Here is a 72089-nt window from a genome sequence, read left to right as displayed (position 1 = left end):
AAGATGACTATGGCCCCTGGGAGATTTGACCCTTTAAATACAGTATTTGGGCATATTGTATTTTATTATGCTGCTGCTGGCCCTTTAAGAACCATCTGGGAACATACTGTGACTTTTGGGAACAATGCTCCTTTAAGACTATGGCCCCTGGAAGATATTGCCTGTTAAAGACTATTTTAGCAGATTGGATTTTAAAATACTTGCTGCCCCTTTAAATTGTATTGGAGCAGTTCTGCAGCTTTAAATTGTCACGTCGGATGCAGCCGAAGTGCCGAAGTAGTCGTAGTGGCCGCCATTCGACAAACGAACACGTTCATTCAAACTGGCCTTACCTTCTCCTACACTCCGTTTTCAGCTGCAGAGACTAAGTCCAGTTCGGCAGTTTGAACTCACTGCTATACTAAGCTAAATGCACAAACGGACGTATATTTTTAAAGTTAAAGTACATGTATAAAAACTGTATTTTTCCTGCTTGTGATAATTATGTTTACCCATTGTGTACCATAATTATATCACAGGCAGAGGGGAGGATTTTGTGTATAATTACTGGGAGTGTTTTCTGTAATGTACGTGTGTTATTGGTTGTTCTGTAAAATTCTGTGGGCAGTACTATGTGTGTAGATTGTGAATAAAAGAGGCTGTATGTGCCAGTACAGTGAGTTCTGCTTGACCTCAAAACGAAGTGTCGTCTCGTTATTGGGGAAATTGGATTGTATGCTGATTGCCAGGAGTGTAAGCTGATTGTATGCTTTTCCTGTTCAGCTGTTTGCAATATTCATATGCATGAGAGCATTCGTATGCTTCTCCGGTTCGGTGGTTGTGGTGTCTGCTGCAGTGCTTGGTGTCGTCAGGAAGCGCTAGGAGCATCCTTCAATGGAGGTACCTGTCAGGATCGGGTCAGGGATCCAACACGCAGAGTACAAAGAGTAGCAGATACGTATACCGGTCCTTAGAATGGCCGGACTTAACGTAAAACTACGATAGAATGGTCAGAGACAAGCCGAGGTCGAGGGAACGAGAAGACAGGTAAGCGAGAGACAAGCCGGGTCAAGGATAACAGAAAGACAGGAGAGTAAATACCAAAGCCGGGTCAGAACCAAAAGGCAAGAGAATAACAAAGCACTGTGTGACTAGGCAGACTAGAACCACGACAGGGCAATGAGTAAATGAGAGAGCCACTGTTAAGTATCCTGGTTAGGGAGAGAAGACACGCCTCCGGCGAGTCCTGATTCGTCTCCCGAGATTTGAGTGACAGGACGTTCCGGGTTGGCGTCATGACGTCGATCTCCGGTCCTCCTGCTATAAAAGGAAGTGACTCCCTCGCGGCCGGCGTTAGCAAGACCGAGTGAACCGCGAGGGGCCGAGGAGACATGCCGTCCGGACGGATAAACTTCTAAGTCTCTACCTCTCTCAGAGGTAGAGGCTTCAGGTACCCTGACAGTACCCCCCCTCTCAGATACGCCCACCGGGCGGAAGGAGCCGGGGCGAGATGGAAAGCGGGAGTGAAATGCCCTGCGAAGGCGAGGAGCATGAACATCCTCTTGTGGTACCCAACTCCTCTCCTCAGGACCATAACCCTTCCAGTCAACCAAATATTGTACTCTCCCCCGGGAGACACGAGAATCAATAATGGAGTTAACCTCATACTCCTCCTGACCCTCCACCTGAACAGGGCGCGGAGGGGCGATTGTGGAGGAGAATCTGTTACAGATTAGAGGTTTCAGCAATGACACGTGAAAGGAGTTCGGGATGCGTAAAGTAGCTGGGAGAGCTAGACGATACGCCACTGGGTTAATTCGAGTCAAGATCCTGTAGGGACCAATATAACGAGGAGCGAATTTCATGGAAGGAACTTTAAGGCGAATATTCCTAGTACTCAACCAAACTCTATCGCCTGGAACAAAATTCGGAGCCGCCCTTCTACGTTTGTCAGCATGTTTCTTAACCAGCATAGAATTGTGTAGAAGAATCTGTCGAGTCTGATCCCACAACTTCCTCAAATTGGCCACATGGACATCAACCGACGGCACTCCTTGGGAAGGAGAAACCGAGGGAAGAATAGATGGATGAAAGCCATAGTTCATGAAGAAGGGGCTTGAATGCGTAGAGTCACAAACGAGATTGTTGTGCGCAAACTCCGCCCAAGGAATCAAACCGACCCAATCGTCCTGGTGTTCGGAAACAAAAGTATTGCTCAATCTTCTGGTTGGTTCGTTCGGCAGCTCCGTTAGACTGAGGATGATAGGCGGACGAAAAATTCAATTTGATGCCTAATTGAGAACAGAACGATCTCCAAAAACGGGAGACAAATTGGGAGCCTCTATCAGAAGTGATCTCCGAAGGAATCCCATGCAAACGAAAAATCTCTTTAGCAAAGATCTCCGCCAATTCAGGAGAAGTCGGGAGTTTAGGCAAAGGTACGAAATGTGCCATCTTGGTAAACCTATCGACTACGGTGAGGATAACAGTGTGCCTTTTAGAAACAGGCAAATCCACAATAAAGTCCATTGCCACACAGGACCAAGGTTTGTCAGGAATTTCCAGAGGTTGTAGAAGACCACAAGGAAGCGAATGCGGTAGTTTAGTTTTAGTACAGACCTCACAAACTCCGATAAAATCCTTAATATCCTTCCGTAACGAAGGCCACCAGAAATCCTTGGAGATCAAAGAATACGTCTTGCGAACACCCGGATGACCAGCCACCTTACTCTCGTGAAGACACTGTAAGAGCTCCAATTGGAGTTCAGGAGGAACGAAATGTCTGGAAGCCGGAGTCAGTCTAGGTGCCAGATGCTGCAAGCTCCTTATCTGATCAAGTAGCGGAGAATGGATTTTGAGAGTAGTGTTGGCGATAATGTTACACTTGGGTACTATAGAGGACAAAACCGGCTCAGATACGGCAGCAGGTTCATATTGGCGAGACAAGGCATCGGCTTTAGAATTCTTAGAACCTGGCCTATATGTGAGTACGTAGTTGAAGTGAGTGAGGAATATGGACCAACGAGCCTGTCTAGATGATAGTCGTTTAGCCTCTCCAATATAGGATAAGTTTTTATGATCTGTCAAAATAGTAACAGGATGCAAAGTACCCTCCAATAAATGTCTCCACTCCTTTAAGGCCATTATAACCGCTAGTAGTTCCCTGTCACCAATGTCATATCTGCTTTCAGTACCTGACAATTTTTTGGAAAAGTATCCACAAGGATGTAATGGTTTATCTACACCCAATCTTTGGGACAGAACGGCACCTATACCTGTCTCAGAAGCGTCAACATCGAGTAGGAAAGGTAGTGTAGTATCAGGGTGAACTAAAATTGGTGCGGAAGCAAACAGCTCCTTGAGTGTCTTAAAAGCCAGAAGTGCTTCAGTAGACCAATTCTTAGTATCAGCCCCTTGTTTGGTCATATTGGTGATGGGAGCAATGATAGAGGAGTATCCCTTAATGAAACGTCTGTAGTAATTGGAGAAACCAATAAATCTCTGGATAGCCTTGAGACCCTTAGGTAAAGGCCAATCTAATATGGATTGGAGCTTCTCCGGATCCATTTCAAACCCCTCCCCAGAAATCACATAACCAAGAAAGGTAGTTTGGGATTGGTCAAAGCTGCATTTCTCTAATTTGCAGTATAAGCCATGCTGAAGAAGTTTGTGCAAAACCCTTCTGACTTGTCCGTGGTGAGTTTCAATATCCCTGGAATGTATAAGTATATCATCAAGGTATACAATCACACAGTCATCTTGAAACTCCCTAAGAACCTCATTAATAAGGTCCTGAAATACCGCCGGGGCATTGCAGAGACCAAAAGGCATTACAGTATACTCATAGTGCCCATATCGAGTATTGAATGCAGTTTTCCACTCGTCTCCGTCGTGAATTCTCACCAAATTATAAGCACCTCTAAGATCTAACTTAGTGAAAATCTTAGAACTTTTTAATCGATCAAAAAGCTCGGTGATCAAGGGAATCGGATATACATTTCTAATGGTTATCTTGTTAAGACCTCGGTAGTCAATGCAGGGTCTTAAAGAACCATCCTTCTTTTTAACAAAAAAAAATCCAGCCCCAGCAGGAGAGGAGGATCTTCTAATGAACCCCTTGTCTAGGTTTTCACGAATATACTCCTCTAGAACTAAGTTTTCATTCGTAGACAAAGGGTATACATGGCCCCTGGGGGGCATAGTACCAGAAAGTAAATTAATTTTGCAATCAAAAGGCCTATGTGGTGGTAAGGTATCAGCCTTTCCTTTGTCAAATACTGCCTTTAAATCTTGATACAAGGACGGTATCTGTACTTTGGTAGAGTCGGTAGCGTTATTAAGTGCGTTGACACTACAAAGAGGTGACACTTTCTTTAAACAATTCTCTTGACAATCCTGACCCCACGAAACTATTTCCCCTGATCTCCAATCTATAACGGGGTTATGTCTCTTAAGCCAGGAGTATCCGAGGACTATGGGAACAGAAGGAGACGAAATGAGTAGTAGGGATATTTCCTCCTTGTGTAGAATACCAGTAGTTAAGTTAAGAGGTGTGGTCTCCCGGAAAATCACAGGCTCAACTAAAGGTCTACCATCAATGGCCTCAACAGCCAAGGGTGTCTTCCTTAACTGGGATGGGATAGTGTGTTTGGTGAGAAACTTTTGGTCGATAAAACTCTCAGCAGCGCCGGAGTCTATCAATGCCATAGTCTCTAAAGTTCCCTTTTCCCAAGTTAAAGAGACCGGTAATAGGAGTCTATGTTCTTTGTAGTTATGAGTAGAGGACAAAATCGAAACACCCAAGGTCTGCCCTCTAGAGAAACTTAGGTGCGAGCGTTTCCCGGACGACTGGGACAGCTCAAACGTACATGACCTCTGGCTCCACAATACATACACAGTCCCTCCCTTCTCCTGTACTGTTTCTCCTCCTCTGACAGACGAGTAAGGCCTAACTGCATAGGTTCTGAAACCTGTGGAGTTTTGGTTTCAGAAATTTGGAATGATGGTGCTAGTCTAAAGGAAGATTTACTGGTTCTATCTCGAGTATTCTGCCTCTCCCTTAGACGTTCGTCAATACGAGAGATAAAGGAAATTAAGTCCTCCAGGTTCTCGGGAAGCTCTCTTGTCGCTACCTCATCAAGTATTACATCGGATAATCCATTTAAAAATACGTCTATATAGGCCTGTTCATTCCATTTTACCTCTGCCGCCAAAGACCTGAACTCTAGTGCGTAATCCACAAGTGTTTGGTTGTCTTGTCTAAGGCGCAACAGTAATCTGGCTGCATTGACCCTCCTGCCAGGGGGATCAAAAGTTCTTTTAAAAGCAGCTACAAAGGCATTATAGTTATAGACTAATGGATTATCATTCTCCCACAACGGATTAGCCCATCTCAGAGCTTTCTCAATGAGTAAGGTAATAATAAATCCCACTTTTGCCCTATCAGTAGGGTAGGAACGGGGCTGTAGCTCGAAATGGATACTGATCTGGTTCAAAAAGCCATGACACCTCTCAGGAGAACCAGCATAACGTACAGGTGGGGTAACTCGGGAAGAAGCACCTACAGTAGCTACCTCTAGCCCTGAACCCACAGAAGAAGCAGACATATTACGCATCTCCTCAGGTGGATTAATAGGACGTGATAGCAGCGCCTGTAGTGCTAGAGCCATCTGATCCATCCTATGATCCATGGCGTCAAACCTAGGATCAGGAGAACCAAGCTGACAATTTGTACCTGCAGGATCCATGGCCCTGTCGTAATGTCAGGATCGGGTCAGGGATCCAACACGCAGAGTACAAAGAGTAGCAGATACGTATACCGGTCCTTAGAATGGCCGGACTTAACGTAAAACTACGATAGAATGGTCAGAGACAAGCCGAGGTCGAGGGAACGAGAAGACAGGTAAGCGAGAGACAAGCCGGGTCAAGGATAACAGAAAGACAGGAGAGTAAATACCAAAGCCGGGTCAGAACCAAAAGGCAAGAGAATAACAAAGCACTGTGTGACTAGGCAGACTAGAACCACGACAGGGCAATGAGTAAATGAGAGAGCCACTGTTAAGTATCCTGGTTAGGGAGAGAAGACACGCCTCTGGCGAGTCCTGATTCGTCTCCCGAGATTTGAGTGACAGGACGTTCCGGGTTGGCGTCATGACGTCGATCTCCGGTCCTCCTGCTATAAAAGGAAGTGACTCCCTCGCGGCCGGCGTTAGCAAGACCGAGTGAACCGCGAGGGGCCGAGGAGACATGCCGTCCGGACGGATAAACTTCTAAGTCTCTACCTCTCTCAGAGGTAGAGGCTTCAGGTACCCTGACAGTACCCAGTCGGGGTGCCAGGTGATCCGTTACAGGCTGTACTCACCTGAACATGCATACATTATAGGGTGCTGCTGGGGCCAAAATATACAAAATACACAATCCAGCGCACTCGCTTATTCACTAAACAATGATTTCAAATCTAAGAGATTGAAATAGTTTTATTTAAAAACACCTCACCTAGGCAAAAAATAATGGGGGTTTAGTTACGTTATTTGATCATATATTGCATAAGCCTGCCACAACGTCAATGTACCCCATTCTTGGCAGGTCCTACTCTAGCAGACTAATGCTTGCTCTTATGAGATTAATCCACTTACTTGGGAAATACTTCCTTACTGGGACTCTCTGCATGTCAAGTGAATAAGCAAGTGCGCTGGATTGTGTATTTTGTATTATATATATATATATATATATATATATATATATATATATATATATATATATATATATCAGGAGGCTGATGAAAGTCCCGCAAGCCTACTGAAACATGAATGCTGGCCATCATTTTGTTTTTTTCTGCATCTATTGACTGGCTTCTAGCACCCAGCAATTAATATTTTTCATTCAGTCTGAGTGCAAATGATATGCCATCATGGGGGTAATTCTCGTTCCTGGGCTACCATACCCTCTTAAAGGCAACGTAACCAATCTGGCGAATTTCAAAGTGAAAAAACTGAAATACAAGCCTTATATTTGACTCTGTTAATTTTGAAAACAACATAAAACCTGTACATGAGGGGTATTGTTATACTCGGGAGACTTCGCTGAACACAAATATTAGTGTTTCAAACCCATAAAACGTATCACAAAAATTATTTTGTTAGTGTAAGTGCTGTTTGTGTGTGAAAAATGCAAAAAAAATTTTTTTACTGATGATATCATCGTTGTAATACATTTTACTATTTTGAAACACTAATATTTGTGTTTAGCAAAGTCTCCAGAGAAAAACAGTACCCCCCATGTACAGGTTTTATGGTGTCTTGGAAAGTTACAGGGTTAAATATAGTGCTAGCAAATCAAATTATCTGGACTTTCTGCCTGGATTATCAGGCAGGTCCTGCAAATTGTAATTAATAAAATGACTTAATTATGTAAAAATACTACATAAAAATATATGTAGTATCAAATATATGTATAAATAAAATGATTGGAAATAACCGCACTCCAAGGACTTGATGTATATATATATGATGAAAATGTATTCATACTTACCATAATTTTCTTTTCCTGGTCATAAGCCATGGCAGCACAACAATGGGTAACTCCTCCCTATCCCTAATTAGAGAGGAACTAATTAAAAATAAGTGTATAAGTACCCCCTCCCACCCACTCCTCCCTCAGTCTTGTTACTAGCAATATCCCAGTGTGGGTTCTTTGTGCTGCCATGGCTTATGACCAGGAAAAGAAAATTACGGTCAGTATGAATACATTTTCATCTTTCCGGGCCATATCCATGGCAGCACAACAATGGGTAATACCCAAGCAATAACCAATGGAGGAAATAAAAACTCAGACTCAAGGATTCAGGAATGCTAGTGTATTAGAAAACCATAAATGTGAAAACACAGCAAGATTCAAACTTATGAGTTAGATGCCGAAAGAACCGTTTTACCAAATTGATCCAGTTGACCAGCTTTCATGTCTATTTGGTAATGTCTTATAAACATGTTTGTAGAGGACCAAGTGGCTGCTTTGCAAATAAGTTCTGGTGATACTTTAGCCGCCGCTGCCCATGATGAAGAAAGGGACCTTGTAGAGTGGGCCTTAAGTCCTTCCGGAATCTTCATTTTAGATGCTTTGTAAGCTTGGATGATGGCAGATATGATCCATCTGCTGATGGCTACTTTGGATGCTTGAAGGCCTTTCCTGGACCCGTTGGAAATAATGAACAATCTTTGAGAGATACGCCATGAGGATGATCTTTGAAGATAAATTGACAGACATCTCACCAAATCTATGGAAGAGGGATTGGATACTTCTCCATCATCTGGTTCCTCTGAATGCAGTGCTGGGAACACTATCTCTTCATTAATGTGGAAGGCTGAGATAACTTTTGGTCGAAATTCTGGAACAGTTCTTAAAATTACTGTATCCTTGTGGAAGACTGTAAAGGGCTCTTTAGCCAATAGGGCATGGCGTTTGGATACCCTTCTACGCAAAGCTAAGGCCACCAATAAAACAGTCTTTATGGTGAGGAAATGAGGAGAAACAGATTCTAACGGTTCAAAAGGATGACAACTCAGGGCTTTTAAAACCAGCGGTAAGTCCCATGGAGGAGCAAAGGACTTAATAGGAGGCTTTATCTTTAGTACTGCTGACATGAATCTGGTCACATCTATGTCAAAGGCCCATTTGTGGTCAGTGAGTGCCAAAGGGCTGAGATGTGTACCTTTAAAGTATTATAGCTTAAACCTTTATCGAGACCTAGTTGTAGAAATTCCAGAATATCTTTAGTAGAGGCTGTCTGAATATCTACCTGTTTAGATGTTGCCCATACGGAAAATACATCCCAGATTCTGTAATACGTGGTGGAAGTTGAGCGCTTTCTAGCCTGCAACAGAGTGTTGATTACCGATTGAGAAAAACCTTTTCCTTTTAACCCTTCCCTTTCAAATTCCACGCCATCAGATTGAGGGAGGCCGGATCTGGGTGGAGAACTGGGCCTTGATGTAGAAGAGAATGAATCTTCAGGAGCTGCCAAGGTTTTGCTTAACAGTAGAGGAATGCAATGGTCTGCGAGGCCAAAAGGGAGCTATGAGGATGATGGATACTTTTTCTTGTCTCAACCATCTCAGAAGGGGAAAGATGAGAGGAGTAGGAGGGAATGCATAGCCTAGGTTGAATAGCCATTCGCTTGACAGAGCATCTCTTCCTATTGCCTGTGGGTCAATATTTTTGGAGAAGAAATCTTTTACTTTCCTGTTCTTGTCTGTTGTCATTAGGTCTATTTGTGGTATTCCCCATCTCTCTGTGATCATCTTGAATATTTTGATTGATAGGTTCCATTCTCCTGGGTTTATTTCCACTCTGCTTAGGAAGTTGTCTATTGAATTTTGTACTCCGGGAAGATAAACTGCAGACAAACCTGTCATCAGTGGTCTCATTATCACCATCATCCTCTGACTCCTGGTTCCTCCTTGATGGTTTATGTAGACAACTAATGTTGCGTTGTCTGTTCTTATTTTGACCCATTTGTGGAGGAGAAGAGGAAGGAAATATTTCAGAGCTTTGAGTACCGCCATAAGTTCCAAGAGGTTGGAGGAAGTGTCTGTTGCTGTGAGATACCATTTCCCTTGTATGAAATGGTTTTCAAGATGAGCTCCCCATCTCCATTGACTCACACCCGTAATTATAACAGTCCAAGGGATGTTCCCCAGGGGGAATCCTCTGAACAGGAACTTTTTGTGAAGCCACCACCTCAGGCACTGATGAACCTGAGGAGGAATGTTGATTGGTTGTATTGGTGAATACAATTTTTCTGGAATTTTCTCATCCTCCATTGTGCCCATTTTGTTAGACCTATGGTTGAAGACATTGAACCTAGAAGACTCATGCATTTCTCCACTAAAGTTACATTGGACACCAACATGTTTCTGACTTTCCTTATCAGCTTTGTACCTCTTTCTGGAGACAGCTGTACTGTGCCTTTGAGTGTATTTAACATGGGTCCCAAATATATGGGTCCCAAATATATGTTCTGAGATGGTTGTAGATGACTTTTCTTCTGGTTGATCTTCCATGCATGAAGGAAAATAATATAGCGTTGCCCATGGATCCAAAGGGTATCTTTGTTTTCTGCCAGAATAAGGATGTCGTCTAGGTAGTGGTAAATGGCTATAACCTGCTTTCGAAGTTCTGCGATTAAGACTACTAGAACTTTAGGGAATGTTCTTGGAGCCGTGCTGAGACCGATTGGAAGGGCACGGAATCGAAAATGTCCTTTCTCTACAGCAAATCGAAGGAACTTTTGATGATCCATAGTGATGGGGATATGAAAATAGGTGTCTGCCAAGTCTATAGAAATCAGCCACTGACCTGGGAAAACTGCCTTTATGATGGATTGGATGGATTCCATCTTGAACCTGCGGATATTTGGGAACTGATTAACCTGTGTAAGTCTAGGATTGGTCTCCATCCTCCTGAAGCTTTTTTGGTGAGAAATAAATGGGAATAGAAACCTTGACCTTGTTGAAACCGAGTAACTTGTATGATGACCCCTTTTTCCTGGAGTCTAGAAATTAATTATTTGAAGGATTTTATTTTCCCTTCCTCTCCTGGCCATTTTGTCCTTTGAAATGAGTGGCTTGGAGGAGTTCTGGAAAATTCTTAAAGGTATCCTCTTTTTATAATATCCAATACCCATCTGTCTGCTCCCATGCTATTTTAAATAATAGCAGACGTGCCCCCACATTGACTCACACCCGTAATTATAACAGTCCAAGGGATGTTCCCCAGGGGGAATCCTCTGAACAGGAACTTCTTGTGAAGCCACCACCTCAGGCACTGATGAACCTGAGGAGGAATGTTGATTGGTTGTATTGGTGAATACAATTTTTCTGGAATTTTCTCATCCTCCATTGTGCCCATTTTGTTAGACCTATGGTTGAAGACATTGAACCTAGAAGACTCATGCATTTCTCCACTAAAGTTACATTGGACACCAACATGTTTCTGACTTTCCTTATCAGCTTTGTACCTCTTTCTGGAGACAGCTGTACTGTGCCTTTGAGTGTATTTAACATGGGTCCCAAATATATGGGTCCCAAATATATGTTCTGAGATGGTTGTAGATGACTTTTCTTCTGGTTGATCTTCCAAGCATGAAGGAAAATAATATAGCGTTGCCCATGGATCCAAAGGGTATCTTTGTTTTCTGCCAGAATAAGGATGTCGTCTAGGTAGTGGTAAATGGCTATAACCTGCTTTCGAAGTTCTGCGATTAAGACTACTAGAACTTTAGGGAATGTTCTTGGAGCCGTGCTGAGACCGATTGGAAGGGCACGGAATCGAAAATGTCCTTTCTCTACAGCAAATCGAAGGAACTTTTGATGATCCATAGTGATGGGGATATGAAAATAGGTGTCTGCCAAGTCTATAGAAATCAGCCACTGACCTGGGAAAACTGCCTTTATGATGGATTGGATGGATTCCATCTTGAACCTGCGGATATTTGGGAGCTGATTTAACCTGTGTAAGTCTAGGATTGGTCTCCATCCTCCTGAAGCTTTTTTGGTGAGAAATAAATGGGAATAGAAACCTTGACCTTGTTGAAACCGAGTAACTTGTATGATGACCCCTTTTTCCTGGAGTCTAGAAATTAATTATTTGAAGGATTTTATTTTCCCTTCCTCTCCTGGCCATTTTGTCCTTTGAAATGAGTGGCTTGGAGGAGTTCTGGAAAATTCTTAAAGGTATCCTCTTTTTATAATATCCAATACCCATCTGTCTGCTCCCATGCTATTTTAAATAATAGCAGACGTGCCCCCACTCCTCCTGACTGGGGGTTAACCCATCATAAGGATCTGGGATTCTTATGGAATAAAGAGCCTCAAGACTTTTCCCCTTTTGTAGATGGCTGACCTCCTCTTCATCGCTGGGATCTTCCATACTCTCTTCCTGGCTTATAAGATCTTGTGTCACGAAAGGAAGAATGATCTGGGTATCTTTTGGAACGAAAGGATCCTCTGGGTTTGCGATCTTGTGGAAGAAATACTATTTTGCCTTTGGTTGCTCTCTTTATGCATTCATCCAGATTTTTCCCAAATTACATGTTTCCGTAGAAGGGTAAGGCACACAAACTGGATTTAGAAGAGGCATCTGCCGCCCAGGGTCTTAGCCATAGTGCTCTTCTGGATGAAATGGAGAGTGCCATATTTCTGGCTAAGGCTTTGCAAAAAGGTATAGAAAGGTGGAAGGGGGCATCTGACAACCACACTATACAATATATTTACCCTATGGTATATATATATATATATATATATATATATATATAGATATATATATATATATATATATATATATACATATGCTGTGGATTGCCAGATAAATAATAGAAATTGATAATGGAGATGGAATTCTTCTGCCACTTCCTGCTACCGCTTGATCACTGGAGGGAATCCTGTGTATTTGCAATTTGTTCTCTTGCTACCCCTAGGGTCACTGCAAGTAGCTCCTGGTCACTAAGGGAGCATCTCCCGGTTGACACCTTTGCACAGGGCCACGTACAGGGCCAGATTAAGAGCCCAGTGGGCCTGGTGCTGACAATTATGATGGAGCCTAAATACAGAATCTTATCGACCAAAAACACAACTCATGTATCTGATGGAGACGGTGTTGGAGGGAAACTCAAAGGATGCAGCTATAAGAAAACACACACTCTATGCTAATCTCTCTCTAATTTATGCTTTCATCTTTCATCTTTGAAGTAACTCCATACCCCCTAACAACAGTGTCCAGTGAATCAGGAAGTCAATGGGTGGGGTAAAAGGGTGGGCCACTGACACGAATCATGTGGCCAGAACTGCCAAAAAGGGCGAACTTGCCCAAAAAGGGAACATGTCTGTCCAAAGAATTGGAAGGTCAGCCTTGCATCAGTGTCCTTATGTATCAAAGTGTCAGTGTCCCCATGTCGCCAGTCCCTTAGTCTCCCAGTGTCTCAGTGTCCTCATTTCTCTCCGTGTCCCCATGTCTCAGTGTTTCCTGTGTCACTAGGATACTAGGGGACACAGAGACATGTGGACACAGTGAGACATGTGGACACAGACATCAGGGGACACTGAGACATGGGGACACTGTGAGACATGGGGGCACTTGTGGATACAGACATGGGACACTGGGAGGCATGGGGACAGACACAAGGGACACAGAGATATGAGGACACAGACACTGGGAGACATGGGGACACTGATACACTAGGGACACTGGCTGGGAGGCATGGTGACACTGAGACACTTGGGGATACTGAGACATTGGGGAACTTGTGGACATAGACATGGGGACACTGGGAGACATGGGGACACTGAAAGATTTGGGGACACTGGGAAACATGGGGACACTAGGGACACTGGCTGGGAGACATAGGGACACTGAGACACTAGGGACACTGGCTGGGAGACATTTGGACACTGGTAGACAGATATTTGGGGACACTGGGAGACATGGGGACACAGACACTGGGGGAATAGGGGACACTGGGAGCCGTGGGGACACTGAGACACTAGGGACATTGGCTGGGAGACATGGGGACACTGGGAGACATGGGGACACTGAAACATTTTGGGACACTGGGAGACATAGGGACACTGAGACACTAGGGACACTGGCTGGGAGATATAGGGGCACTGGGAGACATGGAGACACTGAGACACTGGGGACACTGGCTGGGAGACATGTGGACATGTGGGAGAATGATATTTGGGCACACTGAGAGACATGGGGAAAATGAGACACTAGGGACATTGGCTGGGAGACATGGGGAAACTGGGAGACATGTTGACAGTGTGTCCCTAGTGTCTCCATGTCCCAATGTGTCTCCCAATATCCCTATGTCTCACAGCGTCCCCTAGTGTCTCAGTGTCCCCATGTGTCCCTGCTGCCTCCCCCCCCCCATCTATCACTTCCCTGAGCTGTAGTCTGTCTCTGCAGGCTGGGAGCTGCTGTCTGAACTCTTTGTGCTGTGTAGCTGCTCCCCCGTGGATCAGTGAGGAGAGAGAGGCAGGGAGGGATATGCTGTAACTTCCTAAACCTGCCTCTCTCCACACACAGTGACCCCTACTAGCTGGTGCTGGTATTGCAGAATAATCTCCGTTTATACTGAGAAAAATATCTGCAGGCAGTCTCAAATACCAGCTGTGCTAGTAAAATACAAGTCAGGTGGCAAACCCAAGAGTAGTGTGTTAAAAAAAAGGTTTTTTTTTTTTCTTTTTAATTGGGCCAATTCCATGGGCCTGGGCCTGGAGCTGCATCTCCATCAGCCCCTATTTTTATCTGGCCCTGGCCATGTACTGAAGACTTCCCAAGGAAGAGAGGCTTAACTCCCTTGGGCTGAAGGTAAAAACCCTCAGGTAAGCCAAAAATAAAAGTAGTTGTAGTCCTGAATGACTATATGTCCTATAGGCATAGGACAGGAACAAAAAGACTGAGGGAGGAGGGGGTGGGAGGGGGTACTTATACCCTTATTTTTAATTAGTTTCTGTCTAATTAGGGATTGGGAGGAGCTACCCATTGTTGTGCTGCCATGGATATGGCCAGGAAATATAAATATATATAAATATATAATTTAAAAATATATATTTTTATTTTTATATGGGTATATATATAGTGATATATACATATATATTTATGTGTGTATATATATATATATATATATATATATATATATATATATATATATATATATATATATATATATATATATATATATATATATATATATATTATTTCGTTCTAAGTGTATTTTGATTTCTATATATATATATTTCCTGGCTAATCATGGCAGCATATACACATGGTTAGCTCCTCCCCTACAGCCGATAGGACAGGAAAACCACCAGGGTTTTAAAAGGAGGCTCCATCCCTAAGTTCCTCAGTCTTTTTCCTGTCCTACAGCCCTTAGGATGTGAGCAATTTGCTCCCTTTACTTACGGACATGTATGTTTTTTTTATCTTCATTACTTTATTTGCCTGTTTTTACTGTAGTACATTATGCAGTTGTGCTTTTATGCTGTGATCCATTTAAGCTTTGATATCTTTAAACTAGTGCATTATACAGCTGTACCTTATTTTTAAGATTGTGGTACATTATGCGGTTGTGCTTTTGCTAGGAAGCCTGCTGTGTTGCATTTAAGCTGTGTGGCATTTAAAACTGTTTCATTTAAATTTGCATGTAATACTGCAAGTCATATGAAACTGCAGTGCATTTGAAGACTGATATATTTTAAAACTGTGATACATTTTGAAAACTGTGTTACCTTTTATACCTTGAGGCCTTTAGACTGTGGTGCTTTTAAACTTTGACTTTTTGCACCTGGTGGCCTTTTAAACTTCCTTGCAGGCACTTTGGTTATCTATTTTGCTTTCCCTCTGTCCCAGTGATTTGTTCCCGGTTCCCTGGGTGTTTAGGGGCCATGTAGGCTCCGGGTCTCCAGACATGGATAAGTGCTGTCTTCAGCCTGTTTTAAAGCTGTTTCACTGGTTTCTTATAGAATTTAACAGTGCACATTTTTACTTAATACTTTACCACAGGTAATATTTAGTTATTATTATTGTTCAGATGTCTGATTCTTCACCAGGATCTGGTTATGAGGAGAAAACAGTAGAAGGAATCGGTTATGCACTGACTTCCTCCAGAAGGTTGTCGCTTCAGCATGACCTATCACTGTGCAGCCACATGACATGCGGGCAGGGCTTACAAAGTAAGTTCCAGAGGCCTTAGAGGTGAGAAAAGAGGCCAGGCTTTACCCTGTGGAGGAAGTGATTTCCAACCCCAGAACTACACCACCTAAGTTGCACACTTATGGATCATAGATGGACACAGACCTGTCCAAAATTTTACGCCTACCATTGCAGGAGGCCAGCCAGCTGTGACTTCCGCTGCTGTTTCTACAAACATGATATATGTGATTAAAGATCTAAAGGCTACTATGGAGAGAGATATTAAAAGCCAAGATTGAAGAGGCAGTCTGAAGTCTTCAGGTTAAAACTGACTTCTTCACAGAAACTTCCCTAGATGTAACTAGGATATTCTCTGGATCATATGGCTATATGTATAGCAGCTAAGAAAGCATTATGGTTCTGTTTCTGGGATGATGACTCATCCTCCAAGTCTGCCCTCTACACCATTCTATTTGAAGGGGTGGTGCTGTTTGGGGAAAACTTTGGATAATTCCATTGAAAAGGCGAATGAGGGCTGCAAGATATTGGTACCTCAGGATGGAAGTTCCAAGGATCCCAGCTCCTCATAGTCTGACCGGAGAATCTCCAGTGACCAGTATTTGAGATACATGGATCTACTGGCCCTGCAGGGAATACTCCAGAGGTAACTCATGGCAGTTGGTAAACCTGCTTTTCAAGGTTCTAATGGAGCTATAAAGCAGTTGTTTTGCTCTTCAGCAATGAACATATTTCCTCCAGGACTAGGAGCCTAATTTTTCTGATCACACATACCTGGGCTCGTCATACTCTGGAGGCTTGAGTGGTTTCCATGGTCCAGATTGATATAGACTGGAGTTTTTTTCTTCAGGCACAGGAGTCTCCATACCAACAGGAGTATTAAGACCAATGAATCAAAAGGTAAAGCACTGAAGTAAGAAGCCTTCTGGACGAAGAGGTGATTTTTTTTTAGGTCCTAGAACAAGTGCAGTTCCAGGGACAAGTTTCGCCTCTCTTCTGGTGCTAAGAGGAAAAGCACATGAAAGTCTACACTGGACCTAAGAGAGGCCAACAAGAGGCTGAATGTCTGAGTCTTCGGGATGGAGTCAGTCAGATCCATATCTCAAGCAATCTGGAAGGATAATTTCCTTACCTCTATATATCTCAAGGATGCTTACTTTCAGTCCAATCTGCAGAAGAAATCTTCGGCATTAGCTCAGAAGAGAACATCCATGTTAGTGCCCTACCATTTGGCCTCAATGCGGCCCCAAGAATCTTTATATGTGCTTATAGTGTTATTGAGAGTCCAGAACTCCACCTGGTTCCATTATCTGGAGGATCTACTTCTGATAGCTTTAAACCCTCAGAAGGCAGGCACACAGAGGTATATCGGTTTTTCATAACTCCTAAAGTTTGGCTGCTTGATGAATATCAAGAAAAGCAGTTTCAGACCAACTCAGTGGTTGTCATTCCTGAGTGGAAAATTCTATGCTCTGCTTTTCCCTATCTCGGGAACAGTTCCACAGATTGTAAAGGTTTTCTCTCCCAGTTTCTTCATTTCTGCTTGGTAACAGCAAGAAAATAGATGCAACTACTAGGAATCCTGACTTCCACCAGCAGACTTGTCAGATGGGCCCAATGGCATCTCTGGATTCCTTACAGATCCTTCCTATCTTGGTCTAAAAACACAGATTATTGGAGCCAGCCACTTACTATGTCCCTATCAGTGGAGTTACGCCTTACCCTGGCAGCTGAAAGTGGGATTAGATCTCTGAGTTTCCAGTGAACAGAACCTCATTAGTCAATTATTCGCTTGAATTCCAGTTTTTATAAGATTGGTTGCACAGTGTTTGGACCATGTTGCACAATATTTCCATTCATTTGTATGGAATTAAGTCATTTTCAAGGCTCTTCTTCACTTCAGAGGCTTGTTGAAGAACGAGTGGGTCCAAATTTGTTCAAATATCAATGCAACTGTATCCTATATCTATCAATATGGGTCTCACAGATACGTATTGATGGAATTCCAGCCCATAATGATCAGGGCACAGAAGAACAAACAGTGGCTCAAAATAAAATGGCTGTTTGCTGGAGCCGAATAACTGTGGACAAGGTGGATTGGCAACAATGTCCTGACGTATCCTCGGGGTTGACGCAGATTGTCTGATACCCTACATAGATCTGATGGCCATTTCTTGGAACTACCAGGTCCAGAAGTATTTTTTACATGCTAGGACCAGAATGCTCAGGTTCAGGATACACTGACTCAAATTTAGAATTTTAGTCTGATGTACATATTTTCCTGTTTTTGACTTTCCTAAAAAGGCAATGCAAAAGGTGACAGTGGAAGACAGTGTCAAATCTAATTCCTATGATGAATAAGATGATTCTGGAACCTCCAAGGGAAATTCCAGTACGTCCAGACCTATTACAAGGCCCCATGACACACCAGGATCCTCAAGTTCTGGTGTTGATGCGGGAGTCCATATTAGTATAGGCATCCCTGAGACGGTCATTGAGATCCTCTTACAATCCTATACAGGCTTTACTAAGCTTGACATGCATTTGTCTGTTGGAATTACTCCTCGTTCAGGCCTTGAAAGGTTCTGTGTTATAACACTCTAGAGGAGCACTTGCTTCATATAGGCATTGATTGAAATCATGCCTCCACTGTGTGTGGTGAAGCCAATATGTGACGTACCACTGGTCTCACGAGCCCTGACTGAACCATTATTCGAACCTCTAGAAGGAGCTTCCATGGTGGTAGCACAGAAAGTGCTGGTGGCTGGTACCCCAGCAAGGAAAATGGGTGAACTCCAGGCTTGATCCTGTGAACCCCCTTTCACTACTTTTCAACAGATATGGTCGTCTTGCATTTGGCAGCTGAAGATCTGCCTATGGTGAATGCTTATCTATGTCATTCTCTACCTGTACTGAAGGGTACCGATTGAGCGTTGATGCCCCTGGTGCTTTGCTTCATGTAAGCAACAATTGAACTCAAGTCTCCGCTGAGGGTGTTGAAACCAATATGTGACGTACCACTGGTCTCACGGACTCTGACTGAACCTCTAGCAGGAGCTTCCATGATGTTAGCACAGACGTTGCTGTTGCTGGTGACTGGTACCTCAGCAAGGTGAATGTGTGAACTCCAGGCTTGATCCTGTGTACCCTCATTCACTGAATTTCAACAGGATATGGTCTTGCATGTAGCACCAGAGATCCTGCCTAAAGTGAGAGCCTTTCAATGCCATTCTCTACCTGTACCAAAGGATTCGGGGCATTCTCCACTAGTGCTGTTACAGCATCTTGTGGGCTTCCATGGCTATGGTCTCTGCTGAAACTTTGTAAAGTTGGCATTTGGACCTCTTTGAACTAGTTTGTCCTGCATTACATATTGGACATTGAAGCAATTAATGAGGCACAATTTGAACGTCATGTCCGTTCTCTACCTGTGCTGGAGGGTATCAGGGCACTCTCCTCTCATGCTGTTGCAGCATCATGGGTTGCCATGGCAATGGTTTCTGCTGACACTTTTTGTAAGCTAGCATTTGAACCTCTTTAGACACGTTTGTCTGGCATTTCATACTGTTCGTTAAAACAGTCTGATGCACAATTTGGTACTCAAGTACTTAACTCAGTTCATTCTTCTATCTATGTTGAATTATTCTGATCATTTGATTGGCTATTCTGTCCCTCCCTTTGTAAGCTTGGGTATTCCCCATGTGTATATGCTGCCATGATTAGCCAGGAAAGTGGAAAATTTATTCATACTTACCGTAATTTTCTTTTCCTGGCTATTATTCATGGCAGCATATACTTCCCACCCATTAATGTCTCTATTTATGTACTGTAGAGCTTGTAAACTGACTGAGGAACTTAGGGATGGAGCCTCCTTTTAAAACCCTGGTGGTTTTCCTGTCCTATCGGCTGTAGGGGAGGAGCTAACCATGTGTATATGCTGCCATGAATAAAAGCCAGGAAAAGAAAATTACGGTAAGTATGAATAAATTTTCCACTATATATTAATATCAAAATACAGTTAGAATGAAATTACACACACACACACACACACACACACACACACACACACATATATATTTATTATTTTTATTGTTTATTTTTCATTTTAAACATTTATATACACTTAGTGTATGTGTATGTATATGTGTGCGTATAAATATATATATATATATATGATCTAAGTATATATTATTTTATTTTACACTGTGTTTGAACTTTATTTAACTTTACTTCAGGCAGCAGGAGGACTACCTGTCATTCCAGGCAGTCCCCATGCTGGCACTGCTATGGACGGCTATTCTGTCCATGAGATCGTGAGGTCCTCGCAAGGCCCTCGCAATCACATGGCCCAGGAGGGCTGGATCAGACGCAGGGGGACTGCCTGGCATGCCTGGCAAGTCCCCCCATCGCGATCGCCAGCAGGCAGGAGATTGGCAGCGAGCAGGTAAGTCCCCTTGATGGCAGACGTTCTATGCCGCCTGCCGACGTTTAGAGCCGGGTCCCCAATGACGGCATAGCACGCCCGAGGTCCGTAAGGGGTTAAAGTGGATCTGCCACTTTTCAGTAATTCATAAAGATATATTTTTGGATGAAATACTGATCAATGAAATTCCAACACAATCTAAAGATACCATAAGGCAAAGTACAGACTTCTTTGTCTTATGAACAAGCCCACAGTTGACAAAAGGTGGAGCTCTGGTATGAACTTTTGTCCAGTCCAAGCAGCTGTCACAAATGATGCCTGTGGGATTCAGACTCTGTCTGTGGAGGTTCCCGTGGTATCGCAGGATTCTCTTAAGACATCGATTTTGTACTTGTGCACATTTACAAGATTACAGCACAAAGGTGACTCCTGCAACTGAAACCTCAGAACCTGTTGAACAAAGTTGATGTAGGTCATAAGGGATAGCTTGAGGTAAGTACAGTGAGGGAAAAAAGTATTTATTTGATCCCCTGCTGATTTTGAACGTTTGCCCACTGACAAAGAAATGATCAGTCTATAGTAGAGTGCTTTAAGAGAGTGATCCTAATCTCAACTCGTTACCTGTATAAAAGAAACCTGGGAGCCAAATATCTTGTTGATGGATAGGGGATCAAATATGTATTTCACTCATTGACATGCAAATCAATTTTTGACGTGTTTTTCTTGATGTTTTTTCTGTTATTCTGTCTCTCGCTGTTAAAATACACTTACCATTAAAATTATAGACTGATCATTTCTTTGTCAGTGGGCAAACATTCAAAATCAGCAGGGGATCATATACTTTTTTCCCTCACTATAAAACTTACCTTCCCCTGCTCTCTGCAGCCACTGGACCCACATTGGATCTGCCAGTGACACATCCACTTTAAATTAGAAATGTTCTTTGATTTCACTTTGAATCCCCACTTTAGCAAATACACCCTTATGAATTGGGCACTGTCATACAGCAGACCTGAAGGGTTACTGACAAAACTGAAAGTTGTGGAGATAAGGGATTTGAAAAATATATGTTTAGCTGTAATTTATTATTCAGCGTTTTTTACAACTTGTATATTTTGATGTAATAAGTGCATTTACCTTGTCAATTTCCTTTTATGTGCCATAGTACTGAATAAATCCCTGAAATGTCTGTAAGTACCAAAGACTGTGGATTAATATAAGCTACAATCTCAATTTACAGTCATATAGTCTGCATACAAAAATGTGATATGGTTTGTTGATGGTTTTTAAATTTTCAGTCCAAAACGAGAGTCCACACTGTTTATAGCCAAATGTATTCAAAATAAATGCAGGTTTGTATAAAACTGTTTAAATATAAATTTGAAGATTGCAACTTTTAATATACTTTTGTTTTCCCTGTAGGTTTAGGGAACACAAGCTAAACATTGTTGAAAATGAAAATTACACTTTTATTACAGGTTTTATTCTTTTTGGCTTTGAGGCAACACCAACAGTACAACAACTCTTGTTTGCAATACTTTCTGTTATGTACACAATGACAATTGTGGGGAATCTTATGATCATTTTCATAATACAACGTGATTCTCGTCTTCATACACCCATGTATTTCTTCTTGGTCAACCTGTCCTTAATTGAAATTTTCTACACTACAACGATTGTTCCGAACACTCTGAAGAACTTCATATGGGAGGACAGAAGCATTTCTTTTGTGGGTTGCTTTACTCAGATGTTTTTCTTTATTGGATTAGGAAGTTCTGAGTGTGGCATTCTTTCAGCTATGGGATACGATAGGTACATTGCTATATGCCACCCCCTGTCTTACTCAATGCGCATGAAACATAATTTTTGCATCCAGCTAGCATTGTTCTCATGGACAGTTGGATTTTTTAATTCCCTTCTACACACGGTTTGTTTAGCTAAAATGCCCTTCTGCAAGGAACGTAGAATAAATCATTTCTTCTGTGATATTCCACCAATTGTGAAACTCTCCTGCAGTGACACGAAGTCAAATGCTTTTTTTTCACTTCTTGTAGGAGGAACTGTAATAGTGGGGAGCCTCATTCTTATAATTATTTCGTATATCTGTATTATCAGGACTGTACTGAGTATTTCTAAAGCAAATAGCAGATACAAGACTTTTTCAACTTGTGGATCTCATCTGACAGTGGTAACTGTTTATTTTAGTACTTTAATGATCAATTATCTGTTTTCAACCTTAACTGCTTCTTCTCGGCAGAATCAAATACTTTCTCTTTTGTATGGCCTTATAATACCTCTGTTTAACCCATTCATATACAGCTTTCGCAACAAAGACTTTCAAAAGACCATAAACATCATATATAAGAAGAAGCAGTTTATTTAAAATATTCTTAGGATTATTCTCCTAAATTGAAATTGAATGCAAATTGCCAAATGCAGGGAATTTCCAAGAAACTGTCATAGAATTGCAATATGAATAGTTATTTAAAGGGTTAGATGAGATGTGCTGGGGATCACCTGGACTAATTTGACACCTTGAGCGTCTGACTGGGAGATACTATAGCACTGTTCCTCAGATCAAGACTGAGCAGAGGTCTGGTAAATCTTAAAGCAGGTATTGCTCTATCCCCTGACCTCCAAAGAGAGCACATGCAAGGAGACATTGGAGGATAACTGGGACTTGAGTGTGCTCCCTACCCTTTTTTTTGTGAGACTGGAACTAAGCCGACACATGCCTGGTACTCCTTACTGTTCGGAGATCAGCTGTGACCCAGTAAAATTCTATAGACACCGGGAATAACCCGGGCAACTGGCTCCAATACCACCTAACCCCCCCCCCCCCCCCAGCCCCAAAAAGCTCCCAGCATATCTCAGCCTCACTACACGGAGCTGGCTTTCAAGCCATACAGATACCTCACCGAAACCCCTCTATCTTAACTGACGTGTTTTGTTTGTACACCAGGTTTCGTTGTGTTCACCTTCTTTTTATTGTTTTTCTTTTCTCTTGCAGGCCTACGCAACTCTGGGCCATACTCTCGCCCCCACTACATGCACAGTAACTGACCACACCAGTTGGCATACTTACGTTGTTTTCCCACACCTTAACAGCATAGGTACACCAGTCCCAACTAAAGAAAGCAGGCCAGGCAAAAGCCGTACCTTAAGACACACAAGGGACGCCCACTAGGCCCACTACCACTGGCCTACGGTATTAACCACCGAAAGCCACTGCCCACACGGAAACTAACTTGCTTCTAAGATAATAAGCTGTTGTTATACGCTAAGTTTTTTTTTTTTTTATGTTCTCATTTTAAAAATGTGCAGTAACTCTTATGCCATGATAATGTTTTCAACTGTTACAATGAAGCTTGATATGGCTGTCGTGGCTACTCAAGAATGATGTAATGCTCGCACAACAAAAATAAAGAATAATAAAAAAAAATTTTTTAACACGCTGTAAATTGGACACAGTTCTCCAATCAGATTGCTATTTGGACTATGAGGGTGCTTGGTGAAATCAATGAAAAGAGGGTTCGATCCATGAAAAGAGAGTTTGATCCAGGAAAAAGAGAGTTCTGGCAGACATCTTGTGTGCTGTGCCTGAAGAACTGTGAGGGATCTGATTGTGTTAACTTGGGATAATGTAATTAAGTCCCCAGAGTGGCACCTGGGAGGAACAATTGTAATGTACATTGCAGTGTATGGAGGAACCTCTGTAGGGTGCGTCAATATTGCTCTGTATAAATAGCTGTGTGCTATGCAATAAAGATCATTCTACCCCCTACATTTATACTTGCCTAATGTGTCGAGGAAAGGCTATAGTAAAGCTATAATCACTGATCTACAGTAGAGAGTCTCCAAAGCTATATTCAATGCAGTTATTTGACATGGATGGATCATATGGATGGGGCATTGCGATGTCATTCCATGGGTGGAGAATATGGATTACTGATGGTTTGTGTGTTTTCACACCATGAACAAAGCACTAGAGTTGGAATAAAATGTGTACATAATAGAGTGTCAACTAATATGAAGTGATCATGGTGCCTGGAATCTATATTTGCAGTGTTTCTTTATGAAACAGTCTACATAAAGAGTAACACCTCTGTTGCAGGAGGTGTAACTCTACCTCCTGCAGCATCATCGGTGTCATTAACCAGTCCAGAACAAGAAATATGGGTGGCTAATGTGAATTCTGTTCAACTTTGGTGTCTGAAGTCAGCATGCACAGCACGTTACCCCTCCCCACCCCCAATTTTGACTGTGGTATCTCAAGTGAGCCCCCTATATATTGTTTATAGATCCACCACTGCTTGTCACCCACATCCTAGTCACCGGAGGTATGGCTAACACAGGGAATCCATGCTTCCTTCTAGCCATACTAATTCAAACCAGTAATGGAGACTGTGATATACTGAAAGCAGTTGCAACTCTTGATCAGTTGCTGTCAACCTTGGGCTGCTGTGGACAATCATTTAGCTCAAAATCAATAAACACAGTTTAACACAGAACAAAGGATGGTACCAGGAAAATCCAGACACTATACCCACTTCAATAAGATGAAGCAATACGATGCAGCAATAAGGTGAAGCAGTTAGTAACTACAGTGTCCCTTTAAAGGTTTGGAATTCCCTTACAGTCCCTAATCTTGAATGTCACTAAAAATTCTCAGGTTGATTTGTAAAATACAATCCATGAAAACAACCTTTAACCCCTTAAGGACACATGACATGCCAATATCCAGCAACTTCGCACAGCCATTGAAGAGGAGTGGACCAACATTCCACAGGCCACAATCATGATCAACTCTATGCGAAGGAGATGTGTTGCACTTTGTGAGGCAAATGGTGGTCACACCAGATACTCCTAATACAGTAAAACTGCACATTTTAGAGTGGCCTTTTATTGTGGCCAGCCTAAGGCACACCTTTGTAATAATCATGCTGTCTAATCAGCATCTTGATATGCCACACCTGTGAGGAGGATGGATTATCTGGGCAAGGAGAAGTGCTCACTAACACATATTTAGACAGATAATGCGCTATACAATGCACCCTCGGTAAAAATACTCTACGGGGGATTCACTTCGGAACCATTAGACATCACAAACGGAAAGTGTCAGGGCTGCCCACTCTCACCCCTTTTATATGTCTTGGCACTCGAGCCACTGGTGACGCAAATTAGTGCCAACACATCGACCCATGGGGATCAAATAGGACAGACAGAGCACAAACTCAGCCTCTTCGCGGATGATGTCCTCCTTACCATCACCGACCCTAAAACCTCCCTTCCAACGCTCACAGGAATTCTAGGCTAATATAGCAAATTTTCCTATTATAAGCTGAACACAACTAAAACCCAGGCCATGCCAATAAACCTCGACCACGATACTACACAACATCTTAAAACATGCCGTGACTTTGACTTGAGAGAGGACCACATAACCTACTTGGGGGTGAAATTGACCAAAAATCTAGACGACATGGTAAAACCAAATTACGCCAAAGTAGCCTCTGAGATTCGATCCACCATGGACAAATGGAAGGACAAATTTCTGTCCGGGATGGGCGGAATTGCAGCTTTTAAAATGATGTTACTCCCCAAACTATAATTTCTGCTCCGTTCTCTGCCTATAGAGTTCCCAATCTTCTACTTTACCCAACTGCAAAGACACATAGACAGGTTTATTACAGGACTACGTAAAGCTTGCATCCCCAAGACCACTGCCACAAGGAAATTGCACACTCCTCAAACATGCAATAGGAGCACACAACTCTAAATCCAGTCCTCAGTGGATGGAGATTGAGTCCCACTGGTCCTGGACCGAGGGGATTCAGTATCTAATGTGATTACCTAAAGCGCTGTGCCCAAAGATGCACACCATGCTGAAGACATGGGACAGCCACTTGGCCAGGTTTTCTTCCTGATCTCCGATAACTCTTTTTTTTTTTTTTTTTTTAATGTATATTTTTTATTAGTTGAAATAAACATAGGAAGTTCATACACAAAGGAGACAACAATATCATATGCAAGAATTTACAATGCAAATACAGAGATGTAGGACAATGGTTTATAAACCAAATTACTTCTCGAAAGCCAAGACAAACTGATAAGGCCTGTTGGTGCAACAAGATAGTGTAGAAACCATGAGCTGCCAGCCCTATATAACCTTAACAAATCGCTTTATTAACTAAAAGCAATATTCGGTGACTGTGCTGTGGGTACGATCATGGCCCCATTTCTGGACATTACACGCAATGACATTGACACTTGTGTGTAGTAGAATAACAATTGCATATATACATTTGGTAACATAGCAACCTATGGATGAGGCGTTACTTCGCCTGCTGTGTTTTGCCTTACCAACTTGCTGTGGAGATGTACTGCATCGTGAGTTAAAGTCTAGCACAAACTTAGCAACCTGTATGATGCTCTTATGAATAGGATGAACTTCGGAGGTAAAGAAACCAACATAAATTTTATAGACAGGGGGGGAGATGAAGGGGGGGGGGGGGGGGAGAGATTGCAAAGTTTTGTGTTGTTACCATTTACAGTAATGCAATTAATGGAAGTTAGCTACATTGTTTCCCAGTTGTGCCATAATCTACAGAACGTTGGGTTGTTGCCTCTATGAGCCCACTCTTTTTCGAAGATATAGGTGTTGTGGACCCTATGCACGACCTCCTGAGTATTGGGGCATACTGGAGTTTTCCAGTGGGCCGCTATGCTTATTTTGGCCGCCACTAGGATATTGAGCACCGCTGCTCTTGAGGGGAAGTCGTGTAGTATGGGAGATAGGTGGAGGAGATAGGTGGCTGGTGAGAGCGGAAGAGTGTCGTTGGTAAGTGCTGTAATTAATTTTTGGATTTGTGACCAGTAGGTGCCTAGGGCTTCACAATTCCAAAATATATGTAACAAAGTACCGTTTGATTTGGCACATCTCCAGCAATCACCTGTTGATCCAGCATATATCTTCCTTAATCTAAATGGGGTCATGTACCACCTCATAAGCACTTTGAAAAAAGCTTCCCAATGGGTAACACATTTTGAAGATTTTTTGGTGTATGCTATTGCATCAATCCAGGTAGTCATAGGAAAAGTTTCCCCAAGGTCCCTTTCCCATCGAAGCATGTAAGGCAGTTTCGTTTCACCCCCATCATTATTTTCTGCCAGTGATGCATAGCAGAGGGAGAGGGGTTTGAGGGTAGGTGACTTTTCGTGGGCTGTGAAACAAATACGCCCCAGTTTACACATTTTTGCAGCGCTGACATACCGAACGGACCTAGATTGCAATATGTGTTTGATCCTTAAATACATAAAAAGATCCCCTGATGGTAAAGCAAAGGACTTTTGTAGAGTAGGGAAGGGGTTTAAGCCTTCGATTGAGTATAGTGAGTGCACATGTGTTATGCCTTTAGATACCCAATGCTGCATGGGCAAGTCAGGAGATATGACCGTAAGAGCCTGTATGGGAGCAATGAACAGCAATTCCGGGCTCGGACATATCAGGGGACTCCAGGTTTTCCATGATTTAAGTAAAAATTTTGATGCTGATAACATACCTAGCGAGTTATGGGACAAGTTTGACCAGAGATTATGTGCCATTTGCTGTAGGTCACCACATTTTTCTTCTAAGTGAAGCCATACTGGGCTGGATTTGAGCGTTAAAATATTGATGCCTTGCGCTAGTACCGCGGCTACGTAATAGTTTTTGATATTGGGTATGTTCAGGCCACCTCTTTCTATAGGGAGCCACAACGATCTGAATGATATTCTTGGAGGTTTTTTTTTCCAAACATGAGCGTTTAGAAGTTTTTGAAACCGTTTTAAGAGGGCATTTGGAAGAGCTATGGGCAACGTCCGAAACATGTATAATATGATGGGTATTATCATCATTTGAGTGAAGCGATCCTGCCTAACCAGGAAACATTGGCCTTGTCCCACGTATCAACTTGCTTTGAAAGTTTTGAGAGAGCCTCTACATGATTTTCCAAGATGATTTGTTTCTGGGTGTTTGCTATTTTGACCCCAAGGTAAGATATCGAGGTTTTGCGCCATTCAAAGGGAAATTGTGCCTTAAGGTCATCAACTATTTTGGACTCTAGGTGGAAAGGAAGGATTTGTGTTTTAGTGATGTTATTTTTGTAATACGAAATTTTGCCATATGTCTTCAGAGTGTTTACGACGTGAGGGACTGAATTGGGCGGGTCAGTGAGGAATAGCATTATATCATCCGCAAAAAGCGCGATCTTTTTCTCCCCAGCTGGAGTGTTAAGACCAGGAATCAAGATGTCTTTCTTGATACATCTAACCAATGGTTCCAGACACAGGATAAAAATATGGGGCGATAGTGGGCAGCCTTGTCTGGTGCCATTCTTTATTGGGAAACTCCGTGATGTAAAGCCTGAGTTAAAGACCTTTGCTGAGGGCGAGGAGTAAAGGGCCTGTATGCTTGTAATGAAACTGCTTGAGAACTTAAATGCTGATAGTGTGCGTACCATATAAGACCAATTTAGGCGATCAAAAGCCTTTTCCGCATCCAAGGCCATAAAGACACCCTTTATTTTATTTTTGAATGCCCATTCCAGCAGGTCCATACAGTATCTTGTGTTGTCCCCCACTTGTTTACCCGGCACAAAACCTGCTTGTTCTATGGAAACTAAGTTGGGCAGGAGGGGTTTCAATCTGTTGGCTATTAGTTTTGCATAGAGCTTGACATCAGCGTTTAGTAGGGAGATGGGGCGTAGGTTGCTGCAAATTGTTGGCGGTTTATTTGGTTTGGGTAGGGTTATGATGAATGCTTCTAGCATTTCTCGTGGAAATACTCCAGATTTTTGAATGGAGTTGAATGTTTGCGTGAGATGGGGGATCAGTTGTGGTGCCATCTTAATGTAATAATGATTGGAGAGTCCATCAGGACCCGGGGCCTTGTGTTTTGGGAGGGAGCGTATTGTAGAAGCTACTTCCTCCTCTGTGAAGGGTGCGCTCAGTAGGTCATTTTGCTGTTGTGTGACCTGTGGAAGTTCTACTTGTGTAAGGTATCTGTCAATTTCTTCTGGATTGGGCGTATATGTGTTCGTATTTGTCTGTAAATTGTAGAGATCCTCATAGTAATAAGATAATTCATCCACTATTTTGTTGGGGTTATAAATTTTTGAGTTCGTTTTAGAAGTGATGTAGGGAATTTTCGTTTGGAGGTATTTATTCTTCAACTTGTTCGCTAGTAATTTGCCTGCTTTGTTTCCCATATGGTAATAATGTTGCTGCAGTTTACGTGCATTATGATTATAATCTTGCGCGTGCAGTGCACGGAGATCCTCTTGGGTTTTAGTAATTTGTTTGGATAGGGATTTAGAGGGAGCAGACTTATTGTCTTTTTCCAGAGATGCCAGTTTCTGAGTTAAAGCGGTATGCGCTGATTGGAAGCGTTTTTTCTGTTGGGAACCTAACTTTATAAATACCCCTCTAATGACCGCTTTATGGGCGAGCCATACTGTTTCGATAGAGGTGTCCCCAGTGGAGTTGACTGAGAAGTAATTATTCAGGTCGGTGGCAATAGAGTTTCGATTTTTTGGGCACTCTAGTATGGACTCGTTAAGTCTCCATTTGCCCCGACCCTTAGCTGGGTAAGGGACTTCAATGACGGTTTCTACAGGGGCATGGTCCGACCACGAACGTTGACCTATCGTTTGAGATTTTAGATGTGGTAGTGTAGATTTGTCTATTAAACATAGGTCTATGCGAGTGTATGTGGCGTGTACATGTGAGAGATATGTGTAGTCTCTAGCTGCGGGGTATAGGTTCCTCCAAGAATCGTATAGGTCAGCTGAGTGGAACAGGTGCGAGACCAGTTTGCTTGTGTGAATGGATGTCTTGTTAGGAGGTTTGTTATGAATGCGTTGTGAGTCTAGCTGTGGATCCAATGTGCAGTTAAAGTCACCACAGATTATCAAGTGACCTCGTTTAATGCGGGATATTTTATGTAAGGCTTTCTTTATGAATGAGTATTGAGCCTCGTTCGGTGCATAGAGGGAGACAAGAGTTAATTGAATACCATTTAACTCGCCAACTAATATCAACAACCTGCCCGCTGGGTCAATATATTGGTTTTGTAAAGTAAAAGCCCAGTCGGAGTGGAAAAGGATAGCTACTCCTTTGGTTTTGTTGGATGCTTGTGCATGGAAACTGACAGGGTAGTCTTTCGAGTAAAGTTTAGGTGAGTTCGCTTTTTGAAAATGAGTTTCCTGCAAACACACTACAGCTGCTTTTGAGGCATGCATATCTTTCAATACCTGCCGCCTTTTAGCGGGGCTATTCAGACCCTTAACATTGAGAGATAGAATTTTCATATTATTTTGAGACATAATGTTGTGTTAGAAGTAACTCTAATAGGAAGGTTCTTACTAATGTAGGAGGGGGTAATGCTCCTAGCGCATGCAGTTTGTTACTTTTCCAAATTAATTTCCCTGCAAGGTCTGGTATGTACCTTGAAAACTTTGCTGGTGATTTATGGGTGGGTGGGGAAGGGAGGATAAAAAACTGGGAACAAAACGAACTAAAGTATGTACAGCACTCTCCATTAAGGAGAGGATGTGTAATGGCCATGTAGAGAACACCAGGGAGTGAACTCAAGAGGTGGCCTGGTATATTGGGGAAAACGTGGAGCTCCTACCACCCTGATAGGTAGTAACTCAGTGTTTTGAGAATCGTGAGAACTTGTGGACCAAAGGGAAAAGATAAAGGATGTTACCCTGGGTTTGAAAGAAACTTTGCATACAATCAGCAGTTAAAGGTGAAACAAATATAACGGCTTAACTATACAGTTGTAAAGAGCTGTTGCTACCAATGTTGCGCTATGACACCTCCTAGGAAGTGAAGTAGCGATGTACATTTACATTTGCATTTACATTAATATTTACATTTATATTTACATTTACATTTATGCCGGTGCACTCTCTTTGGTGCCGTACGGCCCATAAGCTATGAGGAGGATATCAACGCAGTCACTGGGACTGTAGTAGCTGGGTGCTTATCGAGAGAACACATTACACAATTGAGACCGAATAGGTGTCTCCCGGAGTTGGCCTAGCGGCTGATCTAACTCGCTCTAGAAAAGATTTATTTGGCACAAAGGATAGGGTGATTGCAGCTAACCACTGGGGACATAGTTCCTATGTCCTTATTGAGTTGGTGGGTTTAACCAGTTGGCAAGTGGACTTGTACACCGGCGGTGCATTTCCAATTATTTTGTGGCATAAGTAACGCTAGCGTGTGACTTGCCGTATTAGTATAGACAGTTGTAACGGTATTACAAACGTGGTATAAACAACCTTATAGTAGCGTATCTCGAAGGGATGTATAGGGGGGTACCAATTGGGACATTAGATTTATCAAGATTATGGGCAGGCAAAGCATTTACGTGCCTCAAATATCTAGAGCGGTGGGTAGATATCGATCTCATTAACGGGGCCGGTATAGGAGGGCTAATGGTGTACATATAAACATACTTAATAGTAATAACAGATATCACAACATCATACCCATCTTTGCCCGTCAAATACCAACTGAAAGGCAAAAAGACTAGTTCATTTCTGTGACGAGGTCGCTCCCGCCATGTGCCAGTCCGCACGAATTTTCTTCGGGGAAACTCCTCCATGTGCCATGCCCTCGTCTTCCGTATTGCGCCATAGTCCCCATTCTGAGAGGGCCTTCATACCTTCACTTGGATCGGTAAAAATCCGGGTAGAGCCCTGTCTCCATACAATCAATTTCGTCGGGTATCCCCACTTATAGTTCACATTGTTGTTGCGCAGCGTTTTGGTGATGGTAACAAACTCTCTTCGTTTCGCCATGGTGGCAGCAGATAAATCCGCAAATAAGGCAATGTTTGAATGTGGATCCGGGAGGGTCGACAATTTCCGTGCTGCTGACAGTAAAGCTTCTTTGTGAGCATAATAGTGAAATTTGACTATTACGTCCCTAGGTACCTCTGTTGATAGCCTCGAAGGACGCGGAAGTCTGTGCATGCGGTCATAGGCCCATGCGGAGTCTGGCAATGCGGGGACTAAGGCCTTGCATAGAGAGAGCACGACTTGTGGGAGAGCATCTTGGGAGACATCATCCGGGATCCCCCGGAATCTGATGTTCTGCCGCCTCGATCTGTCCTCCAGGTCAGCCAATTTCAGCTTTAGGGATTCAGTTTCTTCTGAGAGAGATTGAAGTTTGTCTACCACATCATTGTGTGCGTTGCAGAGATCCCCTGTCTTGTTTTCAAGATGGCTCGTTCTGTCTCCCAGGCTCGCGATTTCCCTGCGTAAGTCGCTATCTATGCGATGAAAATCCGCTTTAATCGTCGATCTTAGCTCCTGGAGCATCTTGTGTAGGCTTTTTTCTGTGATCGGAGCGTCAGAGTATTTTGAGGAGGTCGAGTCTTGATCTGAGGTGCCGTCCGACATAGCCTCAGCCTCTCCGGCGCCATCTTGGCTCATTGGTAGTCGATCTTTTTTCTTAGTTTTAGCCATGTCATGAATTTTAGGTTGCCTGTAGGGTGACATCCTGCACTGCCGTGCGAGTCCTTACAAGTTTAGCCAGTAAATAATGTGAGTTACCGCTTTAGAAAGCCTGTTTGTTGCTAATCAGGGTGGGATTTTGCCGGAGCTCTTAATCCATGCGTCTGCTCTCGCCGGAAGTCAGACACGCCCCTAACTCTTTTTTTTAATAAATTCTTTATTTGTCGTTGATTTTTTTTTGCGTTTGGTGTTGGGGTTACAGAATTAAGAGAGGGTGAAGGGGTACAACGTTGATTTGTCAAGTTTACATTGCAAGACTATTCTGTTTACAATACTCAAGGTTTGACAGTTTGTTGTTTGGGTAGGTAAGGGTAGGTTAGTCATCAGGGTGCATTCATGGTCTACAATGAGGACAGATATGTCTTGTTATTCTAATGGGTAGTTGAGCTTGTGTTGTCCCAGTCATTGGTTCCTCGGGTCTCATGGGCCAGTTTTCAGGGTTGTCTGTGAGTGTGGGTGTGGTGTCTGTTTCTTGTTAATGGCTTTTGCTGGCACCAGTCTATCTGTGGGCTCTGCGGTTTCTCTCATTTTGTCCTTTTGTAGGTGGTTGAGTTTTGACCCTGAGCTTTGGCTTCCAAGACGTTCCAGGGGTCCTGGTGGTAATCTCCGATAACTCTAGCCACACCACTCAGATGTTTCAAACACTACATACCCATGTTTGATAGCAGGGGATGGGAAGACAGGGGTATACAGTTTCTACACCAGGTCTGGAATTGAGAGGACCTGACTGCATACTCACAACTTAGAACAACTTACAACATACCTCAGACAACTTACCTACAATATCTGCAACTGTAATCCCTACTACGACACGTCCAACTAACTAGATCGTCCAAACTGCCCAATGTGCTGTTGCATTGCCTTAACCTCTGTGCCAAGCTAATACTTGACACGACAGGGTGTATGCTACAGGGTTTGTCCGACCTAAGCCTATGGCATAAGTTACATGGCCATGTTGAATACCTGCCTTATCCATGCACCAATATACACGTTTATGTTCCATTTCCATGATTGTACAATACTTTATGCTTACATGGTGTGCTAATGTACTTGCCTTACCGGAATAAAGAAATAAAGAAATAAAAAAATAAAAAAAAACTACAATTGCATAAAATAGACTAAACAGATCTTTTTCTTTTCTTTATTTGGTACAAAAAAAAAAAAATATATATATATTTTCTACATCACTGGTGTTTGTTTACAAAATAATAACTTATGGTACTTGAAAATCTCTTTAAAGACAAAATAGGTAAGATATAAAAAATCTCCATTTCCGTTTCAGTTCCGTACTTTTCCCAACTTATATTCAGGTCTGAAGCTAGTTCTTAAGTTATAATAGCACACTGTTCACTCAGAAGTCCACTAAAGTTTCCAAAGCTTCAAAATGCTTTTCTTTTTGAAAAGTGAAAAAACAGCTTCTTTAACTTCTTTGTTCCGTAAGCTGTAGATGAATGGATTCACAAGAGGAGTAAATACGGCATAAAAAAGTGCCATTATTTTATTGAGGGATCCTTCACTAGCTGTAGGTTTTATGTACATAGCAAACATAGTTGAATAAAATTTGGTGACCACTAAAAGATGTGAGGCACAGGTAGAAGCAGCCTTTTGTTTCCCGGTGACAGAAGGAATTCTTAATATAGTTTGCAAAATATATCCATAGGATGTCATAGTTAAAAGAACAGAGCTTAAAATGACTGATGAAGCACAGACTATGACATTTAACTCTTTAAAATATGGATCAGAACAGGAGAGCTTTAACAAGGGTGCAGATTCACAGAAGAAATGATTAATGACATTTGAATTGCAGAAATGTAACTCTGATATTTTGATAATGGGAAATGAAGTGGTCAAGAAGCCTAGCACCCATGAAGAAGCAGCTAAATTGAAGGAAACTTTATGACTCATTATGCTTGTGTAACGTAAAGGGTAGCACACTGCCAAAAAGCGATCAAAGGACATTACTGCAAGGAGGATGGTCTCTGTGGCCCCCAAAAATGTGAAGAAAAACAGCTGAGAAAAACATCCTGGAAAAGAGAGCTAAACATTGTTGAAAATGAAAATTACACTTTTATTACAGGTTTTATTCTTTTTGGCTTTGAGGCAACACCAACAGTACAACAACTCTTGTTTGCAATACTTTCTGTTATGTACACAATGACAATTGTGGGGAATCTTATGATCATTTTCATAATACAACGTGATTCTCGTCTTCATACACCCATGTATTTCTTCTTGGTCAACCTGTCCTTAATTGAAATTTTCTACACTACAACGATTGTTCCGAACACTCTGAAGAACTTCATATGGGAGGACAGAAGCATTTCTTTTGTGGGTTGCTTTACTCAGATGTTTTTCTTTATTGGATTAGGAAGTTCTGAGTGTGGCATTCTTTCAGCTATGGGATACGATAGGTACATTGCTATATGCCACCCCCTGTCTTACTCAATGCGCATGAAACATAATTTTTGCATCCAGCTAACATTGTTCTCATGGACAGTTGGATTTTTTAATTCCCTTCTACACACTGTTTGTTTAGCTAAAATGCCCTTCTGCAAGGAACGTAGAATAAATCATTTCTTCTGTGATATTCCACCAATTGTGAAACTCTCCTGCAGTGACACGAAGTCAAATGCTTTTTTTTCACTTCTTGTAGGAGGAACTGTAATAGTGGGGAGCCTCATTCTTATAATTATTTCGTATATCTGTATTATCAGGACTGTAATGAGTATTTCTAAAGCAAATAGCAGATACAAGACTTTTTCAACTTGTGGATCTCATCTGACAGTGGTAACTGTTTATTTTAGTACTTTAATGATCAATTATCTGTTTTCAACCTCAACTGCTTCTTCTCGGCAGAATCAAATACTTTCTCTTTTGTATGGCCTTATAATACCTCTGTTTAACCCATTCATATACAGCTTTCGCAACAAAGACTTTCAAAAGACCATAAACATCATATATAAGAAGAAGCAGTTTATTTAAAATATTCTTAGGATTATTCTCCTAAATTGAAATTGAATGCAAATTGCCAAATGCAGGGAATTTCCAAGAAACTGTCATAGAATTGCAATATGAATAGTTATTTAAAGGGTTAGATGAGATGTGCTGGGGATCACCTGGACTAATTTGACACCTTGAGCGTCTGACTGGGAGATACTATAGCACTGTTCCTCAGATCAAGACTGAGCAGAGGTCTGGTAAATCTTAAAGCAGGTATTGCTCTATCCCCTGACCTCCAAAGAGAGCACATGCAAGGAGACATTGGAGGATAACTGGGACTTGAGTGTGCTCCCTACCCTTTTTTTTGTGAGACTGGAACTAAGCCGACACATGCCTGGTACTCCTTACTGATCGGAGATCAGCTGTGACCCAGTAAAATTCTATAGACACCGGGAATAACCCGGGCAACTGGCTCCAATACCACCTAACCCCCCCCCCCCCCCCAGCCCCAAAAAGCTCCCAGCATATCTCAGCCTCACTACACGGAGCTGGCTTTCAAGCCATACAGATACCTCACCGAAACCCTCTATCTTAACTGACGTGTTTTGTTTGTACACCAGGTTTCGTTGTGTTCACCTTCTTTTTATTGTTTTTCTTTTCTCTTGCAGGCCTACGCAACTCTGGGCAATACTCTCGCCCCCACTACATGCACAGTAACTGACCACACCAGTTGGCATACTTACGTTGTTTTCCCACACCTTAACAGCATAGGTACACCAGTCCCAACTAAAGAAAGCAGGCCAGGCAAAAGCCGTACATTAAGACACACAAGGGACGCCCACTAGGCCCACTACCACTGGCCTACGGTATTAACCACCGAAAGCCACTGCCCACACGGAAACTAACTTGCTTCTAAGATAATAAGCTGTTGTTATACGCTAAGTTTTTTTTTTTTATGTTCTCATTTTAAAAATGTGCAGTAACTCTTATGCCATGATAATGTTTTCAACTGTTACAATGAAGCTTGATATGGCTGTCGTGGCTACTCAAGAATGATGTAATGCTCGCACAACAAAAATAAAGAATAAAAAAAAAAGATTTAACACGCTGTAAATTGGACACAGTTCTCCAATCAGATTGCTATTTGGACTATGAGGGTGCTTGGTGAAATCAATGAAAAGAGGGTTCGATCCATGAAAAGAGAGTTTGATCCAGGAAAAAGAGAGTTCTGGCAGACATCTTGTGTGCTGTGCCTGAAGAACTGTGAGGGATCTGATTGTGTTAACTTGGGATAATGTAATTAAGTCCCCAGAGTGGCACCTGGGAGGAACAATTGTAATGTACATTGCAGTGTATGGAGGAACCTCTGTAGGGTGCGTCAATATTGCTCTGTATAAATAGCTGTGTGCTATGCAATAAAGATCATTCTACCCCCTACATTTATACTTGCCTAATGTGTCGAGGAAAGGCTATAGTAAAGCTATAATCACTGATCTACAGTAGAGAGTCTCCAAAGCTATATTCAATGCAGTTATTTGACATGGATGGATCATATGGATGGGGCATTGCGATGTCATTCCATGGGTGGAGAATATGGATTACTGATGGTTTGTGTGTTTTCACACCATGAACAAAGCACTAGAGTTGGAATAAAATGTGTACATAATAGAGTGTCAATTAATATGAAGTGATCATGGTGCCTGGAATCTATATTTGCAGTGTTTCTTTATGAAACAGTCTACATAAAGAGTAACACCTCTGTTGCAGGAGGTGTAACTCTACCTCCTGCAGCATCATCGGTGTCATTAACCAGTCCAGAACAAGAAATATGGGTGGCTAATGTGAATTCTGTTCAACTTTGGTGTCTGAAGTCAGCATGCACAGCACGTTACCCCTCCCCACCCCCAATTTTGACTGTGGTATCTCAAGTGAGCCCCCTATATATTGTTTATAGATCCACCACTGCTTGTCACCCACATCCTAGTCACCGGAGGTATGGCTAACACAGGGAATCCATGCTTCCTTCTAGCCATACTAATTCAAACCAGTAATGGAGACTGTGATATACTGAAAGCAGTTGCAACTCTTGATCAGTTGCTGTCAACCTTGGGCTGCTGTGGACAATCATTTAGCTCAAAATCAATAAACACAGTTTAACACAGAACAAAGGATGGTACCAGGAAAATCCAGACACTATACCCACTTCAATAAGATGAAGCAATACGATGCAGCAATAAGGTGAAGCAGTTAGTAACTACAGTGTCCCTTTAAAGGTTTGGAATTCCCTTACAGTCCCTAATCTTGAATGTCACTAAAAATTCTCAGGTTGATTTGTAAAATACAATCCATGAAAACAACCTTTAACCCCTTAAGGACACATGACATGCCAATATCCAGCAACTTCGCACAGCCATTGAAGAGGAGTGGACCAACATTCCACAGGCCACAATCATGATCAACTCTATGCGAAGGAGATGTGTTGCACTTTGTGAGGCAAATGGTGGTCACACCAGATACTGACTGGTTTTTAGACCCCCCCCCCCCCCCGGACACTCCTAATACAGTAAAACTGCACATTTTAGAGTGGCCTTTTATTGTGGCCAGCCTAAGGCACACCTTTGTAATAATCATGCTGTCTAATCAGCATCTTGATATGCCACACCTGTGAGGAGGATGGATTATCTGGGCAAGGAGAAGTGCTCACTAACACATATTTAGACAGATAATGCGCTATACAATGCACCCTCGGTAAAAATACTCTACGGGGGATTCACTTCGGAACCATTAGACATCACAAACGGAAAGTGTCAGGGCTGCCCACTCTCACCCCTTTTATATGTCTTGGCACTCGAGCCACTGGTGACGCAAATTAGTGCCAACACATCGACCCATGGGGATCAAATAGGACAGACAGAGCACAAACTCAGCCTCTTCGCGGATGATGTCCTCCTTACCATCACCGACCCTAAAACCTCCCTTCCAACGCTCACAGGAATTCTAGGCTAATATAGCAAATTTTCCTATTATAAGCTGAACACAACTAAAACCCAGGCCATGCCAATAAACCTCAACCACGATACTACACAACATCTTAAAACATGCCGTGACTTTGACTTGAGAGAGGACCACATAACCTACTTGGGGGTGAAATTGACCAAAAATCTAGACGACATGGTAAAACCAAATTACGCCAAAGTAGCCTCTGAGATTCGATCCACCATGGACAAATGGAAGGACAAATTTCTGTCCGGGATGGGCGGAATTGCAGCTTTTAAAATGATGTTACTCCCCAAACTATAATTTCTGCTCCGTTCTCTGCCTATAGAGTTCCCAATCTTCTACTTTACCCAACTGCAAAGACACATAGACAGGTTTATTACAGGACTACGTAAAGCTTGCATCCCCAAGACCACTGCCACAAGGAAATTGCACACTCCTCAAACATGCAATAGGAGCACACAACTCTAAATCCAGTCCTCAGTGGATGGAGATTGAGTCCCACTGGTCCTGGACCGAGGGGATTCAGTATCTAATGTGATTACCTAAAGCACTGTGCCCAAAGATGCACACCATGCTGAAGACATGGGACAGCCACTTGGCCAGGTTTTCTTCCTGATCTCCGATAACTCTTTTTTTTAATAAATTCTTTATTTGTCGTTGATTTTTTTTTTGCGTTTCGTGTTGGGGTTACAGAATTAAGAGAGGGTGAAGGGGTACAACGTTGATTTGTCAAGTTTACATTGCAAGACTATTCTGTTTACAATACTCAAGGTTTGACAGTTTGTTGTTTGGGTAGGTAAGGGTAGGTTAGTCATCAGGGTGCATTCATGGTCTACAATGAGGACAGATATGTCTTTTTATTCTAATGGGTAGTTGAGCTTGTGTTGTCCCAGTCATTGGTTCCTCGGGTCTCATGGGCCAGTTTTCAGGGTTGTCTGTGAGTGTGGGTGTGGTGTCTGTTTCTTGTTAATGGCTTTTGCTGGCACCAGTCTATCTGTGGGCTCTGCGGTTTCTCTCATTTTGTCCTTTTGTAGGTGGTTGAGTTTTGACCCTGAGCTTTGGCTTCCAAGACGTTCCAGGGGTCCTGGTGGTAATCTCCGATAACTCTAGCCACACCACTCAGATGTTTCAAACACTACATACCCATGTTTGATAGCAGGGGATGGGAAGACAGGGGTATACAGTTTCTACACCAGGTCTGGAATGGAGAGGACCTGACTGCATACTCACAACTTAGAACAACTTACAACATACCTCAGACAACTTACCTACAATATCTGCAACTGTAATCCCTACTACGACACGTCCAACTAACTAGATCGTCCAAACTGCCCAATGTGCTGTTGCATTGCCTTAACCTCTGTGCCAAGCTAATACTTGACACGACAGGGTGTATGCTACAGGGTTTGTCCGACCTAAGCCTATGGCATAAGTTACATGGCCATGTTGAATACCTGCCTTATCCATGCACCAATATACACGTTTATGTTCCATTTCCATGATTGTACAATACTTTATGCTTACATGGTGTGCTAATGTACTTGCCTTACCGGAATAAAGAAATAAAGAAATAAAAAAATAAAAAAAAACTACAATTGCATAAAATAGACTAAACAGATCTTTTTCTTTTCTTTATTTGGTACAAAAAAAAAATATATATATATATTTTCTACATCACTGGTGTTTGTTTACAAAATAATAACTTATGGTACTTGAAAATCTCTTTAAAGACAAAATAGGTAAGATATAAAAAATCTCCATTTCCGTTTCAGTTCCGTACTTTTCCCAACTTATATTCAGGTCTGAAGCTAGTTCTTAAGTTATAATAGCACACTGTTCACTCAGAAGTCCACTAAAGTTTCCAAAGCTTCAAAATGCTTTTCTTTTTGAAAAGTGAAAAAACAGCTTCTTTAACTTCTTTGTTCCGTAAGCTGTAGATGAATGGATTCACAAGAGGAGTAAATACGGCATAAAAAAGTGCCATTATTTTATTGAGGGATCCTTCACTAGCTGTAGGTTTTATGTACATAGCAAACATAGTTGAATAAAATGTGGTGACCACTAAAAGATGTGAGGCACAGGTAGAAGCAGCCTTTTGTTTCCCGGTGACAGAAGGAATTCTTAATATAGTTTGCAAAATATATCCATAGGATGTCATAGTTAAAAGAACAGAGCTTAAAATGACTGATGAAGCACAGACTATGACATTTAACTCTTTAAAATATGGATCAGAACAGGAGAGCTTTAACAAGGGTGCAGATTCACAGAAGAAATGATTAATGACATTTGAATTGCAGAAATGTAACTCTGATATTTTGATAATGGGAAATGAAGTGGTCAAGAAGCCTAGCACCCATGAAGAAGCAGCTAAATTGAAGGAAACTTTATGACTCATTATGCTTGTGTAACGTAAAGGGTAGCACACTGCCAAAAAGCGATCAAAGGACATTACTGCAAGGAGGATGGTCTCTGTGGCCCCCAAAAATGTGAAGAAAAACAGCTGAGAAAAACATCCTGGAAAAGAGATGCTTTTGATTTTTCTGGGAATGTCCACCATGATCTTAGGAACTGTAACTGAGACATAACCAAGCTCCAAAAACGATAAATTACCAAGGAAAAAATACATAGGTTTGTGCAGTTGGTGGCCATACCTGATAATAGTGATAAGGGATATATTTACAACTAACGTGATGAGATATAGTGTCAGGAAGAACACAAAAAGGAGATTTTGATATTCCTGAACTCCAGAAAATCCCAGAATAATGAATTCCTTTACATTTGTTACATTTTCCATATTAATCTGTTAAAACAGTCAATTGTATCAATTATGAAATACATTTAAAATCATCAGAGGCAGTAGTGACTCAATCATTACTCTGGGATATGTTGGTCATATTTCTGCAACAATACAACATGGCTTATTACAAATATTAAATAGTGTGCACCTGCCATGTGTGCACTCTCAGGGGTGTGTAAATGTTAAAATAAATCCACTTGCCCAAGCAGTAGCCCAATCTCCTTGTCCATGATGGCAATCTACTTGTCCTGGCATGCACAATAATTAGAGATTAGGATACCTCCCTAAAGCCCTGGACATAGACAATGTTATTCACTAAACTCAATTCAAATGGAAAACTAAGATAAAAATAAGCAATCTGGAAATATTCTCCAACACAGCTATAGTAAAATGTTTTGCCTCCGTTTTTCCATTCAGATTACATTTTTAAAATGTTTGGTGAATTACCTTGAGTGTTTCAACCTCTGTTCCCCCATAGTAAGTGCACCTGCTGTTTGTAGTGTGTGATGAGCCCCAGTTTGTCTCTCCCTCCAATCCCCCAATAGTGTTCTTGAGTATACTTTCCACTAGCCTACACCATTATTGTGTCTGCCCCTAACCCTCTGCAATTAATTTCACTGTCACTGCTGCTAATGAAACCTAATTAGTGTCTCTGCATCAACTCACCCCATTAGTGTCCCTGCCCATAACTTACCCCATTAGTGTCCTGGCCGCTAACTTACCCAATTAGTGTCTCTGAAATAACACCCCCCCCCATTTTTGTCCCTGCCTCTAACCCAACCCAGTTAGTTTCCATGACTTTAACTCATCCCTTTAGGATACTTACCTCTGACTCACCTCATAACTTTCCTTGCCCCTAAGACATCCCATTAGTGTGCCTGCATTAACCCACCCCCATTTGTGTCACTGTCCCTATCCAATAATGTTCCTGCTCTTACCCCCCCAATTGTCCCTGCCTCTAACCCAATCTCATTAGTATCTCTGCCCCCAAATCTTATTAGTGTTACTTAGTGTTAGTACTACCCCTAACACATCCCAATTAGTGTTCCTGCCAATAACCTACTCTGTTAGTATCCGTGCTCCAACCGACACCCATTAGGGACCCTGCTCCAACCGACCCCATTAGTGTCCATGTCCCCAACCTGTCCCATTAGTGTCCATACCCAGATTCTACCCCACAACTTACTCAAATTAGTGTCTCAGCCCTAACTCCCCAAATAGTGTGTTTTCTCCATATTGCTCCTCCTGGTTGCAATAAGCCCGCCCCCTTAACAAAGCCTCCAGCATGAAGTAAAGCTGGAGGCTGGAAAGATGGAAGGAGAGCAGGTTACAAAGTAAAATGCATAAATATTTACATTTTATATTGAATACACCATATATCTTTGTTATATAAAACTGTGTAATTGATGGGCTATTTTGGGTATCTGCTAGTATACCTATAAAGAAGGACAAAACATAGTGCAAATATTGCTACAAAACTGTTTAAAACTTTCAGTGGTTAATATGCACTCACATATTCCAGAAAAATTAAGCGTGTTACGGGTGCCTCCCCTTGATGGAAATGGACCAATACCTTTTATCTACATTTGTTTTTATTATTTTATTTCATTTTGTACACCCTCTTAAAATCCTTGTAAGTGAATAAATTGCCTTTGGAGTATTCCGTTTTGGTTGCTGTTTCCTTGGAATCTTTGGCTGACCTGGATCCCATATTGGCTATCACTGGAGGAGGGAAAATCAAAAATACAAAAAAAAACCCATTTCCATCAAGGGGAGGCACCCATAACACGCTTAATTTTTCTGGAATATGTGAGTGCATATTAACCACTGAAAGTTTTAAACAGTTTTGTAGCAATATTTGCACTATGTTTTGTCCTTCTTTATAGGTATACTAGCAGATACCCAAAATAGCCCATCAATTACACAGTTCTGTTATACGGTTATCAGCTGGGAGATAACCCTGGGAAGCAGTGTACCTATCAGCTAAGTTTTTGTTATTATATATTTTTTCACGGGTGTCCGTGTGCTTGTTATTTGTTATATAAAAGTATTTTTTTTCACAACAGGTTAACTCTGGTAAAGCCAAATATGAAATTTAATTACTTTAATTCCCAACAATTTGTACTTTAGCAAATAAGCACCACTTTTAATGTAGTAAGTGTAGGTGTAGTGATTGTTAAACAGGCTTATGGACTGTATCCCCTTTCATTCTCAGCCAAGCCTCATTTAACAGTGAAATATAGTTTCTTAAAAAGTGTTTAATGCAAATGCAGTCTATAACAACAGCTGGGAAATAATGTGAGCCTGGTTCAATAAATATTTACATTTTTAGCTCAGATATGTTGGTCTAAATATTGGTTACCAACTCACACACCTCAACATTTAGTGAGTTAACTGATTTAATTTTTCCAACAATTCCTCCTACATTTTTCATATACACCAAAATGTAAACTGTGCCTTTGCATTGTAAAGCATGGGGTTATTTATAATCTGGACTTCGGAACAACTGCAGATAAATAATTCTAAATGATTAAAAAACGAGCATGTTTCATTAAAGTGGCCAGAGCTTAAAAATGCTACTGATAAATAGATTTGAATGTCATGCAGAATGTATTAGTAGTATACATATTGCTAATATGAGCATGTTGCCTTATGATTGGTAATATTTTCTTTTAGTAGAGACTCTTTTACATTTTGCTGTATACACAGCAGCGAGGATCATAATGCAGCCATTAAATATACATTTTACATAATGAGAGTCACATAGCACATCAAAGACTAGCATCTAAATATGTTGCTACCTTACTACCTACGGGCTGTTAGAGTAGTGGCCTTATATTTACAAAAAGTTGATAACTGCATTAGGCACACTGCACTTTAGGTAAGAATTAGACCACAACAGCAAAATTGTGAACAAAAAATCTAATATAAAATTCAGATTTTCCTATTGCCATTTTCACATGCATTGTACCATACAGCCTGTAATTTTACTGAATTGAAAGCAATACGAAACATGGCATGAATAAGTGTTGCTATAACAGAGCAGCAATTACATCATTTAAGTTCAGCCCTTCTCACATTGCTGTTGATTCAAAAGAAGGCAAAAAAACTCAACTAGAAGCTCTTTTCAATTTTGAAACAAACTAGGAAAAAATCCTTCTATTCCACAGAATGGCAGTTAGATTTCTCCTTGGATCAAGACACTGTTAACCCACATATTCAATATTATATCTCTGAATATTATGATTTTGCATGAATTCATCCAGTCGCTGTCGAGAAATCTTTACAGACTCTGGCAAAGCCAACTACTAAGGCAAAAAAATCCACAACTTGATTGTGCTTACTGTAAATAACCACTTTTTTGCCTTAGACTAAATCTCCTTTCATTTGGTCGAAATGGGTAACATTGTGTCCTATGTTTAGGAATATATTTAAAGGATAGCTAGTACAATGCTAAGTGTTTAGTAGTATCCTTGAAATTGCTATCCTTGAATTTTTACAAATACATCCAAATTCATTACACCTATACCTAAAATAAATACTAAAACATACTTAAGGATTCGAGTGAAGAGGTCTTAACTTGAGTTAACTGCAAAAGGATTACATAAAATATCCTACAAGTTGGACAACAGGCATAAAGTATAATTGATTTTGATGCTATAAAGTGGATGATATATATATAAAGCATAACACAGAAACATATATAGTTCAATATGAAGTACTTACCTGTACCTATATATGAACAGCTGACTACAATTACAGATCTGGGAATGACAACAATTAAATATTCATATCTAGCTGCACATTGTGTGAGGTGAACCCAATTCTTTCACAACTATTATCAAAGTGTGGCATCTTTTAGGCTTCTCCAATGTACATCCTTTTCACAACTCCATAACCCCTTCATCCTTGCAGATTATATTCACTTATAAAAGTCCCCAGGCAGAAATGGCATCATACTGTTATTTACTGATATGTTTTTTAAATATTAACTCCATAGTTGCAGAAGTTTTGTGCTCTGCAATACAAAGCAGTATTCAGCTGTGAGGTACATTGTATACCTTTGACGATATTATAGATTCAAAACTTAATATATATATATATATATATATATATATATATATATATATATATATATATATATATATATATATAAAACTACTAACAAAAAATCGTGAAAAAGTGAAAAGTAAGTAATTAGTAAGTATTTATATGTTGTGTATTGTTTGTTTTTTGGGTCAAAGTTTAACATGTATATTAAAGAGACACTGGTCACCTAAACAACTTTAGCATAATGAAACAGTTTTTGTGTATAGATAATGCTCCTCTTGTCTTACTGCTCAATTTTCTGTAATTTAGGAGTTAAATCACTTTATTTATGCAGCCCTAGTCACACCTCCCTGCATGTGACTTGCATAGCTTTCTTAAACACTTCCTGTGAAGCATCATCTAATGTTTACACTTTATTGCAAATCATGTTTATTGTAGAATTTCATGTATACTGCACTGTTAATAGCTTTCTAGACCCTGCAGGTGCCTCCTGTATTTGATCAATTTCAAGTTCAATTTACTGAGCAGGAGATAAAAACTTTTAAAATAAGTTACCATCTCGTTGACAGTGAAACAATTTTTTCATGCAGGCTGTGTGAACCACACACTGGAGAGATGTGGCTAGTGCTTCATAAGCAGAAACAAAAGTGATTCTATTCGTAAATGGCAGATAATTGAGCAGTGAGACTTCAGTGGCATTATTTATACACCCAAACTGCTACATTTAGCTTAAGTTATATTGGTGACTATAGTATCACTTTAAGTTTAGCAGTTCTGAAAGGGAAATTGCTAGGTAGATTTAGCACTCATTATCTGGATTTTATTAAAGACACGGAGGCTCATATTATGCATAACTCTTTCTTTATTTCCTCAGCAGCAAAGATAGAGGAATATAAATATTGTCAAAAAATGAAAGAAAAACTGTATAGGCATAACGGGTAGCCAATCACATGGTAGAGGAAGTGGCTATATAAGTCCTGTGTCTCCCACAATCCCCCTCTTTCTTTGCTGCTTCCTCAGACAGATAAGTGTTTTTTGTTTCTCTCTGACTCAAATTTGATGAACGTTTATTTGTATGATATTTCATTGTATACTATTTATGTTTGTTCAGTTTTCCTGTTACCACTAGCGTTCCCCCTGGGACCCCTTAGTGCTTTTCCCCCCTGCCCGGGGATTTCTATAACCTGCCTTTCTCTCCTCCTCGTGCTCCCGCACGACTCCCGGCTCTGTGCTTTTGCCGCAACCGCTCTGTTGTCGGCCGCGGCTGCGCACGCATCCCTCCCCGCTCGCGGGCGGGCTCGGCGGATCGGGTGCACGAGCCCCTTCCCCCGCCGGGTGCCCGGTCGCGTGCGCCTTCCCTCACGTGCGGCGGCCATCTTGGGCGGACCTCGATCCTTCCCCTGTGCTGCCGTGCGGTCACCTTTACTTTGCCGGGTCCCCTGGGAACGCTAGACGGTCTGTGTGTTTCGCTTTCTGTGGGTTACTCAACCCTTTGCTCTCCTTCATCCACCTTAGTGTCATTTAGCAGTCTATTTTCTTTAGTTGCCCACTGCAGCTTTACATCATGCAGGATAGGGAGGATGGGCCTGCGGGTCCCCCTGGGGACTTCCACTCAGGCAGTGCTGAGGGTGCTATGGCCTCCCAGGAATTTCAGGCCATGCTGGAAGCCACTATGGCCTCCTCCATTCAGAAGGCTATTGCCTCGGCCATGGGAGCTGTGACTACTTCTTTTTCACAATCAATGCACTCCCTGGTTTTGCCTACTCTGGCCTCCCCCGCCCCTACGGGCGTGGGGTCCCCCTCCCCTGCTCAGACTGTGCCTGGAGCCCGTAAGGCAAAGGCCAAGTCCAAACACGTCGGCTCCCACTCCTCGATGCAGGTTCTACCTGCCATGACTGACACGCTTGAGGCGGTCACAGATGGCGCGCACCCCACGCGCAAAAGAGCCCCTGGCCGGGCTAAAAAGGCTAGATTATGGAAACGGGCTAGAGCCCTTGATGATGGGTCGGATACCGACCGGAGTGTGGAGGAGGAATCCGACTATATGGAGTATGACTCCTTTGGTGATGATGATGTATCTGGCGAGGATTTGCCCCTTACGGGCGTTAACCCATCAGAGTCCTCCGCCAAGGCCCGGGGTCCAGTTTTAGGCCCCTCCGGGGATGACAACACTATTCTTGATCCTCAGGGTAACCCCCTGTTCGACCCAGACGACCTACGTCACCCCCGGTCCGCTGAATGGGTCCCCCCGGATCATATTGCCCAGTATGTGGCCAAACGTATCCGCACACCCCTTTCCAAAGAAGGCCGCAATAAGCTGCGGGCCGAATGCCCTCGCCCTTCTCTCCCGGGCGCTGCGGGTAAAACACCGGATATTGACCCACAGATTGCCCAGTTCCTGGGTAAGTCGGGCTGGAAGCCCAAAAAGGGTCTTGACAATTCCCTGAAGGGATGCCAGGACAAGATCCTGGACACACTGGGGCCCCTCTCGAAGCTCTATGAGCTTCTGGATACTGCTAAAACTGGGGATTCAGTTTTGGACGTGGACGTGGCCATTGGTTGGGTCCAACGGGCCATATGCTTGCTGGGGAACGCCAATACGGCGATATCTACAGAAAGACGTAAGGCGATATTATTGAAAATCGACCCTAAACTGGCCACTATGACAGTGGCGGAGCCTGACCCGACAGAAGAGGGTTTACTGTTTGGTACCTCCTTCGTTAAAGACATGGGGTCGTATGTCAAGACCTTCACGGCGATTGACAAGGCGCAGGCGAGCATGAAACGTGTGTTCGCGCCTAAGGTTTTTGGAGGGGCCGGGCGTAGCAGGAACCGTCCACCCGGCCGGGGTTTCCGAGGCGCATTTCGCGCTACCAGAGGTTCCTTTTTTTTCCCCTCCCGGGGATTTCAGGACCAAAGAACCCCTCCCTTCTTCCCAGCCAGAGGTCGAGCTTGGGGCTCCAGATACCCCCGCAGCGGTGCCACCAGCAGACGTCCTTACGGTGAGTACCCTTTCTTTCCCTCCCGTTTCAGGTAGCAGGGAGGCTGGCCTTATTTTACCGAGAGTGGGCGAAGCTCACCTCGGATGCTTGGGTTCTGCAGTGTGTAAGGGGGTATCGCCTAGATTTTGTTTCAGTGCCTGTCCAGTTTTATTCCCCCAGAGAACTGTCCCTTCCACGGGAACAAGACGAAATGATCTCCGCGGAGGTCGGAGAGATGCTCTCCAAGGGCGCTATAGAGGAACTGCCGTTCGCCGCCGAAGGCTTTACGAGCAATCTGTTCCTCGTGCCCAAGAAAGGAGGCGGAGTTCGCCCTGTAATAAATCTTCGTCCCCTCAACGCTTTCCTGCGCTACCAACACTTCCAGATGGAAGGTATACACTGCCTCAGGGACCTTCTGCGCCAGTCGGACTGGCTTGCCAAACTAGACCTGAAGGACGCTTACTTCACGGTCCCCATTGCTCTAGAATTCAGAGATTATCTCCATTTCACATGGCACGGGCGGCGTTGGCGTTTCACCTGCCTGCCTTTCGGTCTCTCTTCGGCCCCCTGGTGCTTCACCAAGCTTCTGAAGCCTGTGGTGGCGTTCCTCCGTACCCGAGGGGTTCGCCTCATTGTTTACCTGGACGACATTCTGATTTTGTCCCAATCGAAGGAGGATCTCCTTCTGCATCTGGAATGGACTACCACCCTGCTACAGAAGTTGGGTTTTCTGATCAACTGGGACAAATCGGTCCTGGATCCCGCCCAGTCCATAGAGTTCCTGGGGTTCAGAGTGGACTCCGTCCAACAATTCCTGTTTCTACCAAGTTCCAAAGTGAAAGCCATTCAGAAGGAGATTCGAAGAGCTCTGCGTGTCGCAGACTTGTCCATCAGACAGCTGGCGAGAGTAATTGGCCTTCTCGCGGCCTCTATTCAGGCGATCTTCCCGGGCCCACTACACTACCGGGCCCTCCAGCGACTCAAGGGGTCACACCTTCGGTCAGGTCACTCCTACGAGTCTCGGATACGCTTGGACGCAGAGTCCAGAGACGAGTTGGTATGGTGGTTAGCACACATGGAGGCGTGGAATGGGAGAGCCATCTTCGGCTCCATCCCGGACGTGGTGATCGAATCAGATGCCAGCTTGCACGGCTGGGGTGCTCGTTGTGGCGACGTTTCCACAGGAGGCAGATGGTCCGACGTGGAGAAATCGTTGCACATCAACTGCCTGGAACTCCTGGCTGGAGCTTTCGCGATCCGCAGCCTTACCCCAGGACGGGCGAATTGCTGCGTTCTCCTCAAGATGGACAACGTATCAGCGGTCCGCTACATAAACCATCTGGGGGGTACGAAGTCCAAGATGTTGGCAATTCTGGCGAAAGACTTCTGGCAATACTGCCTCTTCAACAACGTCTCGGTAACAGCGGAACACATCCCGGGACTAGACAATTCGGGAGCGGATTGGAATTCCAGACACTTAAGAGACTCTGGAGATTGGCGTCTACACACTTCGGTGTTCCAGAGCCTGGACATGTTGTGGGGAAAGTTCCAGATAGATCTGTTCGCATCTCGTCTGAACACTCAGTTACCGAAGTTCTTCAGCTGGAGGCCGGATCCGGCAGCGGTGGCGACCGATGCCTTCCTTCAAGAATGGCCACGGGGTCTGCTATACGCATTCCCTCCATTCAACATGATAGCGCGCACGATCTCGAAACTGGTTCGCCACGACTGTCGTGTAGCACTAATCACCCCGCTTTGGAGATCTCGACCATGGTTTCCCCGCTTGATGGAGTTGTCGATCGATTATCCTCGGTTGATTCCAATCTTCCAGGACCTCCTTTTAGACCCGGATGGGAACCCACACGAGCTAGTATTACTACACCAGCTACCCCTGATAGCGTGGTTCCTTTCAGGGGACCTTGGATTGTCCCAGACGTTCCGCAGACAACTCTCCTACTCCTCGATAACGCTTGGGCCCCAGGCACTCGAACTGCCTATCGAGCTTCATGGAGATCGTGGTCTGGTTGGTGCTTGGAAAGGGCAGTGGATCCCGTATCTGCCCCTTTGCCTTTGATCCTAGAATTCCTCACGTCCCTGTTTGACTCAGGCAAGGCGTACCGCACGATTAACCTCTCCCGCTCGGCTATCTCGGCCGGACACAGGGGTTTGGATGGTTCCCCTGTCGGCAGGCATCCTTTTGTATGTCGTCTTCTCAAGGGTATCCGCCTTGCTCGTCCTCCTCGGCCTCGCTTTTCTGCCTTTTGGGACGTTAACATGATGTTGCAGTTCCTCTCCTCATGGTACCCTAATCAGGAGCTGACTTTGAAACGTCTGTCATCCAAGTTGGTGATGTTACTCTGTTTGATCTCTTGCAAGAGGGTCTCTGACGTCAGGGCCATGGATTGGAACGCCATTGCATTCACCCCAGAAGGTGTTACTTTTGATATATCCAGGAGGACTAAATCTGCATCCAAGTCCTTTTCGTATCCCAGGTTTCCTGGCTGTCCGGCGCTCTGTCCGGTGGATTGCCTCAGAGTTTATCTGGATGTCACGAGTTCCCTTCGCTCTGCCGATTTACACGATTTGTTCATATCTTTCAAGTCGCCTCATCGACCGGTTTCTACACCTACCCTGGCACGTTGGATGCGTGAACTATTATCCTCTGCGGGTATAGACACCTCTGTGTTTACGCCCCATTCTGTACGGGGAGCGATGGCTTCTAAAGCCTCCTCAGTCGGATGTCGTCTGGAGGATATCATGCGGGCGGCAGATTGGTCCAGAGAATCGACTTTTAGAGATTTCTATTTCAGACCTATTGAACACATCGCATCTCGAATAGTTGCACAGCTTTGAACTTGCATAATATGAGCCTCCGTGTCTTTAATAAAATTCCCAGATTTTACTAGTAACATGACGTAAAGTCATGATTTTATTAAAGACACGGAGGCGAGTATTATTCCCTCCCGCCCTCCCGGTGTGGAATGGGGATACGAGATGCTTGAGACTCTACGGGTTTTTCCTGTTCAATAGGTAGGTATTGATTATATATGTTTATTTATATGATTGGATGGTTTGGTACGTCTTATCATGGTCACTAATTATTTATCTTTTGTATTTCAGAATCCAGTTTCTTGTTTGTGACTCCTTATGATGCTGTTTGGTAAGTCTACAGTTTTGAGTCTGGAAATTACCATATTTCTCTGTCTTTTTTAGCTTGATGTTGTCGCATTGTTCCTGTTTCCTGTGCTGATCAAGTAGGACATCGTTTCTTCTTACCTGGTCTTCGGTTTTCGCAAGAAAGAGGGGGATTGTGGGAGACACAGGACTTATATAGCCACTTCCTCTACCATGTGATTGGCTACCCGTTATGCCTATACAGTTTTTCTTTCATTTTTTGACAATATTTATATTCCTCTATCTTTGCTGCTGAGGAAATAAAGAAAGAGTTATGCATAATACTCGCCTCCGTGTCTTTAATAAAATCATGACTTTACGTCATGTTACTAGTAAAATCTGGGAATTATATGCTCATTTGAGCAGGACCCTCATCACTTCTCCGCTCAACTTGTAGAATTCTACTCTACAAAACTTGTCAGAATTGTGTTTTTATATTTGCACATCACTGTAGAAATATTGTTGCTCTTTAAAATATAATATAAGAGTTTATGCTAGTGATGTCCTTTTTTGTCTGCTTTAAAAGCGCTCTTTGCATGGTCTAAGTGCAGGGCTGGCCTGGAGGCTTTCAATTGGCCTGGCTTGTGTTGACACTAGACTGAAATGGCCTGTCAGTAGCTGGACCTACCCACTTCTGGTAGGCCTGTCCAACATAGGCATACCTATCATTACAAGTTACATCACTGGCAATTCCCTCCAGGGCCTGTCCAGCCCATTCCTATTGGCAGTCCTCCTAATGATGGGAGGCATGCAGAGCTGGAATGACCAGCCAGTTAGTTTCCATGACTTTAACTCATCCCTTTAGGATACTTACCTCTGACTCACCTCATAACTTTCCTTGCCCCTAAGACATCCCATTAGTGTGCCTGCATTAACCCACCCCCATTTGTGTCACTGTCCCTATCCAATAATGTTCCTGCTCTTACCCCCCCAATTGTCCCTGCCTCTAACCCAATCTCATTAGTATCTCTGCCCCCAAATCTTATTAGTGTTACTTAGTGTTAGTACTACCCCTAACACATCCCAATTAGTGTTCCTGCCAATAACCTACTCTGTTAGTATCCGTGCTCCAACCGACACCCATTAGGGACCCTGCTCCAACCGACCCCATTAGTGTCCATGTCCCCAACCTGTCCCATTAGTGTCCATACCCAGATTCTACCCCACAACTTACTCAAATTAGTGTCTCAGCCCTAACTCCCCAAATAGTGTGTTTTCTCCATATTGCTCCTCCTGGTTGCAATAAGCCCGCCCCCTTAACAAAGCCTCCAGCATGAAGTAAAGCTGGAGGCTGGAAAGATGGAAGGAGAGCAGGTTACAAAGTAAAATGCATAAATATTTACATTTTATATTGAATACACCATATATCTTTGTTATATAAAACTGTGTAATTGATGGGCTATTTTGGGTATCTGCTAGTATACCTATAAAGAAGGACAAAACATAGTGCAAATATTGCTACAAAACTGTTTAAAACTTTCAGTGGTTAATATGCACTCACATATTCCAGAAAAATTAAGCGTGTTACGGGTGCCTCCCCTTGATGGAAATGGACCAATACCTTTTATCTACATTTGTTTTTATTATTTTATTTCATTTTGTACACCCTCTTAAAATCCTTGTAAGTGAATAAATTGCCTTTGGAGTATTCCGTTTTGGTTGCTGTTTCCTTGGAATCTTTGGCTGACCTGGATCCCATATTGGCTATCACTGGAGGAGGGAAAATCAAAAATACAAAAAAAAACCCATTTCCATCAAGGGGAGGCACCCATAACACGCTTAATTTTTCTGGAATATGTGAGTGCATATTAACCACTGAAAGTTTTAAACAGTTTTGTAGCAATATTTGCACTATGTTTTGTCCTTCTTTATAGGTATACTAGCAGATACCCAAAATAGCCCATCAATTACACAGTTCTGTTATACGGTTATCAGCTGGGAGATAACCCTGGGAAGCAGTGTACCCAGGGGTGTATCCTGGTTTTGTGCTGCCCTAGGCAGGACAAAACTCAGGCGCCCCCACCTCCCCCCGCGCCACCCCCACCCAACCTTTCCCCCCGCCCCGCATTCTAAATACACACACACACTCGCTAACAGAAACACACACACACTAACAGACACACTCACTAACAGACAAACACACTCACTAACAGACACACACTCAATCACTAGCAGACACAAACTAGCAGACACACACACTCACTGACATACACACACACTCACAGGCAAACACACACTAACAGACACACACAGTCACACACACACTAACAGACACAGACACACAAACACTAACAGACACACACACTGACACATACTAACAGACACAGACACACACTAACACAGTTTTTAAAAAAAAAATTAACACTTTTTTTTTTATTTATTTGTAACACATTTTTTTAAAATTTATTTTTAACACATTTTTTTTTAACACCCCCCCCAGCCTCCTTACCTTTGGGAATGCTGGGGAGGGGGGTGTCTCTTCCTCCCTGGTGGTCCAGTGGCTGCTGGGCGATCGGGCGGCACTGCCTGGCGGGCGGGCGGGCGGACGGCCGGCAAGGGAGCACTTCCCCTGAGCTGTCTGCTCAGCTCCCTCGCGCGCCTCAGAGTGAGGCTGGGAGCCGGAATATGACGTCATATTCCGGCTCCGCCTCCCAGCCTCACTCTGCGGCTGGCGAGGGAGCTGAGCAGACAGCTCAGGGGAAGTGCTCCCTCGCCGGCCGTCCGCCCGCCCGCCCGCCAGGCAGTGCCGTCCGATCGCCCAGCAGCCCGCCGGCATGTCTTTTAGCCGCAAGGCTAACAAGACATTTGCCTTGGGCATTTGGGGGCGGCTTTTTTTGCCGCCCCCTGAAAAATGCCGCCCAAGGCAAATGCCTTGTTTGCCTCGCGGCAAATACGCCCCTGAGTGTACCTATCAGCTAAGTTTTTGTTATTATATATTTTTTCACGGGTGTCCGTGTGCTTGTTATTTGTTATATAAAAGTATTTTTTTTTCACAACAGGTTAACTCTGGTAAAGCCAAATATGAAATTTAATTACTTTAATTCCCAACAATTTGTACTTTAGCAAATAAGCACCACTTTTAATGTAGTAAGTGTAGGTGTAGTGATTGTTAAACAGGCTTATGGACTGTATCCCCTTTCATTCTCAGCCAAGCCTCATTTAACAGTGAAATATAGTTTCTTAAAAAGTGTTTAATGCAAATTCAGTCTATAACAACAGCTGGGAAATAATGTGAGCCTGGTTCAATAAATATTTACATTTTTAGCTCAGATATGTTGGTCTAAATATTGGTTACCAACTCACACACCTCAACATTTAGTGAGTTAACTGATTTAATTTTTCCAACAATTCCTCCTACATTTTTCATATACACCAAAATGTAAACTGTGCCTTTGCATTGTAAAGCATGGGGTTATTTATAATCTGGACTTCGGAACAACTGCAGATAAATAATTCTAAATGATTAAAAAACTAGCATGTTTCATTAAAGTGGCCAGAGCTTAAAAATGCTACTGATAAATAGATTTGAATGTCATGCAGAATGTATTAGTAGTATACATATTGCTAATATAAGCATGTTGCCTTATGATTGGTAATATTTTCTTTTAGTAGAGACTCTTTTACATTTTGCTGTATACACAGCAGCGAGGATCATAATGCAGCCATTAAATATACATTTTACATAATGAGAGTCACATAGCACATCAAAGACTAGCATCTAAATATGTTGCTACCTTACTACCTACGGGCTGTTAGAGTAGTGGCCTTATATTTACAAAAAGTTGATAACTGCATTAGGCACACTGCACTTTAGGTAAGAATTAGACCACAACAGCAAAATTGTGAACAAAAAATCTAATATAAAATTCAGATTTTCCTATTGCCATTTTCACATGCATTGTACCATACAGCCTGTAATTTTACTGAATTGAAAGCAATACGAAACATGGCATGAATAAGTGTTGCTATAACAGAGCAGCAATTACATCATTTAAGTTCAGCCCTTCTCACATTGCTGTTGATTCAAAAGAAGGCAAAAAAACTCAACTAGAAGCTCTTTTCAATTTTGAAACAAACTAGGAAAACATCCTTCTATTCCACAGAATGGCAGTCAGATTTCTCCTTGGATCAAGACACTGTTAACCCACATATTCAATATTATATCTCTGAATATTATGATTTTGCATGAATTCATCCAGTCGCTGTCGAGAAATCTTTACAGACTCTGGCAAAGCCAACTACTAAGGCAAAAAAATCCACAACTTGATTGTGCTTACTGTAAATAACCACTTCTTTGCCTTAGACTAAATCTCCTTTCATTTGGTCTAAATGGGTAACATTGTGTCCTATGTTTAGGAATAGATTTAAAGGATAGCTAGTACAATGCTAAGTGTTTAGTAGTATCCTTGAAATTGCTATCCTTGAATTTTTACAAATACATCCAAATTCATTACACCTATACCTAAAATAAATACTAAAACACACTTAAGGATTGGAGTGAAGAGGTCTTCACTTGAGTTAACTGCAAAAGGATTACATAAAATATCCTACAAGTTGGACAACAGGCATAAAGTATAATTGATTTTGATGCTATAAAGTGGATGATATATATATAAAGCATAACACAGAAACATATATAGTTCAATATGAAGTACTTACCTGTACCTATATATGAACAGCTGACTACAATTACAGATCTGAGAATGACAACAATTAAATATTCATATCTAGCTGCACATTGTGTGAGGTGAACCCAATTCTTTCACAACTATTATCAAAGTGTGGCATCTTTTAGGCTTCTCCAATGTACATCCTTTTCACAACTCCATAACCCCTTCATCCTTGCAGATTATATTCACTTATAAAAGTCCCCAGGCAGAAATGGCATCATACTGTTATTTACTGATATGTTTTTTAAATATTAACTCCATAGTTGCAGAAGTTTTGTGCTCTGCAATACAAAGCAGTATTCAGCTGTGAGGTACATTGTATACCTTTGACGATATTATAGATTCAAAACTTAATATATATATATATATATATACTAACAAAAAATGTGAAAAAGTGAAAAGTAAGTAATTAGTAAGTATTTATATGTTGTGTATTGTTTGTTTTTTGGGTCAAAGTTTAACATGTATATTAAAGAGACACTGGTCACCTAAACAACTTTAGCATAATGAAACAGTTTTTGTGTATAGATAATGCTCCTCTTGTCTTACTGCTCAATTTTCTGTAATTTAGGAGTTAAATCACTTTATTTATGCAGCCCTAGTCACACCTCCCTGCATGTGACTTGCATAGCTTTCTTAAACACTTCCTGTGATGCATCATCTAATGTTTACACTTCCTTTATTGCAAATCATGTTTATTGTAGAATTTCATGTATACTGCACTGTTAATAGCTTTCTAGACCCTGCAGGTGCCTCCTGTATTTGATCAATTTCAAGTTCAATTTACTGAGCAGGAGATAAAAACTTTTAAAATAAGTTACCATCTCGTTGACAGTGAAACCATTTTTTCATGCAGGCTGTGTGAACCACACACTGGAGAGATGTGGCTAGTGCTTCATAAGCAGAAACAAAAGTGATTTTATTCGTAAATGGCAGATAATTGAGCAGTGAGACTTCAGTGGCATTATTTATACACCCAAACTGCTACATTTAGCTTAAGTTATATTGGTGACTATAGTATCACTTTAAGTTTAGCAGTTCTGAAAGGGAAATTTCAAGGTAGATTTAGCACTCATTATCTGGATTATATGCTCATTTGAGCAGGACCCTCATCACTTATCCGCTCAACTTGTAGAATTCTACTCTACAAAACTTGTCAGAATTGTGTTTTTATATTTGCACATCACTGTAGAAATATTGTTGCTCTTTAAAATATAATATAAGAGTTTATGCTAGTGATGTCCTTTTTTGTCTGCTTTAAAAGCGCTCTTTGCATGGTCTAAGTGCAGGGCTGGCCTGGAGGCTTTCAATTGGCTTGTGTTGACACTAGACTGAAATGGCCTGTCAGTAGCTGGACCTACCCACTTCTGGTAGGCCTTCTGGTAGGCCTGTCCAACATAGGCATACCTATCATTACAAGTTACATCACTGGCAATTCCCTCCAGGGCCTGTCCAGCCCATTCCTATTGGCAGTCCTCCTAATGATGGGAGGCATGCAGAGCTGGAATGACCAGCCAGCAAGCCTGGATATTTCCTGGTGGGCAGCTCCGTTCTGATTCCAGCCACTTGTATATCCTAGTGAAATCTTTATTCAAGTAAAACATATGAATAACCATAGAGTGGTGGAACTAAGGATTACTTCAGGGGTATGTGACTTGGTGTATGAATGCAACTAGTCTGGGGTACATGATTGGATGGATGAAAGTAGTTTGGGATGTTTGAAGAGATGAATGTGACTAGTTTGGGGTATAATTGGATGGTGAATGTAACAAAGTGGATGATTAGATGATAAGATAGACAGGTCTCAGACATATGTATTGTTAGTGTATACGTGGGGAGACTGCTTAGGTGTTGCATGTTTGTGGGGATGGGTGTTTGTGGAGATGCTGCTTGTATGGTGTGATGGACCCGAAGTCAATCGATGCTCCTAGTGCTTACCAAGGACCATAAGCACTGCACCAGCCACCATAAGCACTGCAGACCCCATGAACCACCGCAGCTTGGTTGGGGTCTTGCCATCTCCTACCCACCCTGGACCTACGACAAGGCTCCAGGCTCCAGTGGGTGAACCTCTCTTCCTTCAGAGTGCGAAGCAGGAACAGCTCTTGGAAGAGCTAGTGATTAGCATCGTCCTCCACCCACCCTGCACCCAAGACCAGGATCCAGCTTCCAATGGGTAGACCTCTCCTAGTCCAGAGAGCGTAGCAGGAACAGCTCTTATAAGAGCTAGTAATTATACTCAGGGGAGTATAGTGATTATAGCAATCCCCAGAGTGAATGTAGTTCTCCAATCCCCCAAACATGAGCCAAGACTTCATGAAGGGGTAAACGAATCTCTCTTTAATGGAAGCCACACTTGGCCTTATGTGACGATCTCCATGCAAGGGGTACGCCCACAGGAACCTTGTGGGGGACTGATTTGCAACTTCACAGACCAATAACAATAAGGTTACAAGGTTACAAGGTATGACACTCCCACACACAGCACACAATCCCTACCGTCTGCTCGGGAGATAATTGGATGAGTAACTGTACTAATTCTAATCCAATTATCTCCAAGCACATAAAAAACATGCTTTTTTTTTTTTTTAAACACCCCAAGAGTACCCTAAAACTACCTAAAACCCCACAAACATCCCCTGATAGCCCTGATCTGGATGAACAACATATCCAAAAATCACCCAGAGCGGTTCAGGGTTTGAAGAATTTCCTGGAATTCTTATTTTTGCCCCATGCCCAAAACAGTTCCATACACTCAACGACAAAACACCGCTGGACAATTTAAGATGGCCACCACCACATGTTTGAATCTGTTCCAGTTAAAAGTCCAAGTGGCAGAAACAGTACTTTCAAACGTGGGTTATTACAGGACCCATAGTCCCAGGGTAGGAGGCTGGCAGACAGGCACCTCCAAAAAATGTGAAGTGGATTTCGTCACACTATCCTAATATAATCCCGTCCAAGTGTAAGAGCAAAATTGCCCTTCAAAACTGGTGGCTAATCCCAGAGTTCCTATTGATGCAGATAAGTAAACCGTGATCTATGAAAATGGCTGGACTATTGGTGTAGAGAGCATAGAATATGCTAGAAGATGTTAGTAAAGTAGTGTAGAAATTAGATTAAGGTGTTTGACAAAAACCCAATGTTGTATGTATAGGATAGATAAATGCTAGATGGACAACCTTAGCAGCAGCTTGGTGTTGTCTCATGAGATATTTATGTAAATCACCCTGTCAGTTATTACTCAGTCAATCCTTGCGACTTTGCAACCACTGAGACACAGAAAATCACAGTGCTTAGGAGATTGTTCACCGAGGCACAGTGCTCTTGTTAAAAACACCTGGTGGACCGTGGAATGGGATTCAGCAATTGGCTGTTCTCAGCCCTGGCCAATGAACCATATATGAAACCATTAGTAACTATTTGACTTCCTGAAGTTACTGTAGAAAGGCCTGTTAACCCTGAGATTGCCAGAGGTATAGTGAGGTCTAATTATCATGTTACCCATGCCAGTGACAGGACGGGTGCGTGATAATGCGTTTGATGTACTGTGTACATGATGTTAGCCCTCACCAGCCTGTCTCTGCTGAGGAGCGGAAAGCACTAAAATTATTTATCTCCCCTGTCAGTAGCACATTAATTACCTTACAGCTTGTTTCTCACTCTTACTTCACCTGCCCAAGCTACGAGATGTATGGCTGAGGCCAGACCACAGTTACAGTACAACAAGTTAGTCATCCATTCACCCCGCAGATATTTTTTATTTCGCTCTCTGCATCTGATAATTAGCACCAGTGGAAGTCATGGACTAATGGGATTACGACCTGCAGACTGTCATTGTGATGGCTGGTACAGCTGCATGGGGTGCAGACAGATAATCAACATTATACACAATGTGATGCAGGGATTGAGCTGAAGCTGGCCAAAGTTTTTTTTTTTTTTTTTTTATTCTTTATTTTTGTAGTGCTTTGCATATTACACAAATGAACATAGACATTGCCAGGTATCAAGAGAAAATAGCAATCATTAAACAGCATCACAAGTCTGATTCTCTGCACTTTTTTATAGTTATAATATCTAGATATATATTCATGCTTGTAAGTTATAGAGTAAGGTGAACATTGACAAGTTGCTACATAGATTTCAATCACGTTGAGGGAGATTAACAGAACATGCTCACAATTTACGTTTAACTCTAGACAACAACGCTTAGCTGAAGGCATATGTAGGCAGGACCAGCTTGACAAGATATAAGAGAGACCTTATAATAGCAAAGAGTAGCTGGGCAGTAAACCATAATAATAGTATAAATTGCTCCAGGCTGAATAAAGGAAGAGGAAAAAAAAAATTTTAAAATATTAACCACTGGAGATATAGAATATAATATAGCATAAGGGGATCGGTTGAAACCGGGGTTGTGTGCCTGCAAACCAGTCTCTTTCAGCCCATGCCGGTCCGTGGCAGGTTGTCTTCCAGGGCAGGGTGGCCTTTGTGCCCCCCTAGCTTGCTGACACCGCTTCGGGCGTTGGCTCTGTCGGTGCCCCATGGATTCAGCTGCCGCCCATTCGCTTGTGTTGCCCCGATCAGTGCTTGGTGTCGGTTCAGGCTGCAGTAGGTGCTGGGATTGTGATCCGGTGGGTTGCATGTTTGTGACGGTCGGTGTGCATATCTGGATGCGTGCATTTGCCGGCAAGGGATTACACCCGATAGGCCTGCCGCCATTTTCCGTCTGTGGGCCCATTGTAGCCTGTGTTGTCGGGCGGCCATTTTGGAGGCTCATGGTGTTTGCCTGTAGTAGCTCCGTCGAGCTGCAGGTCGCATCCACGAGGTCACCATTACCTCGGCTTGGTGGTAGGTAGCTCCCCTCCTCTGCAGGGCATCCCTGAAGCTTGAGCAGAGGTGGACATGGGTGGCTGGTTGCATTTGCTCCGCTTTCTGCGTTTACGCTGGGCCGCCATCATGGATTTGCCCTGTGGGTCGGTTGCCCCAGCTTGACATGTGTTTGGGTCGCCTGCTTGCGTACAGGGCGGACCGTGATATCCCCCACCGGTCCAGGGGGGGGAGAGTTGCAGAGAAATCGTTTGGTGGCTTTTGTGCCGAGGAGAGCGTCCGCCTCTCCCCGGCTTCAGCCTCAGTAGGCCGCATCCATATCTCCGTTTTCCCGGCTCCCGCGAGCCCCGGGGTGGCATTGATGGGTTCAGGAGGGCACCCCCGACGTGGGTGGCGCACCCCTGAGTGGCTTTGGGTGAGATTGTCTCCGTTTTTGCCCCGGATCGTGTCCGCTCGGCAGGAGCCCATGTTAGGTGCGTCTATGCGGCTCGGTGGCCAGGCTCCGCCCCCGGCCAAAGTTTTTTAAACATTAATTTTATCCTTACTGGGAGTGTGACATTGAATGGTCACCACAATGATATGATTGCTGGTACAATCACAGAATTGGAGGAAGACTGAGGCCAGTGCAATATATACTGTCAGACCGTAGCAGGCAGGGGAAATACATTTCATTGACTGCATAGGGTGGTACTGTGACTGCTTAGCAATGTGTCTATTAGCAGTGTATAGAGATACTCAGTATCATTATACAGCATTGTGTGTTCATTATTGTATAGATACTCTGTTTTAGTATACAACGTTGTGATACCGTTAAATAATATCAGATAACAGAGAACAAAAAACAAAATTAAAACTACTGTACATTATGCCTGCTAGATTGCTCCGTTATCTGTAGCCATATACCACAAGAAACAGGAACATGATCAGTTGTGAGTTCTATGTACTTGTGAGGACGATGTTGTGGAAAACGTGAGGACGATGTTGCCCTGTGAGGAAAACGTGAGGACGATGTTGCCCTGTGGCAGCTGGCCCATTGGTATTAAATGTGCAAGGCCCTGAGGTCCGGAAAGCTTACGGTTTGTTGCGGCTGACCGTGTGCCGAGCGGTGGGCCCTCAGAAAAGCAGGAGGCTGAGCTGGGAAAAAAAACGTCGGGATGGTATATGAGAGCGCCGGTATCAGACAGCCTGAATTGGTGCCTTGTGTATCCAATGGAGTATCCGAGTTGGCGGGGGAGATGTTGCGTCAGGCACCTGGCATTCTAGCATGGCCGGGCTCAGTGTCCAACGCAAAATGGCAACCCACATGTGATCCGGAAGTGGTCACATGCAAATAGCTAGACCACGGACGGTGTGGAGTAAGGTAAGGGTTACCTTTAAGTAGGAAATACATGCCCCTCCCACAATTACAGGCCAAATGACCTTAATACATATATATAATAACACAAAATTTATGTGATATTGCAAAACCTGCAATATTTTAAACAGTAATTAAATAATGAAAAAATAAAAATAGATTTATAAAATAATAAGCATTTTTTTTTTTATTAAAAAAAATAAAAATTAATTAAAAGATCCTGACAGTGGTTTTCCTGACACTATAGTGCCCTGAGGGTGCCCCCACCCTCAGAGTCCCCCTCCCGTGGTGCTGAAGGGGTTAAACCCCTTTAGCAGTTTATCTTAATCCAGCGCCGGGCTCCCTCGGTGCTGGTGACCTCTCCTCCCACTCCGACGTCATCAAGAATTGCCATCATCTATCGCCCCTAGACTATTCATTGAACACTTCTTCCTGGCAACCCCACTTTCCCTACTCTAGCACTCCCTCATACTTGGGAACTTTAACATCCCAATTAAAAACCTCAATTGTCCTGATGCCTTCCATTTGCTCTCTGTAACCTCCTTCTTTGGCCTCACGCAGTTGTCTACGTCAGCAACTCATACAGCAGGAATTAACTCTTGACCTCAATCTCTGTACCACCTGTAATCTCTCCACTGTTCCATTTCTTTTGTCTGACCACCATCTGCTATCATTTGACATCAGCATACCCTGCACCTAAATTTCACCACCCTCAATTCTCCAATCTCGCAGAAAGCTCAACTGCCTTGATCTCCCGCATTTCTCCACCAAACTCCAAACTCTCCTTTTACCCATCTCAAATCTAACTTGCCCTAACTTTGCAACCTGACTCTACAACTCCACTCGACATCATTGCACCTCCTACAATTAAATGCAGCAAGCACCCCCAATTACAACCATGGCACAACAAGCTAACCCGTTACCTCCAAAAATGTTCCAGAACTTCTGAATGCTGCTGGAGAAAGTCTCACTTTGCATCTGACTTCCTCCACTATAAATGTATGCTGCGCTCCTACAGCCTGGCTCTTTCCTCTGCAAAAGTAAATTATTTTAACACCCTCATAAGTACACTGTAACGGATCACCTGGCACCCCGACTGAGTACCTCCGTTAATGGATGCCCCTAGTGCTTCCTGAGGACTCCAAGCACTCTGGCAGACACCACAATCACCGAATCCGAGAAACCTTTTAAATTCTCCCAAGCATATGAATGCTGTAGACCATTGAATAGGAACCATACGAATAGGCTTGTACTCCTAGCAGTCAACTGGAACAGCATGCAATAAATCCTTCCCCCAATAATGAGACGACACATCACTTTGAGGGTAAAACAGGAACTAGTTATTTTACCGGTCTGGGGACATAGTCTTAAAGGGGCATTGTTCAGCAAAGTCACAATATGTCCCCAGACGGTTCTTAAAGGGCCATACGCACCCAATAAATGTTAATAAGTTTTCAGGGGCACAATCTTCCAGGGGCCATAGTCATGAGGCAGGAGGCTGGCAAACATGCTTCTCCACAATCCAGGGAAGCAGGGCAATTTCTCATTTAAAGGGCCAGTTACAAATAGCGATTTGTAACACATCTCCCCTTTGGGGGGAAGACTAACCAGGCACCTGACCTTCTGTCGGTCAGTGCCTCCGTTAGTCGATCCACCAACCCACAATAAACAGATGTCCGAGTAGCCCCCCCACAACATCAAAGTACAGGAACAGCCCACCCACAACACACAGTCACTGCACCTGGGTATTTGGCTGTGGTAATGAGGCCACATGCCGAGGGTACTTGAAGGGCAGAGGCCAACTGCACTCTGCCCAGATGCCAGCTCTTCTGCTGGGGTAGCCTGCAGGACATCAGGCTCTGGACCAGGGACAAAGGTAGGGCAGAGGCCGACTGCACTCTGCCCAGCTGCCAGCTCTTCTGCTGGGGTAGCCTGCAGGACATCAGGCTCTGGACCAGGGAAAAAGGTAGGGCAGAGGCCGACTGCACTCTGCCCAGCTGCCAGCTCTTCTGCTGGGGTAGCCTGCAGGACATCAGGCTCTGGACCAGGGACAAAGGTAGGGCAGAGGCCGACTGCACTCTGCCCAGCTGCCAGCTCTTCGGCTGGGGTAGCCTGCGGGACATCCGGCTCTGGACCAGGGACAAAGGTAGGGCAGAGGCCGACTGCACTCTGCCCAGCTGCCAGCTCGTCTGCTGGGGTAGCCTGCAGGACATCAGGCTCTGGACCAGGGACAAAGGTAGGGCAGAGGCCGACTGCACTCTGCCCAGCTGCCAGCTCTTCGGCTGGGGTAGCCTGCGGGACATCCGGCTCTGGACCAGGGACAAAGGTAGGGCAGAGGCCGACTGCACTCTGCCCAGCTGCCAGCTCGTCTGCTGGGATGCTTGGGACATAGTCCGGCTCAGTAGCCAAGGGAACATGGACGTCAGTAGGGGTTAACATTGCCTCTGTTAACTCTGGTGCCACGCTAGGAGTTACCTGGGGAGGGGAATTTGTACTTACCCCCTCCTCTGGGTGTCCCGGTGAGGGTAGTTGGGGATCTGGAAAGGCTGTCCAGCATCCCTGTAGGTCAGGCACAGAGACCACGGTCCCATCTGCGCCGTCTGGGGGATTGGTGTCTCCCCTTGTTAGGGTAAGCTGCCGCTGGGGAGAGGGGGTGCTGTGCTCCTTTCCCGGAAACACAGGCTGCCGCTGGAGAGGGAGACCGCCTGTCTCCACTCCCGTAACATTGTCCTGTTGCTGTAGAGAGGGACCAACTGTCTCTGCTCTCTGTAGGACACACTGCTGCTGGGGGGGAAGGTCGGCACCTTCGGCCCCCTGGGGTACACACTGCCGCTGGAGAGGGAGACCGCCTGTCTCCACTCCCTTACCATTGTCCTGTTGCTGTAGAGAGGGACCAACTGTCTCTGCTCTCTGTAGGACACACTGCTGCTGGGGGGGAAGGACGGCACCTTCGGCCCCCTGGGGTACACACTGCCGCTGGAGCGGGAGACCACCTGTCTCCACTCCCTTACCATTGTCCTGTTGCTGTAGAGAGGGACCAACTGTCTCTGCTCTCTGTAGGACACACTGCTGCTGGGGGGGAAGGACGGCACCTTCGGCTCCCTGACACTCACTCTGGGGTTGGGGATCTTCCCAGTAAACCTCTACGATATCCTTCCAGCTGAAGGGCTCTAGACCTGGTTCTGCTTGTCGGGTAGGTTGGGGCTGCACGGAGCTGAGCAGGTGTAGGTAGTCTTGCTCCAGCTCCCACTCCCTTGTTACCAGGTGGGTCATGTCTTCTCTCACCTCGCGTTCGTCAGCCCAGACATACATGCCCATCCAGTAGTCGTAGATGTCCCAAAACCTAGACTCCTCCGTGCTGCCGAAATCAAGATCCTCCTCCATGGCATCCTGAAGTAGACCAGGACCATCATAATCATCCCCCTCCGGTAGGTCGTGCTCGGCCGTCCAGGGAGTAAGTCGAATGGTATGCCACCAGAGGGCCTGGTATGCGTTGTCTAGCCCGATCTCTTGCCATACCAGGGTCTCCAGTCTTGCCACCCACTCATCTAGGGGCTGCTCCCCCAATAGACATATTCGCATTGCCACACGCTTCTGTAGCCGCTGCTCATCACTGGGGAGGTCCTCACCTCGCCGCCACTGGGCATCTTCCAGGGCATCATACCGGAGTTCCCTTCTGGCTGCATCCCTGTAATCTGCGGCCTCCTTCTCCTCCTCATCATGGAACGCTGTCCGCAAACCAGCTGATTCCATCCTGTTGTAGCCAGGGGCGCTGCCCAATGGCTAGCGTTGCCCTCAATTGTAACTCCAAACGTTACCAGTGTCTCTGAGCTGCTTCTCCTCGCACTAGGACGCCATCCCACCGCTGCCACCAATGTAACGGATCACCTGGCACCCCGACTGAGTACCTCCGTTAATGGATGCCCCTAGTGCTTCCTGAGGACTCCAAGCACTCTGGCAGACACCACAATCACCGAATCCGAGAAACCTTTTAAATTCTCCCAAGCATATGAATGCTTTAGACCATTGAATAGGAACCATACGAATAGGCTTGTACTCCTAGCAGTCAACTGGAACAGCATGCAATAAATCCTTCCCCCCAATAATGAGACGACACATCACTTTGAGGGTAAAACAGGAACTAGTTATTTTACCGGTCTGGGGACATAGTCTTAAAGGGGCATTGTTCAGCAAAGTCACAATATGTCCCCAGACGGTTCTTAAAGGGCCATACACACCCAATAAATGTTAATAAGTTTTCAGGGGCACAATCTTCCAGGGGCCATAGTCATGAGGCAGGAGGCTGGCAAACATGCTTCTCCACAATCCAGGGAAGCAGGGCAATTTCTCATTTAAAGGGCCAGTTACAAATAGCGATTTGTAACATACACTGTCCCATCAACCCAAACACCTATTTCACACTTTTAATGCTCTTCTTTGCCCTTTTACTTCCCCTCCTTCTACCACTTTGTCTGTCACAAACTTTGCATCTCAGTTTACTGAGAAGATCTCTACAATCAGAGAAGAGATCTCTAATTTCTCTCCTTCCCACTCCCTTCACAATTCTACACTCATTCGCACCTGCTACAGCAGAAGAGGTTTCTGCTTTGCTCCGGTCCTCGCGTCCCAACACCTGTTCCCTCGATCCTATTCCCTCTTATCTCATCCACACTTTGTCTCCCTCTCTTGCTCTTCCTCTCACAAAAATGTTCAATCTCTCCCTTTCCTCTGGCACATTTCTCTCACCCTTCAAACATGCAACTGTAACCCCGATTTTGAAAAAGCCCAACCTTGACCCCAACTCCCCATCCAACTACCTTGCTACTGCCATTTGCCCGCAAGATCCTCAAGAGAGTTGTGTACACCAGATTGACTGACTTTCTTGAATTCAACTCTCTGCTTGACCCCCTTTAGTTTAGTCTGGATTCCGCACTGGTCATTCTGTCGAAATGGCTGGGACCAAAGTATCCAACGATTTAATTGCTACTAAATCTCGTGACCATTACTCTATCCTAATTCTCCTTGATCTTTCTGCTGCCTTTAACACTGTTGATCATCAACAGCTTCTTCACATTCTCTGTAATTTTTGTCTACGGGATCCCTCCTGGCGCTCTTTCAGTGTGTCTGTCACATCCTTTTCTGTTCTGCGGAGATGTCTGGCCTTGGCTTCTGGTATCCAGTACTCTTTTTACAATTCCTGTTTAGTTTTTCTTGGTTTTTCTGGTTTTCTATTCTGTGTCTGGTTTTCTTTATGCTGGGTTTTCTGGGTTCATTCCTTTATTCTGTTCCTGGAATTCCCAGTCTCCTGGATTCCTTTATATGTTTGTTTTATGTTGCCACACCCTTTCCTTTTCCACTAATCCTTTTGTTTCAGTTGGTTCCTGCAGGCAGTTGTTCCAAGTCCTCTGTCCCTTTCTTGCAGGTAAATGCTGTGTGTCTTTTATTATTATTTATTTAGTCATGCATATCTAGACAGATAGGAACCCACTGTAATTGGAGTACTTTGACGCAGTGGTGGGCTGCATACGTCTTGACCATTTCTGTATGTCTAAATCTCCAATGTTTATTGCACATATTAGTACTTAGTTATGTCTCCTCTTGTTTTGTCTTGCAGCTCTGGTCTTGTTTTGCCTTGTATTCACAGTTCTTGTACAGTCCTGTCCAGCCCTGTTCATGTTTCCCTCATGTCTCGTGTACATGTTCTGGGTTCTGCTTTCTGTCCTGCTCCGGTTCTGGATTCTTCTAGTCTTTTCTTGTTTTCTTGTTAGATGCATGTCCTAGTCTTGCCTTGTTTGTGTACTGGATACATGTCTGCTGCAGAGCCTCCCTATCCAGTTCCTGGCAGGTCTTCATATCATCTAGCTCCTAGCTCTTGGGTTCCGCAGTAGCCGCACAAAATCTGGTGCTCAACACCAGGGGCGTGTGGTTACCCTGATAAACCACTTTCATGCTGAAGACTCATCTTTTCATCAGGCACTCAGGGGTCCCGGTCTCCGTACCGCCACCCATGACAGTTTCTTTCTCTGACTCTGCCTTTTCCCCCCCAACCACTCTCTGTTGGCATCCCCCAAGGTTCTGCCATTGGTCCCCTACTGTTCTCTATCTATACTGCCTCCCTTGGTAAATTAATCAGCTCCCTTGGCTTCTGTTATCATTTCTATGCGGATGACATGCAAATCTACCTGTACTCTCCTGATCTCTCCAGACCCATTTTGACTCCTGTGTCTGAGTGCCTCTCTGCGATTTCCAACTTGATGGCTGCTCACTTCCTTAAGCTCAACCTGTCCAAAACAGAACTTCTTGTCTTTCCTCCTTCAAGTCCCTGGATTGGCTTCCGGTTAGATATAAGGCTCAATTTAAAATTCTGGTGCTTGTTTACAAGTCCCTACATAATGCTGCTCTAACCTACCTATCCTCTCCAATACACAAGTGTGTCCCGTCGAGGGCCCTGTGCTCTGCCAAAGACATACGTATATCGTCTGTCCGTACTCCAAGACTTTTCCAGGGCTGCACCTCTTCTGTGGAATTCCCTTCCCTTCTCTGTAAGACTTTCACCCAGTCTCCACTCCTTCAAAAAAACATTGAAAACTCACTTCTTCAAGAAAGCATATCAATTCAACTGTTAGCAGGTTTTTAACCCCTACCCCCCATGACTCCTCTCCTGCAACTTACCAACTAAGCCCACAGTGAATATTTTTCTAACAACCTACTTCGTACCCCTACTTTTACCCATTGTGTCACTATACCCCACTCCCTCTAGCATGTAAGCTCATTGAGCAGGGCCCTCCATTCCCTCTGTTCCTGTATGTCCAGTTGTCTGGTTACAATTACATGTCTGTTAGTCAACCCATTGTACAGTGCTACGGAATCTGATGGCACTATATAAATAATAAAATAATAATAATAAATATGTCTGTTGTGGGAAATCTGGCCCTGAATTCGGTGATCCAAGGCATCACTATTATTAGTGAATCCATGAGGGAGCAGAGACTGTACATTTTTCCCTTGCAATCTGAACATAATTTTTTATAAAGATCACTAGATTATATAATATATGTAAGCAGGGCCGGCGCTACCATAAGGCACCGGCCCTGGGGGCGCAAAATCAGGCTGACCGGAAGGAGGGAAGCGCACTGCGCTCCCCTCCAGCCGACGACCTATCGTAGCGTGGCCGAGCGCTACCAGGGTCGCAGGGGGCCCGGCCGCCCCTGCGACCCGGTATGTACCCACTGGGCCAGCCTCTTCCCCTGGGGGGCCCAGGAGCCGGCCACCTCAGGGCCCCCAGAGGCTGGCCCTGGTATCACCGGGCGTCCGGTTCTGCGGGCGCACGAGGGAGCACTCTCCCATGTGTGCTTCCTCTTCAGCTCCCTTGCGCGCTGCATACTGATACCGGAGCCAGAAGATGATGCCATCTTCCGGCGCCGGCATCCCTACGCGGTGCGCAAGGGAGCTGAAGAGAAAGCACACATGGGAGAGTGCTCCCTCGTGCGCCCGCCAGCCAGCCAGCCTGCCTGCCTACCTACCTGCCCACCTACCTGCCCAGGAGCCCAGCAGCACCACTGGACCCCAGGGAATCCCTTCAGAACTCCAAAATGTAAGGAGGCTGGGGGATTAAATTAAAACAAAAAAAAAAACATGTGTTAGTATGAGTGTCAGTGTGTGTGTCTGCTAGTGTCAGTGTGTGTGTGTGCTAGTGAGTGTCAGTGTGTGTGTCTGCTAGTGTCAGTGTGTGTGTCTGCTAGTGAGTGTCAGTGAGTGTGTCTGCTAGTGTCAGTGTGTGTGTCTGCTAGTGAGTGTCAGTGAGTGTGTCTTCTAGTGAGTGTCAGTGTGTGTGTCTGCTAGTGTCAGTGTGTGTGTCTGCTAGTGTCAGTGTGTGTGTCTGCTAGTGAGTGTCAGTGAGTGTGTCTGCTAGTGAGTGTCAGTGAGTGTGTTACTGTGTGTCTCTGTCTGAGTTTGTTTGTGTGTGCATTAGTGAGTCCGTTTGATGTCTGTTAGAGAGTGTGTGTTTGTCAGTGAGAGTGTATGTTTTGTAAGTGAGTGTGTATGTATGTCTGTCGCTGAGTGTGTCTGTCAGTAAATGTGTGTGTCTGTTAGCTGGTGTGTATGCATCTGTTCGTGAGAGTGTGTGTGTGTGTGTGTGTCTTCTGCACTTACCTTTCTCCAGCGCCAGACTCCCTTGGCCCTGGGGATCCCTCCGCCTCTCAGCTCCGAATGCTCTTGCCGCGCACGCATTCAAACCGCCCATAGGAAAGCATTACTCATGGACTTTCAGTGTCTTAGAATAGCGGAAGCTCCTCTAGCGGCTGTCAGTGAGACAGCCACTAGAGGCTGGATTAACCCTCGGTGAAACATAGCAGTTTCGCTGAAACTGCTATGTTTTCAGCTGAAGGGTTAAAACTAGAGGGACCTGACACCCAGACCACTTCATTGAGCTGATGTGATCTGGGTGTCTGTAGTGGTCCTTTAAGTGTGTGTGTATCTGCATGCACTGGCGTACATACCGCGGTCGCAGGGGTCACAGCCCTGCAACCCCTGCGACCAGGTGCCCGCCGCCATGTGTTGCGGCCCCGGCCCGAGCAGAGTAAGCGGGCCCACGGATCAATTTTCGCACCGGGGCCCCATGGGTCATGTGTACGCCACTGCACCTACCCTGGTGTCTGCCGCAGGCTGTGTGGAGGGGGCGGGGATATGAATGATATCATATCCCTGCTCCCTGTGTACCACACAGCGCGGCTGGTGCCCTGTGATGGGGCTGGGCTGCAGGACAGGACTCCAAGGAGCCGGACAGCATGCACCCAGGGGACAAGATTGAACTGATGTAAGTATGTAATTGTGTATGTCTCTGTATGTATGTATGTCTCTGTATGTATGTATGTATGTCTCTGTATGCCTGTATGTCTTTGTATGTATGTTTCTGTATGCCTGTATGTCTCTGTATGTACAAATGTATGTGTCTGTATGCTTGTATGTCTTTGTATGTATGTTTCTGTATGCCTGTATGTCTCTGTATGCCTGTATGTCTTTGTATGTATGTTTATGTATGCCTGTATGTCTCTGTATGTACAAATGTATGTGTCTGTATGCCTGTATGTCTTTGTACGTATGTGTCTGTATGCCTGTATGTCTCTGTATACCTGTATATATGTACGTGTCTGTATGACGGTATGTCTCTGTATGCGTGTATGTCTTTGTATGCCTGTATGTATGTATGTGTCTGCATGCCTGGATGTCTCTGTATGTATGTTTCTGTATGTCTATGTATGTATGTATGCATGTATGTATGTATGTGTCTGTATGACGGTATGCCTCTGTATGTATGTCTTTATATGCCTGCATGTCTATGTATGCATGTATGTCTCTGCCTGTGTGTCTGCATGTGTCTGTGTCTGTATGTCTCTGTATGATTATTTCTGTGTTTGTATGACCCTTATTTTAAACGAGGGTGGGGGGCACCAAAATGCATCTTCGCCTGTGTAACTAAAAATCCTAGCACCGGTCCTGTATGTAAGTGCTTGAGACTCTGGCAGGTGCAGGTGGTGCAGCAGCAGGCCACAAATGTATCTGTCTGATTTATACAGGCCTGAAAATTATAATTTTAGGGTTGTTGTGGCATG

At 43.6% G+C, this 72089-nt stretch overlaps 2 protein-coding genes across 2 annotated transcripts; both read right to left on the bottom strand.

Moving 5' to 3' along the window:
* Positions 1–34041: 34041 nt before the first annotated feature.
* LOC134612104 (olfactory receptor 8H1-like) lies at positions 34042–39766 on the bottom strand. Its single transcript, XM_063456480.1, has 2 exons — positions 39763–39766; positions 34042–34703 (listed from the first exon to the last, which is right to left on the bottom strand). The coding sequence occupies exons 1-2, from the start codon at positions 39764–39766 to the stop codon at positions 34042–34044; spliced, it is 666 nt and encodes a 221-aa protein (XP_063312550.1).
* A 705-nt stretch (positions 39767–40471) lies between these two features.
* Positions 40472–61249, bottom strand: LOC134612103 (olfactory receptor 8H1-like). The gene is made up of 3 exons (XM_063456479.1): positions 61131–61249; positions 41697–41754; positions 40472–41419 (listed from the first exon to the last, which is right to left on the bottom strand). The coding sequence occupies exons 1-3, from the start codon at positions 61247–61249 to the stop codon at positions 40472–40474; spliced, it is 1125 nt and encodes a 374-aa protein (XP_063312549.1).
* Between the last annotated feature and the right edge of the window lie 10840 nt (positions 61250–72089).

The sequence above is a fragment of the Pelobates fuscus genome, chromosome 5 (genome assembly GCF_036172605.1).
Source record: "Pelobates fuscus isolate aPelFus1 chromosome 5, aPelFus1.pri, whole genome shotgun sequence".
In the NCBI taxonomy this organism is placed as follows: Eukaryota; Metazoa; Chordata; class Amphibia; order Anura; family Pelobatidae; genus Pelobates; species Pelobates fuscus.
Note: the sequence above shows the minus strand (reverse complement) of the source record. Positions and strands in the feature narration are given on the sequence as shown.

What these genes read in the sequence shown, in the direction of transcription:
- LOC134612103 (XM_063456479.1), bottom strand. Translation starts at nt 61,249, where the DNA reads ATGGCGGCCCAGCGTAAACGCAGAAAGCGGAGCAAATGCAACCAGCCA. An exon ending in CTACCTACCACCAAGCCGAG is followed by an intron (nt 41,755 to 61,130) that starts GTAATGGTGACC and finishes TTTTTATCTTAG; the next exon opens with TTTTCCATTTGAATTGAGTT. An exon ending in ATGTCCAGGGCTTTAGGGAG is followed by an intron (nt 41,420 to 41,696) that starts GTATCCTAATCT and finishes CTGTTTTAACAG; the next exon opens with ATTAATATGGAAAATGTAAC.